This window comes from Brassica napus, chromosome C1 (assembly GCF_020379485.1).
Source record: "Brassica napus cultivar Da-Ae chromosome C1, Da-Ae, whole genome shotgun sequence".
Classification (NCBI taxonomy): Eukaryota; Viridiplantae; Streptophyta; class Magnoliopsida; order Brassicales; family Brassicaceae; genus Brassica; species Brassica napus.
This window is the reverse complement of record NC_063444.1, coordinates 33,834,042-33,895,877: the sequence shown is the minus strand read 5'-3', so window position 1 is coordinate 33,895,877 and position 61,836 is coordinate 33,834,042. Positions and strand designations below refer to the sequence as shown.

Genomic DNA, 61,836 nt, shown 5'->3' with positions numbered 1-61,836 from the left:
TCTATGTTTTAAATCTGAGAAAACCTTAAAAGCAATCCTAAATGATTTTATCTAAACTTATCTTGTTTTTGACATTGAGTTACATTGATTCAACGATCTTCTTCTTTTTTTCTTCTTCATATATCTTTTTCATCAAATGAAATGGTTCATATTGCCGAAAGTGATCATCAGAATCGCCAAGAGAGTTGACAGCAAAAGCTTTTTTAGGCGGAGTACAAGATGTTCAACGTAAGAAAGAGAGTTTAAATATTTTGAATTATTTTATTAATAAATTAAGCGGAAAATTTAAGTTTAACCCTAATTCATTAGTTGATTACTAGAAAACTCTAATTTTATTATAATTACTAATTTTGTTTCGTACCTGTTTTATCCCAGCTCCTTTGATATAGAACTAATAATTACGAAAATGGCATTACTAGTAGACTTATTTTGTTCATGTTTTATGTAATTGCAAACTTATTTTTAACTTTTTTTTGTGGCAGATTTATCTTAAATGCTATAAACTAAGAATTTGTCACTTCTGGTCACAGATTTATGAATTTTTTTTACAAATTTAATTTAATTTAGTTTTTTGCTGACAAATTTACTTACTTTTAACAGATTTTTATAAGATTCAATAGATTAATTTTTCTTTGGCCACTGATTTACCTATTTTTAACAGATTTATTTAGGTTTTAACAGATTTATTATTCCTTGACCACATATTTACGTAATATTGACAAATATAATATGGATTTGATAGATTTATTATCTTTTCATTGCAGATTTACTTAATTTTGACTGATTTAATATTAATTTGATAAATTTATTTATCCCTTGACCACATATTTAATGCAATTTGAAAAGAAAAAAAAATACATTGGCACAGATTTGTTAATTCTTTGGCCACAGGTAACCATACTGGTTATTGAAAACCGGATTTAACCATTAAATTATGAAATTTTCCAGTATACTAGTTTCAATTGAATTAAACCAAAATCTTTCTAACCAACAAACTAAATTTAAGTAAATCAAATTATAACCAAAACTATAATTTAAAGCAAGAAAAACAACCTAATCTACAAAAGTACCATACGTGTTTGTCTTCAATGGAATTACGATTATGTCATAAATTTCCTTCCTTTTCATGTCTCACGTAAAAGTTGTTTGTGGTAAATAGATATCTGGAAAAAAAATAGATATCTGGAAAATCCAAATGGTTATTTGGTGTTCATAAAGGAAAGAAGAGTGAAACTATAGCAGTGAACGACAAAACTAGTTACGAAGATGATATTGATACGCAGATATACGAAGGTTTCGCTAACATTACCGCAAATGAAGAAATTACCAGAATATGTTAAACATGTATGACCAGAAGATTTTAACAAATTAAAACAAAGGCTTGGAAGAGTGCTCAAGTGGGTTTTAGACTTTTAGTATAGAAACAAGCACAAAATTGAATTCAGAGCCTTTATAATCAAATCATTTACATAACCAAGGATCGGACCAAAATGATAACTTTCTTTAAGTACTCTGGCTTGAACATAAGCAAAGTGTAGGAGTCTTAATCTTTACAAAGAGGAGAATCTTTGAATGAGATCATCCTAGTCGAGATCTTCACCAGCATTCATCTGAACTTGCACTTTCTTGATTTGATCGATGTAGCTTTCATTATAGACTGTGAACAACCTGCTAGCAGTTCCGTTCTGATCATTTTCAGAAACGCATCAATCCTACAGACAAATTATTAATAACATATCCATGTGCAATGGAACTTTAACTTGGGAAGTATTTTGAGGTAAGCAAGAACTTACTTCTCGAGATTTATGTAACCACTAGCACAAGCACAGTACAGATCAAAGGCCATTTGCTCCCTCCCATCTTCTTCAAGAATTTCACAAGCATAGACGTGTATAGTTTGAGACGTCACGCTCAAAACACATCAAAGACGTCAGATTCAAATCACATACATAATGGAAAAGATGAAATCAAATTTCTTGATTATAAAAGACGTCAACAGGAAATTTAACGAGCAGCCTTTCCAAGAGCAACTGATGCGGGTTGTGCCCTTCCTCACTCAACATACAGACGGCTCAGTAACCCTAAGCTTGTCGGAGGCAGAATCTATGCTCATCAACGGTGGAACTGGGGCTTCCCACGCCGGTGAAATCGGCGATCGTCCGAGGAATGACGAAATCGAGCCTCAACTCTCTACACCCTCAGAAGGAACCGACAACGATGAAGGATGAGAAACCCCTGCTTTTGCTTTGATGAGAATAATAAAGAAACATGATTTTATTTCTTTTCTGTTTCAATACGCTAACGTAATTAAATTAAAACGGTAATTTTGTAACTAAGTATTAAAAAGGAACGTTCATTAAAAAGAATGGTTAAAGGGTCTTTCCACACAATTTGCCGTTAAACCTAAAGCTTATTTTAAAATCTTTGTTAATGGCGTTTTAGTCTTCTTAACTCTTTAGATAAACAAGTGCTGGAACCAAGTATCAATCCCTTACTATCTAAGGTGTGGAAACTGAAAGCTCCCAGGAAGATTAAACACTTTCTATGGCAATGCTTAACAGGGTGCGTCGCGGTATGCAGCCGACTGGCTGAACGGCACTGTGGAAACAAACGGGCGTGTCCTAGGTGCGGAGGAGAAGAGGAAACAATAAACCACCTCCTCTTCGAATGTCCTCCGACGGTGCAGACGTGGGCGCTGTCGGATATCCCATCAATTCCGGGATAATTCCCGAGTAAGTCACTCCTTGAGAACTTTGATTTCCTTATGTTTCGAGCCACTGCAAAGGGCATCTCAACGCTAAGGCTTATCAAGTTCCCATGGATCGTATGGTACTTATGGAAAGCAAGGAATGATAAGCTGTTCAATGGAGTAGAGATCTCGCCTTTGGATTCTCTACAAAAGGCCAGCCAAGAATGCGAAGAGTGGTGCGTTGCGCAAGAGGTCGTATCGGCAGGAAAGGCTCGAGAGCGCACAGCAATGGTAAACCGAGAGGAGATGCTGGAGTCGCACAAACTGAGATGTCAAGTGGATGCATCTTGGGCGACCAACCAAGCTACTTTCGGCGGGGGTTTTGTTCTAGACCAAGAAGACGGGAACTAAATCTCGGGTTCCTTTGGGAGAAATCAAGTCCTCTCTCCCATTCACGCGGAGTTCCAGTCCCTGCTATGGGCAATGGGTAATTCTCTCCGATTGGGGCAAGAATCTATGCATGTCGAATCGGACTGCCTGCAAATGGTTAAGCTGATCGAAGAAGAAGAATATTGGCCATCCTTGGCTTCAAAATTAGATGAATTCTTTCATCTCCGTTCTTTGTTTACTTTATTTCCCCTTTCTTTTATTCATCGTGAGTTCAATTCTCGTGCGGATCTCCTTGCTAAGGATGCTCGTATGAAAAACTCTGAATTCTCCCATGTAAACATTTTGGTTCATCCGCGTTTAGTTCAGTCTAACCCTCTCGAACCAGTTTAATGAAATATGAAGCTTTTATTGTCAAAAAAAGAAGATAAAATTATATTTAATGTGGCATAAAATCATAGTTGGTAGGTTAATATCAACGTTAATTGATTAAACTATTTAATAAAATAGTTCAAAAAACTACTTAACAAAATTAAACAACCTAAAAGTATTGTAAAATTTAATATAATGGCCTAAATTTAAACAACAAACAACTTTTCAAATATATTCTATAATTAAGATTACATTGAAAAAAGAAGAGAGAAATAGTCTTAGATAACCCTATATCCATTTTTTCTTCCCATTCTAGATTTCAAGTAGAGCTGGGAATTTGGGTCATTACCCGCGGGGACCGCCCCGTTTGACCCGTCGCGGGACGGGTGCGGGTCAACCGATTCACAATTTCAATATGCGGGTGCGGGTTGAGTCGATTTTAAGCGGGACGGGTGCGTGTCGGCCGAATTTGAGTCGCGGGTACCCGCCAACCCACAAAATTAAAAAAAAACATTAAAAAAAAAAATTAAAAAATGAATATAAAATAAATAAATAAATTGTAAAATATATATAAAATAATGAAAATTATATAACTTAAATTATAAATGTTTCATTTAATATGGACATTTACCATTTTACCCATTTCTTTCTCTAATTACATTTTTTCTGAAAATTGAAATCACGAAATCGACGATGACAGCTTGCGTCATCTCCGGCGTCGATCATCTTGGTCATCATTATCTCCGGTGTCGATCATCTTGGCGATTATCTCGTCCGTCATCATCTCTGGCGCCACTCATCTCCATCACCATCATCACCACTTTAATCATATCCGCCTTCACTCCGTAATCGAGCTAAGCGTGTTTGCTATTTGTGTGAAAAGTCAATTCTGAAAATGTCTCTCAAAAACTAGTAGACTACGAATCCCTCAACGGAGACGTGAAGAAATATCAGTATGCAATCAGAGGTTCTCTCTTGATCAGAAAGCTTCATTTTTCTGGGTTTTCCAAAGTCAAAAGGGTGTTGTTATCTTCACAGTTCCAAGTCTATTCTCTATGATTTCATCACTTTCTCTCATTGTTTATATCACTGCTTTTCTCGTGAACACATGTAAGCAAATTGGTTTGGTTTGCTAGAAAAATCCTTAAAGTGGTGCTGTTAAAATGCCGATTTTTCAATACTACACTCTCTAAACATGTTTTGAAATTAGCAAATTTAGTATATTCATTGTTGGTTTTGTGGATATCGAAGCATATTCTTTCAGGTGAGAATCTGGTCAATGCCGGTTCCGTCCTGATTCCGGTGAGCAGGAGTTCCGATCAGTTCTTGGTCCTACCGGAAACAAGCTGCAGAGGAAACTAACAGAGATGAAACTGAAAAAGAAGAAGAAGAAGAAGAAATGAAGTCCAAATATGAGAAAACGAAGAAGCTAGATACTCCGGCTTCACCAACTAAAACACTTAAGCAAAGGAAAACCCAAAAAAAGGAAGAAGCTTTTTGTTGCTCAGGCTCGTTCTCAAGGAATAAAAGTGAGTAGAACTGTTGATATAGAAGCTTCTTTATTGGTTAAGACACATGGTTAATGACAGGTAAGGGCAATGGTGATCATTAACCCCAGAAACCCGTCTGGTCAGTGTCTCAGTGAAGCTAACTTAAGAGAGATATTGCGATTCTGTTGTGACGAGAGATTGGTTCTTTTTAGAGACAAAGTGTATCAGCAGAACATATACAAAGATGAGAGACCCTCATCAGCTCCAAGAAAGTAATCATTTTCCTTTGTGATCGTTATTACTCTATGGAACAGATGTAAGATTAATACTTTGCCTTTAAAATATTTTGATGGATATCGTAGATAACATATATGCCTTATAATAGTATCACATTAAGATTTTCTTAATAAAATTCATGAAAATGCTTCAAGGCAGCTGAAACTTCTGATACTCTCAAAACTTCATTTATGTTTCTACACTAACTGATGTAGTTTTATACATCGTTTAAACTTTGCTAGATAGAAATACACTAATACATTTTTCTGGAAGCCCATCCAAAAAATTACAAATGCTTTCCAACATCTATAACATTTTTTTAATTTTTTGGTTTTGTGAAGTCATCCAGAATTTGTAAAATGTTTTCTTGTGGGAGTTTGTTGTGGATAAGAATATGACTGCATCGTTTATTAATTTAGAAGAAGATCTTCAATATGAAGATTTGCTGAAGATGATTTTTGAAGATTTCTTTATTCAAGTGGAAGAAATAATCTTGAGCTATGGGATTTCTTTGGAGTTGAAAAGCACAGTTGAAGATGTTCCCCCAATCTCCATTGGAAACACTCGCCAACTAAGAAGTTTCATCGGCAAGATTAGAGTATTTGAAGAAATTTGTCGATTGTGTATAAATGTTTGTTGCTTTATATCAACAAATATCAACAAAGCACTATTCTGGATAGCTTTCCTAATTATGTACTAAACCTTCCAAAAAACCTTGAATCTTGCAGGTTCTTCATGATTCAGCTGGCTCTAACAAACAAACTAGAGATACATGTGCTTCTCTAGTTCCTTTGAATTCTATTCCAAATTTTGGTTCTACTGTGCAGAGAGAACAACAGGTGCATTGTTTCAAATCTATTTATGTGTTTGTATGATTTTATTCTTTCTTATACTATTCATGATAGCCTCTAATCTTGTACTAATCATTCCTAAACAACTTGAATTTTGCGACTCTTCCTTGTTAAGGTATCTCTGCAGTTCCTCTTAATCCTATTCCGGATTTTAGTCATGTCCACATTGGACTTTCACCAACCACGAGAGAAGATGTCGCTATTAAGGTGAATAGCTATTTTAAGAGCAAGGGAGAGTTAATGTTTAGGATGAAGAAATGAGCTTTAGAGTGGAAGTTTGAGTACAAGTCAAGAGTTGTATTGCAGTGTGTTGGTGACAATTCCTCATGGAGAATGCGTGCCACTAAGTTGTCTTGTTCAGATTTTTTTTTGTGGTTAATTAGAAATATGTGTATGAGCATACATGTGATACAGAACATAGGCATGCGAACCACAGACAAGCCTCTGGAAAGGCATGTACTCGGCTGAGCTATTGGAGAGTAAAAACTGTTGCGTCTGATTTGGAGTAAAAAACTGGAGTCTCAGTACTCGGTTGAGCTATTGGAGAGGCATGTGTCTCATTCATTGCCTCTGTTCCCATTTGCAAAAAAAAATTAGGAAGGGGATCATGAACACGTACAAAAGCTTCCAAAAATTACTTGAAAACTCCAAGATTTTGAGCATGTACCTGTTGCGTCTGATTTGGAGTAAAAACTGGAGCCTCAGTACTCGGTTGAGCTATTGGAGAGGCAGGTGTCTCATTCGTTGCTTTTGTTCCCATCTACAAAAAAAAAATCAGGAAGGGGATCATGAACAGGGACAAAAGCTTCCAAAAATTACTTGTGTTTACCTTTTTATTGTTTGGCGAAATGATCACAGTCAAAGACTCTGTAGCATCCTGGAAAAACATGTTCATAATGCTATAGGCTCTGTAATATCCTGGAAAAACATGTTTATAATGATATAAATAAAAATAGTTTCTCATCCAAAATACATATTCAACTATAATTTAAGAATAAATCTTACCTCATCGTCAAGATTTTCTTCTGCTTGATTCGGCTGGGATGACGTCTCATCCGATGGCTCTCTCTCTCTCTCTCTCTCTCTCTCTTACGGGAAAAATTGGGTCCCAGTCTTTGTCTCAGCCTATAAGACAAAAGGAAATTGTAAGAGTTAGTTAAATAGAAAAATATTATAAAACATTTTAAATACTTTTTCTTACCAAAGCATTCTGATTTTCATCAAGAATTAGTGAAATTAGTGAAGAGATTGGAGAGGAAGGTGTGTTATACTCAACCTGTGTATCCTCCTGTAATAATAATAATAATAAAATAAAAAAGGTAGTTATGAGGAGTTTCTACAATTAAATAAAATGAAACATACTTGCTGCAACAATCAGGAAGACGATCCTGCATATGTAAAAAAACAACCTAAATAAGTTGAAAATTCTAAAAGTAATAACAAGCATACTTGTTGTGTCACATTAGGTGGAAGAACTTGAGTTTCAGTTTGTGTCTCATCCTATAAAACAAAAGAAAACTGTAATAGATATATGTAGAAAAATAATAAGCCATTTTTACGAAAGATATTTTCTTATATCAGCATTCTGATTTTGATCAAGAATTGGTGTAGACATTGTAGGGGCAGGTGTGTTATCCAAAGCTTGTGTATTTTCCTATAAAAAAAAATAATTTGTAGTTATGAAAGAGTTTCTACATTTATATATTAAAGAGACTTTGTGTTTACCTTTTTATTGTTTGCTGAAATGATCTCAGTCAAATGCTCTATAGTATCCTGAAATAACATATTCATAATGATATAGATACCAATACTTCTTCTTCCAAAATACATTCAACTATAATTTAAAAATACATTTGACCTCATTGTCAAGATTTTCTTCTGCTTGATTCGGCTTGGATGGCGTCTCATTTGATGTTCTGCCTCGTTCTGCAAAAATCAGGAAGGGGATCATGAAGACGACAAAAGCTTCCAAAAACTACTTGAAAACTTCAAGATTTTAAGCATGTACCTTTTCATCCATTTCCGTAAATATTTTTTAAAAAATTTCCTATATTGCTTTTCGATAAAATAATTTGTAGGAACAAGAAGAAAAACAAGTTTGGATATTAAAATCATTTTATCCTTATGGTGTAAATTTTTAAGGAGCATTGTGTTTCCTCATATTTGTTCTTCTTCTAATTGTGACCAACTGAAGCATGAATGAAGTAATACTGATCAACGTTGATTTCTTACTTAATGGATGCTAAACAAATTACTAACAATAATTTATGCTAATTTCACAATTAGCAATAATTATTAAATATAATAAAATTTAGCATCTCATATTGTTTTTCAAATTTTATATGACTCTAAACTTCTTTTTATGGGTAGTTTATGAGCAAATTAGACCAAAACCACTTTGATATCAATGATCCCAATAAATCTTATACTATTTAAACAGAAACATTCATTTGAACTTAATTATTGTTTTGTATGGTTTTAAATTTAATACATCTCATTTTGTATGTTTATAACCTAACAAATCATTTGTTTTACTTTCCTAATATTTCGACAGATTTATAAAATAACTGATTCACTATTAATTTGCATAAATTAAAATAATGTTAATTAATTTAGATAAAATAAATATTATAGAACAAAATTATATAACACCACACAACATATTATTTATTTATTTATATGTTTTATTCCAGTTGCTAGAAAAGAAATCTGTGAGGTTACGGGGATCAAGACATAGTTTATAACTTAAACAATACCAAAACTAAAAACAAAAGAGTTCAAATCTCAGAGAATAACATTAAATATTTTTTTAAAAAACATATCAAAAGAGCTATTATAGTTTGCCCTGCTTGGTCATATCCTGAATTTAAACCTCCACTTTAACACCTGGAAATCTGCTTCTTATGTAATCCAACCTAGCATAATCGAGTCCGCATGCTCTTTTCTTAACGTTTTTTGGCATGATCAACTTCAACTTCTTTAGCGATTTTGCGTGCCCGCAAAAGAACTGCACTATATCAAGCTCATGCCAATGGTTTTTGTAGCCATCAATCGTGACTTCGTTGATAGAGTTAAACTCGTAGTTTCTGCTCTCCATATATGACTTTTGATGAATTATACAAAGCATACCAGGTTCAAATGTGAACTTCTTAATCTGCGTTTACCAAACGAGAAATTTAATGAACTTAATTAGAGTTAGAGAATTATTGATTTTGAGATAGATAGAGAGATACGTACCTCGATCAAAACCTTTTCGACCTTAGGGGATCTTTTGAGGAATTCAGAAATGTGATAAAGAGTACACAAGTTTGGAGCTTTAAAAAGAATACAGAATTCTTTCAAGTTCAAAAATTTGAAAATCGGGCTTCTCATTTCTCCCTCTATGTATCTTTCCTTGAATGACTATATATATACATGTCATAGGAAACATAAAAATTCATGTACGTAAACCACGACTGCCAAAGTTATAAACAAAAAGAAGTGAGTTATATAAACACAGGAAACAAACGCATGTGAATGTTGCATACTCTATCTAAGATGAACATCCTCTATCATGATCAGTTGATCACCTAATGAGTTTGTGCAGAATTGCAAAAGGAACTCTAAAAATTCACTCAAGAGTGTCTTTATCTGTAAAGTTATCCTATATTTCATTTTGTGGAAAAATGATATCTTATATAAGTTTTCCTCAGATATTGCAATAAAAACAGGAAACACTTTTATAAATAAAGAAAAGTAAATTCGAAAAAAGTTTACCTCAAGAAAGATATTTGTCGTTGAGAGGACATGAACTCCTGTATAGGCCACCATGTTAGCAAGCACCATGTAAGACGAGTCGTAATAACGCCAACTGTAATTCTGGATATAATGGAGTTTCGCCTCCTTAAGTGCGTCCACTCTTGAAAAGTCAAGAATCCTAACAAATTCTTCATACATGTAGCATTCAAGAGTAGGTGCATCTAAAATGATTTGCAAGCGATTAGGCATACAATACAGGACCAGTTCCTTGAACCTCTTATGATTGTGAGCATTGATGCTCAATACCCCATGCGTTATGCATCTGGTTAGTTCAAGGGTCTCGAGGTGAATGCAGTTGCTGAATATTGCATCTATCTTCTCTGGTGTTACCTTGGACTTCATAATGCCTCGATGGCCGATAAATCAACGGAGAGATCCATAACTTTCTTGGATTTGGAGAAGTCTAACGTCAGCTCTTGAATGTTTTTACTTAGGCATGTTTTTACCGACGAGAGTACCTTATCCTCTACGCCAATATGATTGAGAATCAGAACAAATCGGTTGATTTCTGATCCTTTGTGTTGATTAAAAATCTCTTCAATTATACGTACAACTTCTGATTGACTACGTCTCCTGGAGTATATCCTGCCGAAATCAAGGTCTCGGGATCGAATCACTGCTTCCCTGAATGTTTTGGACACAACACGGTTTTGTAGAACATATTGGATGGGGAAATACATTGATATGATGTACTCCACCAGATGTTCAGGCAGCTCTACAGTGAGATCTTCAGGCAGCTCGTCAATGCGTTTGATCTTCTTATTTGGGGGCTCTGACATTTTTAATATTTTTCTTGGAATGATTAATTATTTCTTCAGTAGTAATGATCTTTATATAGATGATTTCATGGTAAAAGGAAGTAATATAGTCAATGAATCACTTAGGCAATATATATTCACAAAGTAGGACACACTGAATTGTAGTCTCTTTCTGTTTGTCTTTTTGTATAAAATATAAAGTTACCATTATTGAGAATTTAAGTTTTTTTAGTGAAGAACAAGTTTTAGTCTGCCTTTTAACCTTTTATAAATGAGAAATCCGCAAAATAGGCGATTATGAGAATGTTTTTGTCTCTTTATACTTTTGTATTAACTAGACAGTTTTAAAATAATTATCTTCATACACTACAATAAAACAGCAAGGATTCTGAGGGAAAAAATCGTCGGAATTTCGTCGGAATATCGTTATTCCGACGACATACCGACAAAACAAGTCGTCGGAAATAATTCCTCGAAATTTCTTCTTTTCTCGGAAATTCCTCGGAATTTTCCTACGGAATTCCGAGGAAACAAACTTCCGAGGATCACTAGTTTGTCGGAAAGGTCCTCGGAATATACCGAGGGAGAACTTCGTCGGGATACTTCCTCGGACGTTCATCGATCGATGCATTTTTAGGCATATATACATCGATCGATAGGAATATACCGAGGGACATATTCCTCGGAATATTCCGAGGAATGTGTCCCTCGGTATATTCCGAGGGATCTGTCCCTCGCAATATTCCGAGGGAAATGTCCCTCGGTATATACCGAGGGAAATGTCCCTCGGTATATACCGAGGAACCATTCCCTCGGTATATTCCGAGGAAAGGTTTCCCTCGGTATATTCCGAACGTTTTTTTATAAACAGATCGATCGATGGATTTATGTCCAAAAACGCATCGATCGATCGAGTAAAAAATATAATTAATTTCCTCGGAATGAAAAAAATATTAATTTAAAAAAAAAAAAAATTTCTGAAATTTAAATTCGAAAATATGAAATTAAAATTAAAATTGAAATCATATTAATTAATATTCAAAGTTTCACAAATAAAAATAAAACATTCCGAGTTTTTGGAAAAAAAAAAAAACTACGGGTCTGGCACGTCCGGGAAGACCTCGTTCGGGTACATCCTCTGCATCATCTCCATCATTTGCTGGTTCAGCCTCCTCTGTGCCTCATAGCCCGCCTGTTGAGCCGCCATCTGGGTCTCCAACAAAGATATACAATCATCTTTGTCCTTCAACTGAGCCGTAAGCACTTCTGGATCAACAAAGGGCGGTGGTGCAGAAGAAGGAGGAACCGACCGGGTGCGACGACCCAAACCGACCAAACGTCCCTTCTTCTTTGGAACCGACTGAATAGAAAATAGCCAAATTTACAAATTTAAACCAAGAAATAAATGAATTGAACTTTAAAAAAAAAGAACTTACGGATTCAACGATTTCGTTGATTCGAAACCGGGACAAGTTGGTCGAAGCCGTCGAAGCGTCATCCTCGGTTTGAAGCTGAGACACTTCGTCTACCACCTGAGTTTGGACCAGGTCGACCACGTCCCTCACAAGACCGTCATCAATCTGGCCGGTCTTCTTGTTGGTATACGCCCTCCTCATTAGGGCGAGATCATCAACCGGCTCGCCATCATTTTCTTCCGCCTTGAAAAAACATAAATTAAAGAAACATTAGAAATTAGAAGAAATGCACAATAAATTAAAATTCTGAAACTCAAATAATTGAAGAAAAAACGGTTGAACTTACCATGCGATCTCCCAGAGTGGCAATAGATTGAGCACCCAAGTTATGCTTGTAGATGCCCTTCCCATTACGGTCGCTCCTGCGGTTGGTGGAGTTGGTGGAAGAAGTTTCTTTCGTCTCTTCTTTATCCCAATGCGCACACAACTCCTTCCAGACCGTGTCGTTCATCGACTTTGGGACCTTTTAATAAAAAAAAAAAGAGAAAATAGTTTAATAAATTAAAAAATAGTTTAATAAATTAAAAAATAGTTTAATAAATTAAAAAATTGTTTAATAAATTAAATCGAACCTTATTGATTTCCCACTTCTTCTTCCACTCGTGGATCTGCTTCCCATAGTTGTCCATTACTTTATGGACGAAGTGGTGATAGATAAAGAGCGTCTCATCGGAATTCCAGTTGAACTCTTGCTGAAAAAAAAACACAATTAGTAGAAAAATTATATTAAAGATTAAAAATATAAGTAAGAAATTAGAATACTTACCGCAAACTGACGAAACCACAGAACCTGCTTCTCGGTAGGGAAGTGAGTGAAAGTCGGATGTCCACTGTCGAGGGCCGAGTACATCATACGGTTGATCCATGCGCTGATCCCGTTCCCGGATCGGTTGAACCTAATAAAAAGAATAAACGGTTAATAATGAATCCAAATTTAAAGAAAAAAATGTTTAATTACCATGTTTGACCCCGTCCATGTGGATACGGAGTGAGATACGGAAGATGGTCACGACCGGGCTGTTGAACCAACTCCGCAACACGCATCACTCCCGGAGGACCCGGAGGAACAGGAGCGGATGCAGCAGCGGGAGCGAGAGGAGCAGGAGCGGGTGCAGCAGAGGGAGATGTATGGTTGGAGCTGTGGGGCGAAGGGGAATCCTGAAAATGGCTGGAATCCCGAGACTGGCTCCCCGTACCACCACGACTACGACGCTGTCGTAGGCCGGGTCTGATCATCATGAGACCTGTAAATTAAAAAAATATATTTAATAAATAGAGAAATATATAAATTAATTTTGTTTTTAAAAAAAATTCCAAATAATATAGTCACAAAAAAGATTTATATATATTAAAAATATTTAATAAATATATAAAAATAGTTCTAATAAACAAAAAATAGTTTTAATAAATAAAAATAGTTTAATAATTAAAAAAATAGTTTTTATAATATATATATAATAAAAATATTTTTAAATCCCAAATAATAGTTTTTAATCACAAAAAAAGTTTTATAGATATTTAAAATGTTTTGTAAAATCCAAAAAAATCGAATTTGTATACCAAAATGTTTTTGTAAAATCTAAAAAATCGAATTTATATAGAAAAATCGATTTGTAAAATACAAAAATCGATTTTATATACAAAAATCGATTTTATAAATACCAAAAAATAAAAAAATTATAAAAAAATTCAACATCAATTCAACAAAACAAATTATTCAACCAAATCGTAATTCTAAACCTATTATACAACCAAATCACAATCCTAACCAATCACCCTAACAAAAATCTATCAAAACTACACAAAAACCTAAGAAATAGAACCTAAGAGAGTGGGATAGGGTCCTTACATGATTTGTGTAAGAGAAGGGGGAGATCACCGGAGATATCGTCGGATTTCAGGGGGAAATCGCCGGAGAGAAGAGAGGAGTCGTGCAGAGGAAGAAGAGAGTAATGGGGAAGAAGAAGGGGCTCGTGGTTATAAAACCTAGGGTCCGACGGACATTTTCCGTCGGAATTCCGTCGGAATTCTAATTTCAATTTTCGCGAAATATTTGCCCGGTAAAATGAAAATATTCCGAGGAAATTCCGACGGATAGTAAAATATCCGTCGGAATTTCCTCGGAATATTCCGAGGAAATACCGAGGAACTAGTGTTTGGGGTTTCAAAACATCAATTTTTTTTGCCGTATTTCATTTCTTATACAATTGTAATGCATACCATTGAGGATTCTTTGTATAGATGAGCATAAACCATGAAATAACAAATTTCAAAACTAATTGAAAGTATTCCCTTTACCGTTCATTAAAAGGTATAAGTGTTTCTCTTATGTTGTGGGATTTCGTTCATACAATCGGAAAAGTGTTAATTATACGGTAAGGAACAAATATTTGACTTCGTAATGAACGTAAGACACTTAATAAGGGTTATATAGGTGTTATTCAAACCGCAAAACGTTGTTTTTTGTTTAGAAACCCTATTTCCTCGGGATTTCCTCGGATTATTCCGAGGGAACTCCGAGGAAACCCTCTTCTTCCTCGGAATTTCCTCGGAATATTCCGAGGAAATTCCGAGGAACAAGTGTTTGGGGTTTCAAAACGTCAATTTTTTTTTATAAACGCATCGATCGATGGATATATGTTCAAAAACGTATCGATCGATCACAAAGATACACCGGGCCGTAAGAATGTGATCGATCGATGAGATGATCCAATCGATCGATCGAGAATCTCAATTGTTCCTCGGAATTTCCTCGGAAAATCTTGTAAGTTTTTTTATAAACGGATCGATCGATGGATATATATCCAAAACGCATCGATCGATCACTAAGATGCACCGGGCCGTAAGAATGTGATCGATCGATGAGATGATCCAATCGATCGATCGAGAATCTCAATTGTTCCTCGGAATTTCCTCGGAAAATCTTGTAAGTTTTTTTATAAACGGATCGATCGATGGATATATATCCAGAAACGCATCGATCGATCACTAAGATGCACCGGGCCGTAAGAATGTGATCGATCGATGAGATTATCCCATCGATCGATCGAGAATCTCAAGTGTTCCTCGGAATGTCCTCGGAAAATCTAGTGAGTTTTTGTATAAACGAATCGATCGATCGCTATATGTATAAAAACGAATCGATCGATCACTAAGATGCACCGGGCCGTAAGAATGTGATCGATCGATCTGTATGTGTTCAAAAATGCATCGATCGATGCGTGTGCGGGAAACAGAATTATAAGGCAAAACCCGACCTTTTTTGGATCTAAACCTCAGAACTCTCATCCCCTCCGATTTCCCCTATAATTCGCCCCCCCTTTCTCTCTCTATAATCATCCGATTTGAACAATTTTGGGCTCTATTCCCCTTGATTTTTCGAGCTCTACCTGATTCCTACACTCGTTTTCACCCTAAGACAGGTATACTCCGCGAATCTCCACATTCTGAAATCGTGTTCTTGAGCAATATTTGGGTTTTGTGAATTTCTTATTTCCTTGTTGATTCCTTGATCAAATATGCATGAAACAGATGTTTAAACATGGAATAGAACACAATTGTCTGTGATCAACGAGTTTGGAACACAATTGAGATGATTTAGGGATTGAGAATTTTTTTCAATTTCGTTTTTTTTATCACAACTCGATTTCGCCTTTCATTTTCATGTTGCTTTGAGTTCTTAATTGATTATAACCATGTTGAGAGCAATGATTCTATTTTGTAGAGAATGAAGCGCACGAAAACATCAGCAAAGAAGAACACACAAGAAGAGGGTTCGTCTCAGCGAGAGACGCAAAGGCCAAAGAAGTGGGATAAGTCTGATACGACCCACTACAACAACATGAAGAAGGTAGCCGTTCCGGCTACACAACTAGCATGTCCTGAGACGATGACAATATTGGGAATCAAAGCAGACATTGAAGGGCTATTCCAGAACATGGGTCTAGGCCAACTATGCAACCTCAAGGAACCCACTTATCCGGAGTTGGTACGCCAGTTCATAGCATCCGCATACGTCAGCCGTCCCGATGATAGCCATCAGGAAGGTTTTCTGGCATTCGTAGTGCAGAAAGTATACTATGAGGTATCTTTCACAGACCTCTGCGGACTATTTGGATTGAGTGCGGGGGAGAGGACATCTGGTCTTTATTGGACTTCAGAGCTGTTGAACTTCTGGGAAACGATTGGCACAGGGGTTTATAGATCTTCTCAGGCAAAGGAGTCACTTATCCGGAGCCCAGTACTGAGATATGCGACACGCCTCATTGGCTCATTGCTATACGGGACAACCACAGCCGCATCAGTCACGCAATGGGAGTTGTGCCTCCTGTACCAAGGTGTGAGGCATTTGCTACCGGCATTTGGAAACTCTACATTCCCACCTGCTACTGCCTTCAACATGGGAGCGGTGCTGGCCGCAAACTTAGCAGGATACAAGGGGAAAGTAACCAAATCCAAGAGCAATGCATGTGGATTTGGTGCAGTGATTACTCGGATCCTTAGACATGTGGGTGTAGACTGCCAGAACCAGCAGGTAGCACTGGACAGATCGAACAACATTGCTTGGAACTACCTGGATGTCATTTCTCTAGTAAGTAAGGAGTTCATAGCTGGTCCCCACTCGAGGATCGATCGGGATGGTCCTTACGTCTACGTATTCCAGGACCGAGCGAAGAAAACACTCTACTGCCACCTGCCTCAGATCGGCCTGACTGCTCTACTTTCAGAGGCTGCAGTTGAGTTCCTACCCCCTGCTACCGCACTAGTAGACAAGCCATCCTTCTTCACGCCAAAATATCAGACCAAAGGCAAGGCCGTGGTTGATGAAGAAGGAGAAGATGAGGCTGCACAAGCCATTCCAGATGATTCACAACCCCATCAGCTACTCCCATCAGACTCCAGCCAGTACAAGCTGCAAGAGCTTCCACCGAACGCCACTTCGCGCCAGCAACAACATTGGAGAGATCAGAGCATAAAGACAAACAACGACATGCTACACAAGATCTGGGCTGCCATTTCACGTATCAGGCCGTGTCGTTGCCAAAAGGATGATGTAGTTCATCGGGACAACTCTCCATCCAGCTCTGGTTCGGGTTCGAGTGGTACACACAGGGTAAGAAAGAGGTCCAAGAGACCCAACGATGCAGGAACATCTGGAGCAGGAGACGAGGAGTAGGAGCTATCACCGGCCAGTATTGCCATTTGATTTCCGACCGCGCTATTTTATTTTCTTTTTTATTCTAACGTTTTATGGTCTTATTTTCTGTTAATTTTGAACTTAGTTTTTTTTTCTTAATTATGAGTTCGTATTTCTTTTACATGGTTTCTTCGTTTTATTTGGTTGTGTTTTGAGTAGTTTTTAATTCGTATTCAGCTTTGCCTTGCTAGATAAACCAAATAACTAATATCCGAGGAAAGAGGTTATATCAAGTGTTCCTCAAATTTCCTCGGTATTTCTTAAAAAAAAAAAAAAAAAATCAATGGTAGTCTGTTTCCGAGTCATCATCACCAGATGAATCTGAATTTGGATCTTGGTGAAACTCTCCAATCACTGGTTCATCCTCTACGTGAACGACGGCTTCCTCTCCAAAGTCGGTTAAATCGACTACAAGGCCAACTCCAGCTAAATCTTCTGCTGCACTTAAGTTGCCGGATGTGCTTGGTTGTAGTGGGTCTTCCAGCTCAGAACTTCCCTGAACTCGGCCTCTCGGGTTGAGTCTTGTAACAGTAACCCATGGATCATCTCTGTTCCTCACCCGGGGGTACTTGATATAACAAACCTGTAACATTTAAAAAAATTATAAATTAATACACATGATGATGAATCATTCTGAATAATTAACATTTAAATACCTGATCGGCCTGAGAAGCAAGAATGAAAGGATCATAATATTGCAGCTTTCGCCTCGAATTTACTGATGTAACACCAAATGCATCTGTTCTCACACCTCGATCTGGAGTGTTGTCGTGCCAATCACAATAGAAAACAGTACAGCGCAATCCAACCATGCCCAAATACTTGATTTCCAAAATCTCATGTATGTGTCCGTAGTATACATCATCTCCTGATGCAGAACAAACGCCAGCATCATAAGTCGTACTCGAACGTCTCCTCTTCTGAGTTGTGAATGCATATCCTCGAGTACAAAATCTCGGATATGACTTCACAACAAAGTTTGGTCCAACGACCATCTCACGTATCCAATCGTCAAATGTTTCACCTCTGGCCAAACCAGCAGACACCTATTAATAGCACATATATATATGTTATATCAATAAATGTGAATTAGTATAAATATGTGATAAAATATATTTTAATTTGTTTAAAGCACTCACATAAGTAAACATCCATCCAGTAAATTCTCTCTGCTTCATTTCTTCTAGTTCGTCCTCTGTGGCGTATCTATACTCGAACCGCTTTTCTGCCATGAAAATCCTGTATATGATGACAATAATGTAATTAATTAAGATTTAAATTTCAACTTGTTAAAATAAAAATTTGTAAGCTCATTTATTTACCTCTCATATTGAAGAACGTCTTCGCAGTTGGTGAGCAAATATGTTTGCAAATGACTGCGCTCCTGCTCAGTAAGTCGACGGTCCTTTGGTTTTCCGCTAAGTCGTCCAACGTCTGTGAAAATGTCTGGAACCGTAACATGATATGTTGCCCGTTCGCCTCTATCATCATGCCGAGCAGGTCTTCTGTTTTTGGTCTGAACTTCTGCTGGAAAGTAGTACTCGGCAAAGTTTGAAGTTTCTTCATTGATCATCTGTGCGACTATAGAACCTTCCACCCTACTTAAATTTTTCACCATCTTTTTCAAATGGAACATATACCGCTCATACAGATACATCCATCTATACTGCACAGGACCACCAAGTTCCAATTCTCTTGCCAGGTGAATAACAAGATGCTCCATAACATCAAAAAATGAGGGAGGAAATATCTTCTCAAGGTTGCACTGAATCACGGCTATGTTAGTCTTCAAATTTTCAATACCTTCAAGAGTCACTGATCTCGTGCATAAATCGCGGAAGAAACCACTTATCCCTGCAATTGCTTCATGAACATTTCGTGGTAATAGTTCCTTGAAGGCGAACGGAAGGAGGCGCTGCATCATTACATGGCAATCGTGGCTTTTCAAGCCAGTAAACTTTCCTTCCTTTCTGTCGATACAGTTACGCAAATTTGATGCGTAACCGTCTGGAAATTCCACATCGTTTGAAATCCAATCAAAGAACGCATCTTTTCCCTCTGCATCAAGTCGGTATATGGGAAAAGGAGCCCTACCATTCTCATCAACATGAAGTTCTGAACGAGCACATATATCGACTAAATCCAGTCTTGACTTCAAATTATCCTTTGTTTTACCTTGAACATTAAGGATCGTGTTCATGAGATTGTCAAAAAAGTTCTTCTCAATATGCATGACATCTAAATTATGCCTTAGCAGATGATCCTCCCAGTATGGCAGATCCCAGAAAATACTTTTTTTGTGCCAGTTATGTAGTTCTCCAACAGCATCTACCGGAAAACGCTCATGTCCACCGACGTCTGGCGTCCTTTCTGCACCAAAATCTTTGTATCTTCAAATCTTTCCCACAAATTTCCGGAGGTGGACTGTCAAACACCCTCTTGTTCTTCGTAAACAAATTCCTACTCCTACGATATGGATGATCAGGTGGTAGGAATCTCCTGTGACAGTCAAACCAACACGTTTTCCTTCCGTGTTTTAGTTGGAAAGCATCAGTGTTATCTTGACAATATGGACATGATAGCCTTCCATGCGTTGTCCATCCAGACAACATACCATATGCTGGAAAATCACTTATTGTCCACATTAGTACTGCCCGCATTTGAAAGTTTTCTTTACACGAAACATCGTATGTTTCAGCACCTTGAGCCCATAGTTGTTGCAACTCATATATTAGTGGCTGAAGAAACACATCAAGTGATCTCTTAGGATGCTCTGGTCCGGGAACGAGAATCGAGAGAAACAAAAACTCTCGTCGCAAGCACAAGTTTGGGGGGTAGGTTGTATGGTGTAAGAATGACGGGCCATAGAGAATACTGTCTTCCACTCTTGCCAAACGGACTGAAACCATCAGTACATAATCCAAGGTAGACATTTCTTCTCTCATACGCAAAGTCGGGATACTTTGATTGGAAATGCTTCCACGCTTTTGCATCTGAAGGATGTCTGATCTCACCATCTGTTGAGTGCTCCGCATGCCATCTCATTGGTTGCGCTGTGCGTTCAGACAGATACAACCTCTGCAACCTTTCCGTCAAAGGTAAATACCACATCCTTTTATATGGCACTGGAACTCTTCCACTCGTATCTTTATAACGAGGCTTTCCACAAAATTTGCATGTAACCCGCTGTTCATCCGCCCTCCAATAAATCATGCAGTTGTCGCTGCATACATCTATTACCTGATACGATAAACCAAGACCAGCTACGAGTTTCTGAACCTCGTAGTATGAACCAGGAGCTACATTATCCTCGGGTAGAATACCTTTTACAAAATCAGCAATCGCATCCACACAGTCTTCAGCCAAATTATAATCTGTTTTAATGCCCATCAATCTTGTAGCAGATGATAAAGCTGAATGACCATCTCTGCAACCTTCGTACAATGGTTGCTTTCCAGCATCCAACATATCATAAAATCTCCTAGCTTCTGCATTGGGTAAATCTTCCCCTCTAAAATGATCATTTACCATCTGCTCAGTACCTACACCATAATCTACATCTGTTCTAATTGGTTCTTCTAATCTAACCGCTGGCTGAGGTTCGCTAGTACTACCATGTTCATAATCAGTTTCCCCATGATGATACCAAATTTTGTAACTTCGTGTAAACCCACTCAAATATAGATGAGTCCAAACATCCCACTCTTTAATAACCTTTCTATTTTTACAATTAGAGCAAGGACATCTTAACATACCTATTTTTTCTTCCGGTTGTCGGTGAACTAACCCCATGAATTCGGTTATACCTCGTTGGTATTCTTCCGTAAGCAATCTCGTGTTCGGATCCAAATGAGGTCGATCGATCCAAGAACGAAAATAATTTGAAGAAGACATATTTTTTATGAATCAAATTCGTGTGTAAATAGAGTAAGAGGGAGGATGAAGATATGGAGTGAATGAAGAGGAAGAGGAGTGCTTGTATTTATAGTTTAAATCCTGCCGACAGACCGAGAAAATTCCGACGAAATTCCGACGGAAAAGGCTAGTTCGTCGGAATTTCCTCGGAATTTTGTAAAATCCCCCAACGGCTCTCCAACGGCTATAATATTTCCTCGGAATTCATCGGTTTTTTCCGAGGAACCCATTTTCCCTCGGAATTTCCTCGGAATATTCCGACGGATAGATATTTCCTCGGAATTCCGTCTCCGTCGGAATTCCGTCGGTATATTTCGAGGAAATTCCGAGGAAACCCAATTTTATGCTTCCTCGGAATTTCCTCGGAAATTCCTCGGGATATTTCGAGGATTTCATTTTCCGTCGGAATGTCCGTCAAAATACCGCTGTTTTCTTGTAGTGATAATACCAAAAAATTGTTAAAACTAAATATAAATTAAAAATATAGAAAATCAATATGATCATTATAATATTTTACAAGTTTTAAAATACAAATATTGAATTCCAAAAAAAATTTCGATATGTTGATCCAGATTTGCTAGATTGCATATTATAACTTTTTACAAAGATTAAATAAACGTTCTAATTGATCTAGCTTATACGTTTTATAAATGTTATAATTCATATTTTAAAGTATTCTCTATGATATATCTAAATATAGAATATGTTTTTCTCAGTTCTAACCAAACCTCTTTACTATTATAAAGTACAACATATATTGTAGGCTTTTTACTTCATTGTTAAAAAATATAGACAACGTTCATTTATGTTCTATCGCTTACTCTATCATATATCGTAGATAAAACAACTATTCCTTACATGTATTCTATGTTCTAAACAAATTAAAATTTATACTCTGCCGTTATATATGTGTTTTATCTTCTTTTTTTTTAAATATATATTCTATGTTTTAAATCTGAGAAAACCTTAGAAGCAATCCTAAATGATTTTATCTAAACTTATCTTGTTTTTGACATTGAATCACATTGATTCAACTTTTTTTGATTCAATGATCTTCTTCCTTTTTTTCTTCTTCATATCTTTTTTTCATCAAACGAAATGGTTCATATTGCCGAAAGTGATCACCGGAATTGCCAAGAGAGTTGACAGCAAAAACCTTTTTAGGCGGAGTACAAGATGTTCAACGTAAGAAAGAGAGTTTAAATATTTAGAATTATTTTGTTAATAAATTATGGGGAAAATTTTAGTTTAACCCAAATCATTAGTCGATTACTAGAAAGACTCTAATTTTTTTATAGTTACTAATTTAATTTCGTACCTGTTTTACCCTTAGTTCCTTTGATATAAAACCAATAATTACGAAAATGACATTACTATTTGACTTATTTTGTTCACGTTTAATGTAATTACAAACTTGTTTTTTAATTTTTTTTTTGTGGCAGATTTATCTTAAATGCTATAAACTAATTAGATTTCTACGAATTTGTCAAGTTTGGTCACAGATTTATGATTTTTTACAAATTTAATTAAACTTAGTTTCTTTGCCGACAAATTTTTATAATATTCGATTGATTAATTTTTTTTCTTTGGCCATTGATTTACCTATTTTTGACAGATTTATTTAGTTTTTAACAGATTTATTATCCTTTGACCACATATTTACGTAATATTGCAAATTTAATATGAATTTGATACAATTTTTATCTTTTGATCGCAGATTTACTTAATTTTGACTGATTTAGTATTAATTTGATAAATTTATTTATCCCTTGATCACATATTTAATGCAATTTGACAAAAACAAAATTACATTGGCTACAGATTTGTTAATTCTTTGGCCACAGCTAACCACACTGATTATTGAAAACCAGATTTAACCATTAAATTCTGATTTTTTTTAGTATACCTATAGTCTCAATTGAATTAAACCAAAATCTTTCTAGCCAACAAATTAATTTTTTTTTTGACAACAATAACTAAACTATGATAAGAAACCTATTGGTACGAAAAACCAAACCGGTGGGGGGGGGGTATAATCAACATAAAACACAGTTGAATGGGAACTCCGAACACCTCGTGAAGGGGAACAAACAAATTAAATTATGTAAATCAAACTATAATTTAAACCAAGAAACAAAAAAAAACTAATCTACAAAAGTACCGTACCATACGTGTTTGTCTTCAATGGAATTATGATAAATTGAAAAAAAAAAAGATATAGTAGAACCTCTATAAATTAATAATGTTGGAACTTTGAAATTTTATTAATTTATAGAAATATTAATTTACAAAAGTTTTTTTAATTAGATTTTTTATTTTAAGATATATTTATTCTAAGATAAGAAAATATTTGATTTTAGTGTGTAGAAATTAATTATTATTATTTTAAATTTGACATTTGGATTAATTTTATTATATTATTCGGTGTATATAATATAAATTGCATAGAACTTAAATGTGATTTTAGATATAATATTACTAAATCTCATCAAAAACATATTTACTGTTAAGAAAATATAAAGATAATTTCATTGTGGATATAAAAAAAGCAATATAATAATAGGTTCTTACTTATATAAAATATGTATACATATAAATGATTAATTTATAATTTTAATGGGACAATATATTAACATATAATTTTGTAAAAAAATAATTATCTTATGATTTTATCGATTTATGTCAATTTTTGAACTGGTTGGGACCGGAAAATTTATTAATTTATAAAAATTATTAATTTATCGATTATTGGTTTATAGAGTACTGTGTTTAGAAAATTCAAATGGTTATTTGGTGTTCATAAAGGAAAGAAGAGTGAATCTATAGCAGTGAACAACAAAACTAGTTACGAAGATGATATTGATACGCAGATTTACGATGGTTTGGCTTAGTGGCGAAGCTAGGAATTTTGTTTTGTGGGTGCACAATTAATAACAAAAGAAAATAAGACATAAGAGAGATTGAACCTGGGCTGTTAGGGGGTGCACAAGCAAAGTTTTACCATCAGACCTACCAAATCTTTATTTATTTGTCTCACATAATTTGAAACATAAATTATACTACGGGTGCACATGCACCCATAGAGTACAAGGTGGCTTCGCCCCTGGTCGCTAACATTACCGCAAATGAAAAAATTACCAGCATATGTTAAACATGTATGACCAGAAGATTTTAACAAATTAAAACAAAGGCTTGAAAGAGTGCTCAAGTGGGTTTTAGTATAGAAACAAGCACAAGGCTTGAAAGAGTGCTCAGGTGGGTTTTAGTATAGAAACAAGCACAAAACTTAATTCAGAGCCTTTATTATCAAATCATTCACGTAACCAAGGACCGGACCAAAATAATAACTTTCTTTAAGTACTCTGACTTGAACATAAGCAAAGTGTAGAAGTCTTAATCTTTACAAAGAGGAGAATCTTTAAGTGAGATCATCCTAGTCGAGATCTTCACCAAATTCGAGACAGCGCTTGAACTTGCACTTTCTTGATTTGGTCGATGTAGCTTTCATTATAGGTTGCGAGCAACCTGGTAGCAGTTCCGTTCTGATCATTTGCAGAAAAGCATGAATCATACAGACAAAAATGAAAAGAATTTCAAATGGTCATCTGACTGCAGGTATTACACTTCCCAGTATACAGTTATGCATTAATCGTTTGAATTGAACTGCTCTTTTGCGTTCAACCTGTTGGAAGACCGAAATAAGCCACACAAGGTGATACGCTCGGTTCCATGGTTACTTGGGACTATATAGAACAGAAACTATATTCTCTATGCTTCAACCCAGGAGTTGGTGGAAAGAGTGATAAAAAAACATGAAGGATGAAGTTGAGCAATGGTTTACTATGACTGCCCCACAATAGGCTGGCTGTGGATTTGGAAACCATGATTAATGGACTCCTCCACTCAGTGGAGTCATATAATGGAATATCAATGTGAACTGGAGAAATGCTCACTTACATAGAGCGTGGATAACACGAATTCATGATGGCCAAGTTACACACCATGCAAGAGATGCTATCACTCAATCACCTAATCAGATGGGCAATGAGAACTGTTCTGGACTTACAAGCACAAGAGGTCGTCGCTGGATCAGATTATCATGAAATAATTGAAGCCTGTTCAGATAAGCTTGAAGTAGCTTGAGAAGCAAACAACCTAATACTATTGAGTTATAGATTAAGAAATTTTCTATCTGTGTTTACCTAATGAGATTAGAAAACATTTGTGGTTATATAAGGAGATGCTAGGTTGTAGCTTACTTATGAGTTGTGAGAGTTGAGAGCTTTAGTTTTTGAGTGAGTTTTCTAAAACAATAAAGAGTTTGAGTTTGAATTATTATTTTGTGTTCTTGAGATCGAGATTCTATATTTGGTATCAGAGCCAACACGAGAGATATCAAATCGAGCATGTGAGAAGACAACCGCAGCATATCAATAACCATAGGAGACGTTAAAGAAGAATCCGAGGCTAACACCAAGCTTAATTCTACTAATTACACTGTATGACCAGAAGAAATTACCAGCATATGTTAAACATGTATGACCAGAAGATTTAACAAATTAAAACAAAGGCTTGAAAGAGTGCTCAAGTGGGTTTTAGTATAGAAACAACGGCCAAATTGAATTCAGAGCCTTTATAATCAAATCATTCACATAACCAAGGATCTGACCAAAATGATAACTTTCTTTAAGTACTCCGGCTTGAACATAAGAAAACTGTAGGAGTCTTAATCTGTACAAAGAGGTGAATCTTTAAGTGAGATCATCCTAGTCGAAATCTTCACCAGCATTCATCTGAAATGCAGTAACATCCCCGAGATCTTCACGATCCAAATCCGAGACAGTGCTTTAACTTGCACTTTCTTGATTTAATCGATGTAGCTTTCATTATAGGCTGTGAGCAGCAACCTGCTAGCAGTTCCGTTCTGATCATTTTCAGAAAAGCATCAATCCTACGGACAAAAATTAAAAGAATTTCAGATACAGGAACTGATATCACATTTTCAAATTTGACTAAACTGTTCGTGTTGCTTGAGAATCAATTGAGAATTTTGTTAGTCCAAGATTAAATTGGTAGAGAATGTTATATTATATAGTATGTCCATTATGGACCATTCATTTATCAAATTAAAATTATTATATATTATTTCCTTAAATAAAACATACGGAATTACCTAATGTGATAGATATATATGATAATTAATGATTTTAAATAATAAAGATTTGCTAACAATATGTATACTTTCTATCATTTTGTTTAATTATTTATTATTAAAATAAATTACACAAATACATTAATCATATAATAAAAATTTACATATTTTTTGTATATGTTGTATTTTGAATTTTTCAAAACGTGTATAAATTACTAAAACTATTAAAAGTCTCACATAAACTTTTGTGATCAAGGTTTAAATTTTTTTCTATAAAAAGACATAGTGATTATAAAATCATATGAATAAGTAATTTTATTTAAGTAGGTGTTTATGTTAATATATATATATTTATTTCATATCGTTTAAATTAAAATATACATCATATGAAAATAGATACTTATATTTTGATATCTGCGTTAAACATATATTGAAAATTTAATATTTTAATTTTGAAATCTTCATTTTTTTTTTAAAATGATATTAAATTATTGAAACCACAAAACATTCCATATTAAAAAAAAATCATTGGTGTAAAATTTTGTTACACAAATATGAAAATAATCATAAAATCATATGAGTAGAAACTTCATTTAATAAATATCTATATTAAAAGTATACTATATATCTATGTTAATATCATTTACATCTAATTATATATCATATACAATAGATAAGATTGATTGTTTTGATTTATTTATCCTAAAATGATTGCGAATAAACAAGAGCGGTCGTTTGATTTATATGCGCACGCCAATATATTACATAATAGTAACTGATTTATTAGTTATTTAATATATAATAATTATTTTATTATTTCATATTATGTAGAAAAACATAAAATAAGTAATAAATATAAAATATTTATTTTGCACAAGAGGTAGATCTTAACCTAAGTATGTATCTCTTTAATAATTTTAAATCTTAACCATTTTCTAAATTTCATGCCAAAACAAAATAACAAAATGAGAATAAACTCAAAAAATAATATTTATATCGAACAATAACCAAAATAAAAAAAAAACGACACAAAAATGAGAAAAATATTAAAGATAGATAAGATTGGTCCATGAACGTAATTTTCTCATAACCATAATTTACTTTTAAATTTCTAAATCATGATATAAAACCGAGTTGACATAGTTTCATTGTAACCAAAAAGTAGGCATGTGATTCTTCGGCCTAAACGTTAGGTTCGTATGCGATAAGTGATTTTTTTACCTAAAATATTTTTAAAAAAGGGATCAGCTCATCAGTAAACAAATTATGTAATAAACAAAATTTAAAAAAAATGTTTAAGGGCCAAAAATATTAATTCGATCAAGAATATAAATTTTATATTTCCATACGATATTTCTTAAATAATTTTCATATAAATTCACCATGCGCAAGGCGCAAGTCTTATTCTAGTTCAGTATTTAAAAGGTCAAGCATCGCGAACCTACAATTTAAATATGTTAGTTAATTAACTTCTATATCAGTTAGATGGAGAAAACAATTTAATGATGCCAGTAGGTATCTGAAGTATAGAGAAGCTTATTCTTTCACAAATTATTAATCACATATCAATGTGCAATGGAAGTTTAACTTGGGAAGTAGTTTGAGTTAAGCAAGAACTTACTTCTCGAGATTTATGTAACCACTAGCACAAGCACAATACAGATCAAAGGCCATTTGCTCCCTCCCATGCATCTTCTTCAAGAATTACATTGGATATCCAAATCACCTCAAATTTGAATAAGATAATAGTCGTCTGTTGCCAAAAAAAAGAAAGCTTTAGCAACAGACCACAAACTACCTGGTCAACATACCCAATAAGATTTGATATTTGTATTTTTGACGTATTTTCATTTTTATTTGGTACAATATTTATATATATATATTAACAGCGAACGGATATTATATTATTCAAACATGAGGTGGTCTAGATAACCAGACCGGAATAGAACAACCAATGAAACAAAACTCTCTGTGGAAAGACCTCGTAGTACTCCTAGCTAAAAAAATAAGAAATTTCATTTCACGCTCTTGGGATGTGAGAGATCATGAAGTCCAGAAATCATATTTGAAGAGTCTTTATCGCCTCCAATTTTGTTGTAAAACTTGGCCATGCATGAGGATCCTTTAACATTGCCATCAGATCCCTACAATCTGTTCCAAAGCTTTGGCATGTCAAATTTTGAAGCATGCTCTCCATAGCCCATCGCAGTTTTTCCACTTCTGCATGCAAAGCAGCCTCCTGTCTTCTTAAGTTCTGAGTCCCCAAAAGTTGAATTTTCCACAAGCTGTCCATTCAAACTCATCCGCATCCACAGAAATGAGATGTAGAGGTCCATGAGCTTTCTACCATGCAGATATTACCCAAGTTTAAGACTTGTGGTTCTACTATAAATGTTCTTGTGGAGATGGAGGCATCGTCTCATTTGCTTTAAACTAGTTCCAAAGGATCCTTGTCTATCTTCCTAAGGATCCTTGTCTATCTTCCTAAAGATTTTATCATTTTGAGTCTTCCATATATACCAGATTATCCAAGGATAAGGATCTCAATCTAATTATGGTTCTTCAATGCTGTTCTTTCTCCATAAAAAGTAGTCCATATTGGCATAAATACTCGATATCAGAAAGATGTCAAGGCTAGATGGAGTTGCTGACAAAGACCATGCCAGAAAAGCTGGTAGGCATTCGAATATGGTAGGAATAACAGTTTCTCCAGGTTCTCCACATCTTGTATAGTAATCATCGCATTGCATATTACGATGTGTCAGGTTCCTCATTACCGCCACATGTCATGTTATCAGTTGCCAAATAAGATAGCATATATTTTGAGGTGCCTTTATTTTCCAAGAAAAGGCTTGAAGTTTGGTAATACTTGGATCCATGATCTCTATCTCTTCATCATTTTCTAGTAAATTACGTGCTATCCAATATCCAGATTTAAACATGTATTGTCCACTCTTTGTATAGTTCCAGCATAAAATATCACGGCAATTGGCTGGACTGATGGCAAAACTCCGTATTAGAGGTATGTCATCGTGGTGAACATAATTTTCCAGTAATCCAACATTCCACTCATTTGATTCTCCATTAATGAGATCATTGACTGTCATTCTCGGGTGCATAACTCGGGGAGCAGGTAAAGCCAGCCTTGCTGGTTTGGTTTAATATCAACCGTTAAACTGATTGAAAATAAAGAAAATCCAGGCGATTGTGATGTTGGAGAACTGTCGATGCCGCTCTCAGTATCCAGGATACCGATATTCACATTGTCTGAAAACGTCGAAACAATTTTCAATATCTACACATGATCAAATTTTAAACCTTTTTAATTTTAGATCTTGCACCAATATTTTTTTTTTACTTTCTCTATCTATTATATTTTGGAACAAAAAAAGAATTGATATAAAATAAATAAATAAATAACACACAGTAATTGATTTATACTTACAACGTCTTGTGTGGATGCACCACTTGGATGCACATTTTGCATTTGGATCACACAACTTTTCGACCAATGATGATGCATCTGGTAGACTTGAATGATCAACTTTATAAAAGGTAACAACTGCTATATGTTCGGATCTTGGCATATGGCATGTCTGCTGATGCTACCGATGAACACATCCAAATTGGGGAGTCTACAGCAATTGAATGCATAAAAAGATTTTGTCGTTCAATAGTATATGTGTTTTCAGAGTGGCATGTCAAACATAGGACGTTTCCAGACTTCTCAATAGCTGCAAGAAACGTGGATTTCTAGGAATGTTAGGAAGTCTTTATTGTATGCAATGAAAGTGGAAAATTGTCTAACTGCGTGTGTAGGGGAATTTTCAGGTCGTAGCGGTTCACCCACTATCATTCTCGAAGCGGTTACAGAATATGACAGGTTTATTTCTGAATGCCACGCATCAACAATGATATTAATGTTTTAAATTTTTTAATGTATTTTCATTTTTCAAGGTACCGCTCCTCCAGCTAATTACATAATTCAAGGATAAGAGTATGACATGAATTATTATTTAGCTAATGGTATATATCCTAAATAGTCAACAATTGTCCAGAGAATAAGTGATTCCTAAGGTCCAAAAAAATTGTTTACATCAAGGCAAGAATCATGTCGGAAAGATGTTGAACGAGCTCTCCGAGTTTTACAATCCAAATTTGCTATCGTTTCAGGATCCTCACGTTATTGGAAAAAAGGTATTACATAATATAATGTCATCATGTATTATAATGCATGATATGATAAATGAAGATGAATGAGATTTCAGCACACGGATTAGAAATGCAAGACCAGCACCACCAACAAACGTTTAAATTACGATAACCCATCTATCCTTATACTTTATAGGTGTTCCTTTTAAGGATTGTAAAAAATGCTTTACGTAACAACTAACAAATAAACCATCATTTCAAATGATTAGGAAATTAATTAAAGCTTCATAGAACGGATCGGTTATAGGCTAGCTGAGTCATCAGGAACTAGCTACTCTAATTGGAAGGGAACTAAGATCGAGAAATCTCTTAGGCTCGGGACCGCAAGCTGGGTAATTCCGCGTTAATTTCATCTTTTCTAGCTATCTCTATTCACGTTGAGAATGGGAAACGATTCCGGAGATGTCTTTACCTTGTTAGCGGACCATGCCGGCTAGGTATGTGTAAGGGAAACTAGTCGTGGACAGGTAGAACAAGAAATTTTGTCTTGACTCGAACTCTGTAATCGACACTAGATTTTCGGACCTGTTTTTTTATATTAATAATAATATTAAAAAAGGAAAGTAATTAAATACCTCGTACGCGTATCGACATACCAAACACACGTTTTCATATTTAGTTGGTAATTGCTTTATCTACCGAACTAGGTAATAATCCGCGCCTTGCGCGTGATGTGATTATTTGTTTCGTTATTTTTAATAAAAAGACATTAAATCTGTTTAATCTGGATATTCGTTCGGTTTTAAGTTTTTTTTTTGGTTTTTAATCTTCTAAAATATAACTATTATTTTAAATTAATATTCATTTTAGTTTATTCGGTTAAAATATTTGATTTTTTTTATTTTTTTCTGGTAAAAACCAAAAATTAATATTATTTATTTATTTTCATGTTATGCATTTTAGATAGTCGTCATGTCGAACCAATAGTTTCATATTATAGTTTCTAAACAGATAATAGTTTTAAAAAAAAAAATTATTAAGACAAATCATTTCATTACAATTTGGTCGGTAGTGAAAGAACCATTAAGAAAAAATATTTCAACTTTAAAAAAAATTAGATACTTCAATTGTGGTGAATACTTAGTTACAAGGTGTTCACATCAAGGTGCACATGCATATGTATGTAAAAAGTATATAAAAATAGTTGACAAATACATAAATATATTGTTAATTAATATTAAATGACATTTTTGTTCAAAATAATAAAGATAAATTAAAATTAATTTAAAATAAAAAAGGCCTTGACATTACTCATTTTTTCATATAAAGAAAATAAAATTGTATCCGTAAATAGAGGTGGACACAGATCGAATATCTGGGTATTTGGAAGCATTAGTGTCGATTCGATCTTTAGCCACCTAGATATTCAGTGACTCGGATATCCGAAATGTTTTAGAATTTAAAAGAATATCTCATTTGATCCGTAAATAAAATAAAAATTTTAAAATAATTGAAGAATTTAATAAGAACATTTTATTACAAAAATAAAACATTATTTAACTTTTTAAATTCTAGTACCTAATATAATAAATTTAATTCATAAAAATATTGTGAAACTAATATAAAGTATACAATATATAACGTATATATATATATAATTATTTACATATATGTATATATATGCATATAACATATTGAATTAGATATATGTTCCTAAAAATATTGGTTTTTGTGATTTGCTTCTTTTTTGGATATTGTATTTTAGTATTTGATTTGTTTCGTAGAGTTACGGATATCCAGAATTTTTTGTTCAAATCAAAACGGATAACAAATTGAATCAAAATTTATAAATATTTTGCTCAACTTTATCCGTAAATAATAAAAATAATATATATATAGTTTGGCTTTTGATTCGTTATCTATTTTTATTCGAACCAAAAAATCCAGAGTTTTATTGGAACCATGTATGTGAGTTGTATATTTAAAAAAACGCAAAGTACATAGTGTGAACACATTTATGAATATAGTGTGAGCGCGTTAGCATACTTATTATCAAATCATTGTGAGACTGCCACATGTCTATTATAGTGTGAATGCATTTATTACAATGCTTCTCTTTTAATATATAACTAGATTTTGACCCGCGCTTTGAAAGCGCGGGTTTATTTTTGTTTTTTTTTTTCAATTAACAAATATTTAGTAAATGTCACATTTTCATATATTTGTGTTTTATTTTATAAAAGACTTAAAAATTTTATCTTTATTTATCGTATTTCATTTTAAATGACTATTTATGTTAAAAAAATTAAACTTTATTTTTTTAATGAATTAAGTTGGTATAACTCTGATAAATTAATTTTATTATGGGGTTAATATTTTAATTAAAAAATTATATACTTTTAATAAAGATTTATACTTTTCAATAAAAAAATTCAATTATTTTTATGAATGCTTAAATTATATTAAGAAAAGAAAAAAATAATAATTAAGAATAGTTGAAAAAAAATTATTTGAACTTGGACTCAATGGTCCAAAGGAAAAAAAAGGTGAGAATTGAATCTGATTTTTTAATAGGCCCAAATGGCCCAAGAGAGATTTGATTTGGGCTGGATCCAAAAATAATGACCCAATATAGATTTGTTATTAATATTACTTAATTGCCCTTAATGAAACATGCAATGTTAGTGAAGGAAACATGCCCCTAAGGTAATTATGACAATAGGATCCTGCTTTAATAGTATAGATGGTAGTAACCCGCGCCTTGCGCGGGATGAGATGATTAAATTTGGACTTTGCGAGATTAAAAAACATTAAATCTGATTAATTTGGATATTAGTTTGTTTTGAATTGATAGTTTCGGGTGTTAATGAGGAAGATATAGACAAACACCTCAAATTTTATTTTCAGACAAACACCTCAATTTATATTATTAGACAAACACCTCTAATTTTATGTTTACTAATTAGTAAAATTTTATTACACAAATATGAAAATAATAATAAAATCATATGAGTAGAAACTTCATTTAATAAGTATCTATATTAAAAGTATACTATATATCTATGTTAATATCGTTTACATCTAATTATATATCATATACAATAGATAAAATTGATTGTTTTGATTTATTTATCCTAAAATGATTGCGAATAAACAAGAGCGGTAATTTGATTTATATACGCACGCCAATATATTACATAATAGTAACTGATTTATTAGTTATTTAATATATAATAATTATTTTATTATTTCATATTATGCAGAAAAACATAAAATTAGTAATAAATATAAAATATTTATTTTGCACAAGAGGTAGATCTTAACCTAAGTATGTATCTGTTTAATAATTTTAAATTTTAAACATTTTCTAAATTTCATGCGAAAACAAAATAACGAAATGAGAATAAACTCAGAAAATAATATTTATATCGAACAATAACCAAAATGAAAAAAAAACGACACAAAAATAAGAAAAATATTGAAGATAGATAAGATTGGCACATGAACGTAATTTTTTCATAACCATAATTTACTTTTAAATTTCTAAATCATGATATAAAACCGAGTTGACATAGTTTCATTGTAACCAAATAGTAGGCATGTAATTCTTCGGCCTAAACATTAGGTTCGTATGTGATAAGTGATTTTTTGACCTAGAATATTTTTAAAAATGAGATCAGCTCATCAGTAAACAAATTATGTAATAAACAAAATTAAAAAAAAAATGTTTAAGGGCCAAAAAATATTAATTCGATCAAGAATATAAATTTTATTTTTCCAAACGATATTTCTTAAATAATTTTCATATAAATTCACCATGCGCAAGGTACAAGTCTTATTCTAGTTCAGTATTTAAAAGGTCAAGCATCGCGAACCTACAATTTAAATATGTTAGTTAATTAACTTCTATATCAGTTAGATGGAGAAAACAATTTAATGATGCCAGTAGGTATCTGAAGTATAGAGAAGCTTATTCTTTCACAAATTATTAATCACATATCAATGTGCAATGGAACCTTAACTTGGGAAGTAGTTTGAGTTAAGCAAGAACTTACTTCTCGAGATTTATGTAACCACTAGCACAAGCACAATACAGATCAAAGGCCATTTGCTCCCTCCCACGCATCTTCTTCAAGAATTACATTAATTATTCTATTCCGGTCTGGATATCCAAAACACCTCAAGTTTGAATAAGATAATAGTCGTCTGTTGCCAAAAAAAAAAAAAGTTTTAGCAACAGACCACAAACTACCTGGTCAACATACCCAATAATATTTGATATTTGTATTTTTGACATATTTTCATTTTTATTTTGTACAATATTTATATATATATTAACAACGAACGGATATTATATTATTCAAATATGACGTGGTCTAGATAACCAGACCGGAATAGAACAACCATTGAAACAAAACTCTCTGTGGAAAGACCTCGTAGTACTGCTAGCTAAAAAATAAGAAATTTCATTTCACGCTCTTGGGATGTGAGAGATCATGAAGTCCAGAAATCATATTTGAAGAGTCTTTATCGCCTCCAATTTTGTTGTAAAACTTGGCCATGCATGAGGATCCTTTAACATTGCCATCAGATCCCTACAATCTGTTCCAAAGCTTTGGCATGTCAAATTTTGAAGCATGCTCTCCATAGCCCATCGCAGTTTTTCCACTTCTGCATGCAAAGCAGCCTCCTGTCTTCTTAAGTTCTGAGTCCCCAAAAGTTGAATCTTCCACAAGCTGTCCATTCAAACTCATCCGCATCCACAGAACTGAGATGTAGAGGTCCATGAGCTTTCTACCATGCAGATATTACCCAAGTTTAAGACTTGTGGTTCTACTATAAATGTTCTTGTGCATATCGGACTAGTTCCAAAGGATCCTTGTCTATCTTCCTAAATATTTTATCATTTTGAGTCTTCCATATATACCAGATTATCCAAGGATAAGGATCTCAATCTAATTATGGTTCTTCAATGCTGTTCTTTCTCCAGAAAAGGTAGTCCATATTGGCATAAATACTCGATATCAGAAAGATGTCAAGGCTAGATGGAGTTGCTGACAAAGACCATGCCAGAAAAGCTGGTAGGCATTCGAATATGGTAGGAATAACAGTTTCTCCAGGTTCTCCACATCTTGTATAGTAATCATTGCATTGCATATTACGATGTGTCAGGTTCCTCATTACCGCCACATGTCATGTTATCAGTTGCCAAATAAGATAGCATATCTTTTGAGGTGCCTTTATTTTCCAAGAAAAGGCTTGAAGTTTGGTAATACTTGGATCCATGATCTCTATCTCTTCATCATTTTCTAGTAAATTACGTGCTATCCAATATCCAGATTTAAACATGTATTGTCCACTCTTTGTATAGTTCCAGCATAAAATATCACGGCAATTGGCTGGACTGATGGCAAAACTCCGTATTAGAGGTATGTCATCGTGGTGAACATAATTTTCCAGTAATCCAACATTCCACTCATTTGATTCTCCATTAATGAGATCATTGATTGTCATTCTCGGGTGCATAACTCGGGGAGCAGGTAAAGCCAGCCTAGCTGGTATTGTAGGGATCAAAGGATCCTCCCACACATTAACTATGTATCCTGAGTGAATTTACTGTCTAATTCTCAATAGAAATAGTTTACGAGCTGCTGAAATTCTAGTCCATGGAGAGCATGGATTATTTACTGATCATATTTGCAAAGGCGAGCTCATTCGGTAGTATTTACCATGCAAGACTCGAGCCACTAATGAATCAGGGTATTGGACAAGTCTCCATAGTTTTTTAGCTAGTAAAGCCACGTTGAACTCATGGATCATACGGAATCCAATTCCGCCCTCCTCTCTCGGTAAGCAAAGCTTCATTGAATTCCCCTCTTTGGCAGATTTGAGCTCCACAAGAATTGTGCAATGGCACTTGCCATATTTTCACATATCCCCAGCGGAAGCAAGAAGCTCGACATAACAAATGTCGGAGGGGCTAATCATAGGCCATGGATTTTACCCATTATTAGCCATGGTATATAGGTGTTTTAATATATATTTACTACTATATAGAGTCTATTTAGAGTAATTACATGTTCAGGTACATACTTGAGGAAAATTATGTATTTGGGGCAATTTGGAGACTTGAGAGCTTTGCTGGAAACAAAGAAGGAGTCGATTATTGAGTTGGAATATCGACCGGCACGTACCAAGACTAATCGATCGACGAAAGGCTATTTCCATCGATCGACAGCAAAGCCACCCGCGAGTTAATGACAAATTAGAAAGTTTCACAAAAGTTCCAATAATTACATTTTAAGTTCATGGCCGCCTAACTGTTAGGGTATATTATTAAGGTTTTGTATCATTTTAGAGGCAGACTTGCCTAGACACATTTTAGACCTAGTTTGGAGAGAAGCAACCAACTACCATTGGGGAGAAAGAGCTTAGGATTGGAGAGAGAGATCTGAACTTCATAACAGAGAAGATCTTGAACTCCCTTGCTTTCATTACTCTATTTATTTTTTTCTCTTGCTATTCATTTATTTAAGTATTATTCAGACCATCATAACCATGTCTCTTACGAATATGTCTGAGTAGTCTTACTGTTAGATTTAGTTTTCTCATAAGGTTGATTTATGTATTGCTAATATGAACTGTTGCTAGGGTGTTTAAAATATAGTTCTTCATCTAGTTGGTGTTTAAAATATAGTTCTTCATCTAGTTTCTCTTAATGCTAAGTTTAGGATTGATCACCATTTAACTTAGATCCTAGGATTAATTGAGACAAGCAATAGTTGACTCAATACCTGAAACTAAACTAGTATAATCTAATTAACTAGATACAAATGAAAGTTGGTCTAGTAAGTTAGAGAACACTAATCAAACCCCGCTCATAAAGCTTTCTAGAAGAAACATTGATCGACGCGACAATCGTTGTGTCGATCGATATTTTGAAAGGTGTATCGATCGATATTCTCCAAGAATCATCGATCGACACTTTCTCGTGATTGATATACGAAAGTTGAAATCCGAAATCTAGATATAGATAATCTAATTGATTTTACCTAAGTTTGAGTTCGAGAACAATTAATATCTATAACCCCCTAAAACCCCAATTAAGTTGCTTACTGATCATAACTAAGAATATACCTGAATCTAGCTATTTCCCCAACTGTTAACAACCTCAAATCAAACCAATCGAACAACTACCTTTTTCACCACTTCATTTACTGCTTAAAACCTATTAGCGACTGATCTGCGGCGACTGCAACTTGGCGACTGATCTGCGGCGACTGCAACTTGGCGACTGATTTAGCGACTGATCTGCGGCGACAATACATGACCTTATTACGACTACAAAAATGTCGCAGACTGGTCGTAAGAGAAGTCGCAAAATCGTCGCCAAAGGTTACGACTGAATTAAGACTGTTCTATGACTATGTACTGTACTCGTAAAACAGTCGTAAAACAGTCGTAAAACAGTCGTAAAACAGTCGTAAAACAGTCGTAAATCAGTCGCTAATTTCTGACTGATTTACGACCGTTTGTTTTTTGCGACGCGTTGGTTTCCGACCTCATGTTCAGTCGCAAATCAGTCGTAAAGTGTGATTTTACGACTAATTTGCTACCAATTGTGTACTCGGAACATACATGTTTTCTTGTAGTGAGTAGAGAAGATTTATAGAAGTTAATACATTGGCATGATGCTTGTCCATACTTCATGACTACTTTCATTAGTTATTTACATTCACGGGGCTATGCTTACAGAAGAAATGGTTACCATCAGCAAAGAGTAGGTGAGATACTGCGGGCCAAGCGCGTGTAAAACGCATCCCCGTTATCTTCTCTTGATTCTCTGAATGATTAAGAAGGCTAACGAGTGTTTCCATGCATAGAATAAAAATTAAAGGAGACAAAGAATCTCCTTGACGTAGTCCTCTTTTCGGGACAATGTTTCTTCTTCGTTGGCCATTCATAAGTACCTTATACTTAACCGAAGCAATGCAGTCCATAATAAAGTCTATCAACATGGCCGAGAAACCCATTTTTCTCAGAACAGCTTCAATGAATGACCACTCCATTCTATCGTAACCATTACTCATATATATATCCGTTTTATGGCCATTCTTTTAACTCTTTCACTCGGTTTTGTTCGTAGTGCATGGAACATTTCATGTGCAATCATGATGTTGTATTTAATCTATTTTCCCACAACAAAGGCTGATCGGGTCTCTGATATATGGTCTGGTATGACTTTCTTCAATTTTTGGCATAAGAACTTGGAGATTATTTGTATCTGACATTACACAAGCTAATTGGTCGAAACTGAGACAATTCTGTTGGTTTGGTCGTATTTGGGATCAAAAAGGAATTGTTAACCATACAGGTTAATTCCTCCTTTACAATATCTCAAAAATTTTGACAGAACAAAGTTGTCATTCCATCTGGGCCTGGAGCTTTCTCTGGATACATAGCGAAAAGTGTGGTTTCATCTCTCATTCAGTGACCGGTGCTGTAAGATTATCATTTATTGTCCATGATATTGTTGTTGAAACCTCGGATAGAGCTTCTTCTTCTGATTTTCTTCTATATTTGGTAAAAAGATATATTGTGTAATAGTTATTTTAACTATTATCATCCCTTTATATTATGGATTTTTGATTAGTGAAAACACATTCTCATTCCATCTTCATATGTTTTTAATTCAATTAATATTATTTTATTAATAATTATTGATTTAAAGAATTATAATTTTTTCAACATTAAAATATTTTTATGATTATAATTCTTAAATGTTTGTTCTACGTTTACTATAATATTGTGGTTAAAATTAGCACCCAAAACATTTTGTTTTCTTTTCATATATATGTTTAAGAAGTTATTGGTAATTATATATATATATATATATATATATATATATATATATATATATCTTAAGAATTACTAATTTAAATAATGCTGAAATGAATAATAGCTTCAATGTGTATTTGGAGATTATTTTAGGTTTAGTAGACATAATGAAAACATAATATTTATTGTATTACTTAGAAAATATATGACTAAATATATTGTATACTACTATCTTTGAAAACTAAATAAACCATACTAAAATAACTTATTAGAATTTTCAAAATAAATGTTATTATTAATTTCCAAAATATATGACTGGACATTGACTTTCTTATGTAAAATTATTTTATTATACATTTAGTGTATTTTATTATTAACAGTTTATTATGTTTTTTATTACATTTTATTATTTATCTAAAATAAATTATTTGTTTATAGCTAGAGAGACATGTTAAAACTTTTTTTTACACCGTACCCACTTTCTGTATCTCTTTTTTTTTTCTTCATCGTACTAAACATTATTACCCTAATAAGCTCAGTATAGTCTTCTTTAGCGTCCGCTAACTAAAGAATGAAGTTTTTTTTTTAAGCTCACAACCATAACAAAAACAATTTTAGAAATATTAGAATTTGCGAGTATGAGAAATCAGTTATGTACATGAAGTACAACATTTTTGGGGAATTGCAAAGAGTATTCCAACTTGATCAAGCAATCGAACAAACATATATACAAAACGGTGGGAAAGGTCACCTCTCTCTTCATTGTACGTGCATGAAATTGTTGGTTAACTCAGGAGAGAAAGGTTAATAGACTTGGTTTTTATTTTATTGTTGTCATACGGTTTAGATTTAAAACTCAGATTCATTAAATCTGTTGACAAATAATCTAAATTCTTGTTATTTGCAGAAGAAGATAAAAATTAGAATTTCCATATTGGTATTAGGACTGGTGGAGGAGATGTTTTACCACTTGGTGTGCCTTCATTTCCTAGATCAGCCATCAAGATGGATATAGCCAAAGCCTTCGATACAGTTAGCTGGTCCTTCATCGAGGATACATTGCAAGCAATGAACTACCCGGATCTTTTTGTTACTTGGATTATGAGATGCATAGACACAGCTGCGTTTTCAGTATCAGTGACTGGTGAGTTAGAGGGTTTCTTTACTAGCAGCCAGGGTGTACGACAGGGATGCTCGCTCTCTCCGTATCTCTACGTCATCGTGAGCAATGTTCTCTCGAAGCTCCTAAATAAAGCAGCTAGAGAGGGACAAATTGGATACCACACGCACTGCAAAGAGATCATGCTGTCACATCTAAGCTTCGCTGATGACATAGCGGTTTTCACCAATGGCTCTCCAGCATCGCTTAGGGGTACACTGGCTGTTTTTGATAAATTCGCCAGCATGTCTGGCCTGAGAATAAATGCTGCTAAGTCGACGACATTTGCTGCGGGGCGGGGGAAACAAGCTCTGGAAAATGAGGCAGTGGCTGCTGGTCTCTCAGTCTCGGCTCTGCCAATCCGGTACCTTGGACTCCCTCTCACCACAAAGCTAATGTCAAAGCACGACTATGAGCCACTCCTAAACAAAATACGGACGTGTTTCCTCTCCTGGACAAGCAAGGCTCTTTCGTATGCTGGTAGGCTTCAACTCATCAAATCTGTCATTGCTAGCCTTGCAAATTTCTAGTGTGATGCATTCTTCTTGCCCCAAGCTTGCATTGACGAAATAGAGAGTATGTACTCGGCATTTCTTTGGAGTGGCTCTCCAAACAACATATCCATGGCTAAGGTTGCGCGGGTTGAGATTTTTAGACTGTATGAGGAAGGAGGCCTTGGTCTTAGGAGTTTAAAAGATGTAAATGCGGTCTTTATCTTGAAACTAATCTGGCGGCTTATGTCTCAGTCTTCTTCTCTGTGGGGGGGGGGGGGGGGGGGGGGGCTTGGGTGAATAAATATCTGTTGCGTGATGAGACCCTCTGGGACGGTGAAGGATACTGGTCTTGGATCATGGGTATGGCAGAAACTGTTACGGTTCAGAAGCCAGGCTCAAAGGTTCATCCGTATGGACATTAGAAGTGGTATGACAGTGAGGTTTTGACTGATTTATGGCATCAAAAGGGTCGGTTGATAGAGATAACCGGAGAAATAGGCACACAGAAGCTTGGCATTCCTAGGAATGCAACAACAAGTGAGGTACTTGTTGAAGGAGAGTGGAGAATCAGAAGATGCAGAGACCAACGGATCCAAACGCTAATGCAAGAGGTCCGCTTGCACTAGTAAAAATACACCGTATAGCCACGAAAAAGCCACTAACAAATTGTGGGTACATAAGCCAAAAACCGTGGCTATCTGATTACCAGCCACGATTGTATGTCGAGAAACTACCGTGGCTATAGCTTCGTGACTACGAAAAACCGTGGCTTAGCGTGGCTTATTAGCCACGGTTTCACCACGATTCTTTCGTGGCTTTTTTTAACCACTGTTTTACCCTGTCTAGATCGTGGCTATGCCTAGCCACGAAGATTGCCACTATCTTTTCGTGGGAAGTTTTAGCCACGAAGATTGCCACTATATTTTCGTGGGAATACTTAACCACTGTTTTTTCTTGTTAGTATCGTGGCTATGTACTCACGATTTTGTCGTGGCTAGTGTTAACCATGTTTTTTTAAATTCTGGTTCTATTTCAATTTCTATTTCAATTTCTAATTTTAACCCTAAAACACAATTTAAATTAAACATGAAGTTATAATCATAAGAAAGTTGGTTTACAAAAGCTAAACATAAGAAGATTAGATATTAAACAAGTGCATTGAGTCTTAAGAACAAAAGGATGGTACATAAGAGATCAAAAGATGCTACACATGCATCTAAAAGCCAAAAGAGAGTTTTAAGATTAGATAGAAAGATGCTAAACATGAATCTAAGCCTGAGTCGAAGGGTCTTGAGCCTGAGTAGAAGGGGGTTGTTGCTGAGGGTTAGCTTGGGGTCGAAGTGATTGGATGAGCTCAGTGATTGAAGCCCTTGTTGCTGCGAAGTCCTCCTTCATTGTTGCCACATCCTCCTTCACAGCACCTACATCAGCCTTCACTGCACTTACATCAGCAGTCACACTTTGCAAGCTTGTCTCTAGTCCACTCACACGCAACTCCAGCTCCAAGTTGCGGGCCAGAGAAGCAGGGACTCTTGCAGATGGCGCATGTTCCCTATACTGGGCACTGCCGAGTCCGTAGACATGCCCCCTCTTACCTTTAGCATTCTGAGAGCAAACACAAAGCATATTCAGTCAAAAACAACTCCACATACAACAAGATGAGTCTATAGAGGAACCAGACTCAGACAACACCTAATTCCAACTCCACAGACAACAAAACTCCTAATTCTAACTCCACAGACAGAAAAAATCATAATTGCAACTCCATAGACAACAAAACTATCAACAACAAACACTTGATATATTTTTATTGGAACCTAATTCTATAGAGGAAACAAAACACATGACAAGAGTTTGAAAACATACCTTCAGATAAGCTTGGTTTAACAAAATGCGAGAAGGAGCTGAGGTTGCTGATGGACTTTGAGGTGATCCATCACTGTTAGTGTTAGAGACCTGAGTAGCTTCCATCTCAGCTTGAGTTACCAGTTCTTCCGCACGATAGTCCCCAAAAGTCCCATCCTTTTTCGTGTGTATCCTCCTGACAAGGTTTGTGTAGGATGGAGGTTCACCAGTCTCAACCGTCTGCCAAAAAAAAGGAAAAAAAATTATTTAGGCAAATGTGTAAGAAATAAAGACAAGGGAAATTACCATGTTGTATTCAATTCTTGCAAAACCAACCGGTCCTGCATTGTTCTTGTATACCCCTTTACCCAGAGGGTCAGACTTGCGGCTTTTAGCAGCGTCTTTGCTCTTCTTCTTGGCTGGTTCTGTCGCCCAATACTTCATAAGGGTCGTCCAGTCATTCTCATTGATGTACTTTGGCTGCTTGTTTTTCCTCTTCTTGGTGCTAATCCGTTCACCAATCGAAGTCCATGTTTCCTTCTTCCAGAGAGCATAGACCAAGTCATTAAACTGTTGCTCCCAGTAGAAATTTTGCTACAAAAGGAAAACAATACAGTTGGTGTTTTTTTTTTTTTTTTTTTTGAAACACAATACAGTTAGTGTTATCAAAGAACAATTTTAGAGGTAAATTTAAGTTGGTAAATCACTTACCACAAACGTCTGCCACCATGAATCCCTCCTTTCGTCAGGGACAGACCTCCAACTCTTCCAAGGTCCCATGTAGTATGCTTGCCATGTTGCACGGATGAAAGCATTCACTGATGGGTCAATAGAGAACCTAAAAAGACCACAAACATCAGAGATATCAGAGAGAAGCCTAAACAATCTAATGACAGTTAAACACTAGGAGAGAAAGCTTACCATAAAGCTCCATTGAGCTTATCAGGATGGAGGTGTGGCTGGGATATCCTAGCAGGAGCATTGAACATGGCATTGAGAGACATTTACAGATAGCTATTTGAACGGGAGGATGAAGCTTGTCCGGTTGACTCCCGTGGCACCAGGAGGCATAGGAGGAGATGTCCCTTGTCCTCTTCTTGAGGCCATCTGCAGTTAACAGAAGAAAAAGTTAAAGAAAGTATAAGTTTAATCGAAAACCCACAGAGACAAAGAGAAATTGGAACAACAAAGACACATAAGAGTGTCCAACAAAACTATGAGACAGAGACAATACTGCTAACCAAATCGCTTTGGCTTAATCGAACAACTCTATCACAGAAACAAACCCTAATCGAACAACTATGAGATGTAAAAGAACCATTAGTTTGAATATTATACAATCGAAATATTAAAGGCAGAGAAAAAAAACAAAATAAGAGAGACAGAGACAAAACAGAAAGAAACTGAAACCCTAAGAAACAGAGACAACTCTAAGACAGAGACAATCGAGAGAAATCGAAACCCTAAGAAAAAAATCGACAGTAACAACAGAAAAAAATTGAAACCCTAAATCAGAAACAAAAACCAAACATGCAACAAGAACATTCAAGTGACAAAGACTGAACGAAGTGATCGAAACCCTAGATCGAGAAGACTAAGGAAAAAAAAAAGCAATCGAAAACCTAGATCGAGACGAGATGATTCTCGAAGAAGAATTAGAGGGTTACCTTGAGAGCAGAAGGGAACGAGAGACGTCGCGGCTTGGAATCAGAGACGACGAGTCTTCGAATCGGAGAGGACAATTGGTTTCGTCGGTGGCGACTCGGGAGAGAGTTTGTTTTTTGTCTAAGTGTTGAGAAGAAAGGGGAAAAGATTAAAACCCTTTCAGCATAGCCACAATCAAACCGTAGCAAACCGTGGCTCGGTTTAAATAATACCTGCGAATTGTAAAACAATTGGAGGCAAAACCAAATAAATTAGAGCCAAACCGAATGGTTTTGCCAAATTTCGTCATAGCCACGAAAATCCCACGAAATTACAGTGGCTTTGGTTTAATATCAACCGCGAAATGAAAAACAATTGTGGAGCCAAAACCAAATAAATTGGAGGCAAACCGATTGGATTTGTCATAGCCACTGTGTAGCCACGAAAGTTAGCGTGGCCTTGTTTAAATCACCTTCGCGAAACACCAAACCTCTAACCCCTAAACTATAACCCCTAAACTCTTACCCATCAACCTCTCCTCCTACAACAACAACATATCTCAACCTTTATACATATTCCATAATCTTACAAAAATATTATACAACCTACCAAATTATTTTTCATCCTTACAATATATTTTACAATCTTACAAATTATTTTTCAACCTTACAATATATTTTACAACCTTATAACTTATTTCTCATCCTCACGGTTTGCTTCTACATCACCATCTGATACATATTCATCGTTTGGAGGATTCACCGGAGCAATATCATAATCAGACACATCATCAACAACATGCGTTTCCACCCGTAACAATGAACTTTCAGCAACCTGATCACGTCTATCATCTTGCCATGCCGTTAAAACAATTTCGGACGTTTCTCGGATTCCTCGGGGAAAAATTTTGGCGCAGGCCCACCAGTCATGGACTGATTGTTGACGTAACCGTGGATAAGGAATAAAACATGCTTGATCACAGTTACCTGTTAGTGGTACAAAAATATCATAGTTTTCAATCATGGCTTTTCATCAATAATCAAATCTCAAAAAAAATAAATATTTTTTTTTTCACTTACCTGCTAATACCAAAGGATCATATTTTTGCATATTGTCTTCGTCGTGAGACATCAACAAGACCAAATGGATGTATTCTCATACCGTGATTTTCCGTCGTGTCAAACCACGAACATTTAAAAACCATAACTTTCAAGCCAACATCACCATGATACTCCACTATCATAATCTCTTGTATGAGACCATAGTGGTCTGTCTCATTGGTTCCATAGCGGTTTTCACCAATGGCTCTCCAGCATCGCTTAGGGGTACACTGGATGTTTTTGATAAATTCGCCAGCATGTCTGGCCTGAGAATAAATGCTGCTAAGTCGACGACATTTGCTGCGGGGCGGGGGAAACAAGCTCTGGAAAATGAGGCAGTGGCTGCTGGTCTCTCAGTCTTGTCTCTGCCAATCCGGTACCTTGGACTCCCTCTCACCACAAAGCTAATGTAAAAGCACCACTATGAGCCACTCCTAAACAAAATACGGACGTGTTTCCTCTCCTGGACAAGCAAGGCTCTTTCGTATCCTGGTAGGCTTCAACTCATCAACTCTGTCATTGCTAGCCTTGCAAATTTCTGGTGTGCTGCATTCTTCTTGCCCCAAGCTTGCATTGACGAAATAGAGAGTATGTGCTCGGCATTTCTTTGGAGTGGCTCTCCAAACAACACATCCATGGCTAAGGTTGCGCGGGTTGAGATTTGTCGACCGTATGAGGAAGGAGGCCTTGGTCTTAGGAGTTTAAAAGATGTAAATGCGGTCTTTATCTTGAAACTAATCTGGCGGCTTATGTCTCAGTCTTCTTCTCTGTGGGGGGGGGGGGGGGGGGGGGGGGGGCTTGGGTGAATAAATATCTGTTGCATGATGAGACCCTCTGGGACGTGAAGGATACTGGTCTTGGATCATGGGTATGGCGGAAACTGTTACGGTTCAGAAGCCAGGCTCAAAGGTTCATCCGTATGGACATTAGAAGTGGTATGACAGTGAGGTTTTGACTGATTTATGGCATGAAAGGGGTCGGTTGATAGAGATAACCGGAGAAATTGGCACACAGAAGCTTGGCATTCCTAGGAATGCAACAATAAGTGAGGTACTTGTTGAAGGAGAGTGGAGAATCAGAAGATGCAGAGACCAACGAATCCAAACACTAATGCAAGAGGTCCGCTTGCACTAGTAAAAATACACCGTATAGCCACGAAAAAGCCACTAACAAATCGTGGGTACATAAGCCAAAAAACCGTGGCTATCTGATTACCTGCCACGATTCTATGTCGAGAAACTACCGTGGCTATAGCTTCGTGAGTACGAAAAACCGTGGCTTAGCGTGGCTTATTAGCCACGGTTTCACCACGATTCTTTCGTGGCTTTTTTTAACCACTGTTTTACCCTGTCTGGATCGTGGCTATGCCTAGCCACGAAGATTGCCACTATCTTTTCATGGGAAGTTTTAGCCACGAAGATTGCCACTATATTTTCGTGGGAATACTTAGCCACTGTTTTTTCTTGTTGGTATCGTGGCTATGTACTCACGGTTTTGTCGTGGCTAGTGTTAACCATGTTTTTTTTAAATTCTGGTTCTATTTCAATTTCTATTTCAATTTCTAATTTTAACCCTAAAACACAATTTAAATTAAACATGAAATTATAATCATAAGAAAGTTGGTTTACAAAAGCTAAACATAAGAAGATTAGATATTAAACAAGTGCATTGAGTCTTAAGAACAAAAGGATGGTACATAAGAGATCAAAAGATGCTACACATGCATCTAAAAGCCAAAAGAGAGTTTTAAGATTAGATAGAAAGATGCTAAACATGAATCTAAGCCTGAGTCGAAGGGTCTTGAGCCTGAGTAGAAGGGGGTTGTTGCTGAGGGTTAGCTTGGGGTCGAAGTGATTGGATGAGCTCAGTGATTGCAGCCCTTGTTGCTGCGAACCCCTCCTTCATTGTTGCCAGATCCTCCTTCACAGCACCTACATCAGCCTTCACTGCACTTACATCAGCAGTCACACTTTGCAAGCTTGTCTCTAGTCCACTCACACGCAACTCCAGCTCCAAGTTGCGGGCCAGAGAAGCAGGGACTCTTGCAGATGGCGCATGTTCCCTATACTGGGCACTGCCGAGTCCGTAGACATGCCCCCTCTTACCTTTAGCATTCTGAGAGCAAACACAAAGCATATTCAGTCAAAACCAACTCCACATACAACAAGATTAGTCTATAGAGGAACAAGACTCAGACAACACCTAATTCCAACTCCACAGTCAACAAAACTCCTAATTCCAACTCCACAGACAGAAAAAAATCATAATTGCAACTCCATAGACAACAAAACTATCAATAACAAACACTTGATATATTTTTACTGGAACCTAATTCTATAGAGGAAACAAAACACATGACAAGAGTTTGAAAACATACCTTCAGATAAGCTTGGTTTAACAAAATGCGAGAAGGAGCTGAGGTTGCTGATGGACTTTGAGGTGATCCATCACTGTTAGTGTTAGAGGCCTGAGTAGCTTCCATCTCAGCTTGAGTTACCAGTTCTTCTGCACGATAGTCCCCAAAAGTCCCATCCTTTTTCGTGTGTGTCCTCCTGACAAGGTCTGTGTAGGATGGAGGTTCACCAGTCTCAACCGTCTGCCAAAAAAAAGAAAAAAAAAATTATTTAGGCAAATGTGTAAGAAATAAAGACAAGGGAAATTACCATGTTGTATTCAATTCTTGCAAAACCAACCGGTCCTGCATTGTGCTTGTATACCCCTTTACCCAGAGGGTCAGACTTGCGGCTTTTAGCAGCGTCTTTGCTCTTCTTCTTGGCTGGTTCTGTCGCCCAATACTCCATAAGGGTCATCCAGTCATTCTCATTGATGAACTTTGGCTGCTTGTTTTTCCTCTTCTTGGTCCTAATCCGTTCACCAATCGAAGTCCATGTTTCCTTCTTCCAGAGAGCATAGACCAAGTCATTAAACTGTTGCTCCCAGTAGAAATTTTGCTACAAAAGGAAAACAATACAGTTGGTGTTATTATTTTATTTTTTTGAAACACAATACATTTAGTGTTATCAAAGAACAATTGTAGAGGTAAATTTAAGTTGGTAAATCACTTACCACAAACGTCTGCCACCATGAATCCCTCCTTTCGTCAGGGACAGACCTCCAACTCTTCCAAGGTCCCATGTAGTATGCTTGGCATGTTGCACGGATGAAAGCATTCACTGATAGGTCAATAGAGAACCTAAAAAGACCACAAACATCAGAGATATCAGAGAGAAGCCTAAACAATCTAATGACAGTTAAACACTAAGAGAGAAAGCTTACCATAAAGCTCCATTGAGCTTATCAGGATGGAGGTGTGGCTGGGATATCCTAGCAGGAGCATTGAACATGGCATTGAGAGACATTTGCGGATAGCTATTTGAACGGGAGGATGAAGCTTGTCCGGTTGCAGCCACTCCCGTGGCACCAGGAGGCATAGGAGGAGATGTCCCTTGTCCTCTTCTTGAGGCCATCTGCAGTTAACAGAAGAAAAGGTTAAAGAAAGTATAAGTTTAATCGAAAACCCACAGAGACAAAGAGAAATTGAAACAACAAAGACACATAAGAGTGTCCAACAAAACTATGAGACAAAGACAATACTGCTAACTAAATCGCTTTGGCTTAATCGAACAACTCTATCACAGAAACAAACCCTAATCGAGCAACTATGAGATGTAAAAGAACCATTAGTTTGAATATTATACAATCGAAATAATAAAGGCAGAGAAAAAAAAACAAAATAAGAGAGACAGAGACAAAACAGAAAGAAACTGAAACCCTAAGAAACAGAGACAACTCTAAGACAGAGACAATCGAGAGAAATCGAAACCCTAAGAAAGAAATCGACAGTAACAACAGAAAAAAATTGAAACCCTAAATCAGAAACAAAAACCAAACATGCAACAAGAACATTCAAGTGACAGAGACTGAACAAAGTGATCGAAACCCTAGATCGAGAAGACTAAGGAAAAAAAAAGCAATCGAAAACCTAGATCGAGACGAGACGATTCTCGAAGAAGAAATAGAGGGTTACCTTGAGAGCAGAAGGGAATGAGAGACGTCGCGGCTTGGAATCAGAGACGACGAGTCTTCGAATCGGTGAGGACAATTGCTTTCATCGGTGGCGACTCAGGAGAGAGTTTGTTTTTTTGTCTAAGTGTTGAGAAGAAAGGGGAAAGGATTAAAACCCTTTCAGCATAGCTACGATCAAACCGTAGCAAACCGTGGCTCGGTTTTAATAATACCTGCGAATTGTAAAACAATTTGAGGCAAAACCAAATAAATTAGAGCCAAACCGAATGGTTTTGCCAAATTTCGTCATAGCCACGAAAATCCGACGAAATTACAGTGGCTTTGGTTTAATATCAACCGCGAAATGAAAAACAATTGTGGAGCCAAAACCAAATAAATTGGAGGCTAACCGTGTAGCCACGAAAGTTAGCGTGGCCTTGTTTAAATCACCTTCGCGAAACACCAAACCTCTAACCCCTAAACTATAACCCCTAAACTCTTACCCATCAACCTCTCCTCCTACAACAACAGCATATCTCAACCTTTATACATATTCCATAATCTTACCAAAATATTATACAACCTACCAAATTATTTTTCATCGTTACAATATATTTTACAACCTTACAAATTATTTTTCAACCTTACAATATATTTTACAACCTTATAACTTATTTCTCATCCTCACAACTTATTTTTTTTTAATACATTCAACCTTACAACATATTTTACATATTTTACACTCTTAGAATATATTTTTTCTATTCTGAACCATCGTCTAAATCACGGTATGCTTCTACATCACCATCTGATACATATTCATCGTTTGGAGGATTCACCGGAGCAATATCATAATCGGACACATCATCAACAACATGCGTTTCCACCCGTAACAATGAACTTTCAGCAACCTGATCACGTCTATCATCTTGCCATGCCGTTAAAGCAATTTCGGACGTTTCTCGGATTCCTCGGGGAAATTTTTTGGCGAAGGCCCACCAGTCATGGACTGATTGTTGACGTACCTATGGATAAGGAATAAAACATGCTTGATCACAGTTACCTGTTAGTGGTACAAAAATATCATAGTTTCCAATCATGGCTTTTCATCAATAATCAAATCTCAAAAAAATAAATATTTTTTTTCACTTACCTGGTAATACAAAAGGATCATATTTTGCATATTGTCTTCGTGGTGAGACATCAACAAGACCAAATGGATGTATTCTCATACCGCGATTTTCCGTCGTGTCAAACCACGAACATTTAAAAACCATAACTTTCAAGCCAACATCACCATGATACTCCACCATCATAATCTCTTGTATGAGACCATAGTAGTCTGTCTCATTGGTTCCAGGTACACATACACCATAATTTTGAGTTTTCTTATTTTGACCATGGTTATGAGTGTGGAAAGTATATCCACGGGTGTGGTATATTGGCCAAGACCTATAACTACGCCTAGGACCTTGTACAAAATCCAACATCCACATAGGAAATGTGTAAAACTAAGTCGCATCATTAATCTGCAATACAATAACATTGTTATAAATAACAAATTTAATTAAATGAATTCTGGAACTTAATAATAAAAAACAATAACTCACATAGTCTTTGCACCACTCAGCGAATTTGGTGTCTTTCGCTTTTTGCTTTGCAGCCGGAGTAATATCAGGAACACTTAGAGTCATATATTCTTCAAACATCCTGCACACATTTAAATCTTAATTATGTAACTAAAAATATGTATAAATATGTATTTATATTAAACTTTTTATAATAATGAACTACCTTTCATATGGAGCAAATGTTTCATAGTTGAGCATCATAAATGTCTGAAGAACGGTGTTATCTTCATCATTCAACCAACCAGTTGAGCATTGACCACTGATTCGCCCTTCATGGTAAAACAAGGGTGGTATATCCGGATAATTGTATGAAAAACGAATATCACTCGGACCTTCTGGAATGCTCATGATTTCAGGATGTCCAAATAGGGTAGAGGAAGCATTTGAAATCTCCTCGTTTATCCATTGTGCAACTATCGAACCTGCAATGTGTGCTTTGTTTTTGACCATCTTCTTCAAATGATAAATGTATCTTTCAAATACATACATCCATCTAAAATGGACGGGGCCACCTAAGGCTACCTCATTTGGAAGGTGCACAAGAAGATGTTGCATAACATCGAAGAATGATGGATGAAATATATTTTCCAAATTACAAAGCTTCACACCGATATTTGCCTTTAAAAGGCCAACATCTGACTCTTTCAAAATCTTCGAAGAGATATCTCGGAAGAAGAGGGCAATATCTGTAAACAAAAAAATAAAATTAATTATAGCATAAATTATAGTAAATTATAAAATGATACAAATAAATAAATACCTCTAATCGTTGTGTGAACATGTTTTGGAAGGAGTTCAGCGAACGCAAATGGATATAGTCGTTCCATTATGACATGACAATCGTGACTTTTCAGTCCATGTAGCTTTAAATTGCTTTCGTCAATACATCGACTAAATTTAGAGGAGTATCCATCAGGAAATTTTATGTCATTTTTCAACCACATTAGGAATGCTCTTTTTCCCGCATTTGGCAGCCTGAATATTGGGATGGGCATCGTTCCATCCTATTTCATCTCTAAATCTCGCCTTTTGCATAGTCCTGGAAGATCCAATCTGCTTTTGATATTGTCTTTTGTCTTTCCAGGAGCATTTAACACCGTGTTCGTCAGGTTATCGAAGAAGTTTTTCTCAATATGCATGAAATCAAGGCTATGCCAAAGTAGATGATTTTCCCAGTACGGTAACTCTCAGAAGATACTCTTCTTTACCCAATTGTGAGTAACTCCATATCCGGATATTTTCTTGGATGGATTATCATGTCCATTCCCTCCACAATCAACAGATTTTGATAAACCTTCTATATTGTTTATCCTTTCACAGAATATTTATTCTCCGGTCAACCACGGCGGAGGAGCATCTAAAACTGTTTTCCCCCGTCTAAATGCTTGAGTGTTTTTTCTGTAAGGATGATCCGCATCTAAAAACCTTTTGTGGCAATCAAACCAACTATGTTTCCTTCCGTTAGTTAACCAGAATGCACCAGTCTCATCTTGACAATATGGGCAAGACAACCGACCATGAGTCGTCCAACCTGAAAGCATCCCATAAGCTGGAAAATCGCTTATCGTCCACATCAAAACTGCTCGCATTTTGAATATTTCTTTCGTTGAGATATCATATGCCTCCACACCATCCTTCCATAACATCTGTAATTCTTCAATTAATGGCTGAAGGTAAATATCTAAGCTTTTTCTTGGAAGTTTCGGCCCCGGAACTAGCACCGAAAGGTAAAGGAATTCTCATTTCATACACATTCCCGGAGGCAAATTGTATGGAGTTACAATAACGGGGCAAAGTGAATGTGCTTCTCCATTCATACCAATCGGATTAAACCCATCTGTTGATAAGCATAGATATATATTCCGGCTTTCAGCAGCAAATCCAGGATATACCTCATTAAAGTGTTTCCACGCTATGGCATCAGATGGGTGATGCATTTCGCCTTCCGGAGTCACATGCTCCTTATGCCACCGCATATTGGAAGCTGTCGCCTCGAGTTGGTACAGACGTTTCAGACGATCTGCAATAGGCAAGTAAAACATTCTCTGCTTTGGCTTGTTTTTTCCTTTTCCATTGTTCGGATAGTAGCGATCTTCTCTACAAAACTTACAACTAACCAAATTCGAATCTTCCTTCCAAAATAGCATACAATTCTTCACGCAAACATCAATCTTATGTAGGGGTAACCCAAGCCCTCGTGTCAGTTTCTTTGTTTCGTAATATGTTGCTGGAGCATTATTCGGCTGCGGAAGCATTTTTTTAAAAACTTCAAGAATATAATCTACACAAGCTTCCGCCAAATTATAATCCGTCTTCACTTTCAGCATCCGCGAAGCAAGAGACAACTGAGTTATTCCGTCTGCACACCCTTCGTAGAGAGGTTGACTGGCTGCTTCAAATGCTTCAAAAACACTACCACGATATGGCTCTGCTACCGTCGTCTCTTCTATAGGTTTCGTCTCTTCTATAGGTTCCGGTATGTATGGTGGCGCAATGTCCGCTGGTACTTCCGGATTACTCTGGTAGTGATCTTCATGAGCATTCCAAGTAGGATTCTCCCACATTTCCTCTTTGCCCGTTGAATGATTCGCTCCAGAACTCTCACCAACGGTGTAGAATTTCTCTCCATGACTTGTCCAAACGTAGTAATTTCCCTTAAAACCGTATAAGAATAGATGTCTTGAGACAACTTTTGCATCTCGTTGCTTCACATTTGCGCATCAAGAACACGGACACAATAACGTTTGCCGCTCTACGTAATCCGCTTGATTACACACAAATTGAAGAAATGCGTTAATGCATCCAAGAAACACTTCTGAAACGGAATTACTCTCAGGATCAATCCTTTGATCCATCCATTCCCTTGAATCAAAGTAGAAAGACATAGTTTTGTTTAGAAAATGTGGTTGAAGAACAAAAGTTATTAATGTCTCACGGGAAGTGTATATATTTTAGAAAATAGCCACGCTACAGCTCTTCGTGGCTTGTTAAAAATATCGCTGACACACGAACCTTTCTCTGCTTCGAACTGTAAAAGCTAATACTAGCCACGGTTTAGCCATGATGAAAGCGTGGCTTCATACATTTATTCGCTTTTTGATGTCGGCAGAAAAAACAAAACATAGCCACGAAAATATAGTGGTAAATACGTGGCTATGGCTCGGCCACGAAAATTTTGTTGCTATACCGTGGCTTTTCTAGCCACGAAAATAGTATCGTGACCAGTTCGTGGCCAGATTTCGCGTTTTCCGTGGCTCTGTTTCTTTCGTGGCTGTAACGTGGCGTGTTCGTGGCTTTTTTTATACAGCCACGGTTTTGTAGTGGCACTGTCGTGGCTATGCGGTAGATTTTTACTAGTGTTGTCTCAGGTGTCTCTCTCGGCGGGTGTTAAAGATGGGGTTTTGTGGAAGTTGGGGCCAGATGATTATGGAGATACATTCAGTTCTAGCGCGACATGGCAGCAAATAAGGCAGCAACAAGATACGGTCCAATGGATGAAGCTGGTTTGGTTCACGCAAGGTGTACCACGCTTTGCGTTCATCACCTGGCTAGCGTTCAAAGATAGGCTTGCTACTGGTCAGCGTACACGTAAATGGGGCCAGTTGCAAGGTTGTCTATTCTGTGGACAACCAGAGGAGTCTCGCGACCATCTCTATTTCGCCTGTCCGTACACGTACACACTATGGCTGCAGGTTGTTGGGAATTTGTTTGGTGTGGAACCTGATCCTGATTGGGAAATCACCATTCTGCAGATGCTCTCAGGAACATATGTCTGGTTAACGTTTATATTGCTACGTTTGGTGCTGCAAGTAACTATTTACTTCATCTGGAGGGAGTGAAACGATAGGAAGCACAACAACGCAGCTAAGCCAGTGGCACAACTGGCTCGACTGATTGATAAGACTGTGAGGAACCGCATCATGTCTACAAAGTATTATTTGAAGCCGAAGTTGTAGGGACTGCTGGTTCGTTGGTTTGAAGCTCACATGACATAGAAAAGCCATAGAGTAGCAATAGAGTAGAGTTGCCATTCTTTAAATTTAGTTTGAAAGGCCACACTTTTGTACATATATTTTTCCAAAGTTGATCAATAATTTAAAATTTTCATCAAAAAAGAAATAGAGAATTAACGACTTGTAATCCCGGTGAGTACGTAGCCCCTTGACTTATTCTTGGATATTCATTTTGTTTAAATTATATCAGTAAAGTAACTGTTACAAGTATAAACATTTTTTGGGGTAAAAATGTTAAGATTCATTACCAATTTTCAAGTTTTTTACAGAAATACAAAGATTACAAGAAGCAGAATAACAGAATGAAACTAAACACAGACTCAGACCTAGCTAAACATGGACTAATCAACAAGCATAACAACTAACAAGCAAAAGAAACATCAAAAGCGGAACAGATACTTGCCACACAATCGAGCCCACAGTGAAAACGAGAACTGAACCAGTAGAGTTTGGCATGCCCCATGATCAGTTCTTAAGGGACTCATCAAAAATAGCTGGAGTCGACCTCCTAATCCGCGGCCTTCACTTACAGACAGCAACACCCGAGAACAAGTACGTCCGCACTTACTAAGACAAGCTTTATTTAGAGAAGGCACCACCCGGAACTGCCACACACCATCGAGCCTGCACCAAAAGGCCAGAGAAAACAAGCACCACCTTGAGTCAAAGCGGACAGTAGGCAGCCCTAGATCAAGCCCCAGAAACTTACCGTCTCAGCATGAGTCGCCACCAAGAAGAGGAGCCGTGGTTGACAAGTCCGACAGCTCATCTCCTCGCACACACACCCGCAGCATACCTTATAGGTTAGGAACCAACAACAACTCCAGAGCGGATCATACGATATATACTGACCGGTCTAAAGAGGATGCCGGTGGAGAAAAGAGAAGCATAGGAACACCGCAACTCCACCGCCTGGGACAGCCATCAATACCTTCAACCAAGTGAGGTTTAATTTGCTGGCTACCGATACACCTATAGACTCGGCATTCTTTTTTTTTGTAACATATAAACTCGGCATTCTATTATTTGATTATCATAAAGAAGCTGTTTTTGTTATTCCCCTTTCCATCAAGTGGCAACAAGATTTCAAAAAAAAAAGGAGCATCCAAAGAAGATGTACTAAGCTGCATGAGCATGAAAGTGTTTTCATATAAAGCCTTTTAATTTTTTATAAAACAACAAATGACCACGAGAAAATTGGCTTTTGGATACACAAAACCTCACTGCCACAGATAAATTGATGAAGTAAGAATAAATAGCTATTACCGAGGATTATGAATTCTTGCCATATATCGTCCAACGTCCAAAGCTCTGCCGTAATTTGAACAATAAGACCTAAAAGATCTTTGACATTGTCTGAATATCTGACCACCGTACCTGAAAGATATAGAAAAGATAATGTAGTTCCACGAAAAAACAAAAGAAGTTTTACAGAATTTTTTCCACGCCTATAATTAAGGAGCTACTAAACCACAGTTTATAAATACAGATCATCTTTTTATTACTTGAGACAATGCCAAGAAGTAGTCAGCTAATTGTGTCTTTGGGGGTAGCTGGGGTGAAACTGATGAAAGGGGTTATATGTTTTAGAAATTCCATGAGTAGGTGTCTTTTAAAAATTCTTTATACTTAGCCGAGCAAATTGCAAAGTAAACTATTTATAGCTTTGGTAATAACATTCACATTTATCCAAAACAAAACATCCAGACTAAGAATTCAGCAAATACTAAATAGACAAGGACTCAAAAGACTAATTGGCCATTTTGATCTAGATTTCTTTTGTAATATTATATGACCAAGAGCATCTCCAAAAGCACATTATCCTCTCATGGTTTGCATCAACAGCCCGCCGATTCGGATTGCTTCTCTCCTTAGTCGAGTTGTGTGCTGGTGGGTCTAATTACCATGGTGGCGAGTTTGTGATCTGGAGCTCGCAGGCGGGTTGGTGCTCGAGGTCAGTGGCCGACTCGCATAGGTATTGTCAGTGGTTTAAAAGTCGGTCGTCTATGCTGCTTCAGTAGCCACTCGCAAGGCTTCCTTACCTTTTGTTCTTCTCTTCGTGGTCCCTATTCCGTGGTCTCGGTTGTAGCAGCACCAATTTCAGCCTGTCGGTTCGCGGCAACTAGGGGCGTCTGGTGGTCCTCATGTCTTTGGACTCCACACTCAACGTTCGGTCTTCGCTCACATCCCAGCATCACATAGGTTTGTTTGAGCTCTTGTGGTGGTGTTGCGTGACAATTGTGTGCAGGTCGGGCTCTGGGTAGGGAATACGGGGTTTGCGGCCCTGTTTTACTCGGAACGGCGTCTTGTGCAGGTCGTCTCCGGGCTTAATAAATGCTCGATTTGTTTGTTGCGGGTGCTATCTAGGCTTTCTCTGTGTCTGTATGTTCTTGCAGGCGGGTACTTTGAAGCCCTCGGCGAGCTGTTTTCGGTTGGGCCATTAAGTTTAAGAGCGGATCACCGAGGAGGCCAAAATTATCGGGATCTCGACTCTCGGTTGAACTTGGCTCATCCTTTTGCGGCAAGCTGTTGGTGCGGACTTGGTTGAGCCTCGGAGTTTCGGCTGCGGTTGTTCTGTCTGCCTCGTTATAGTTAGATTGTGGCTGTGTTTAGGTTTTTATTTTCTTTCTCCATTTATTGTCACCTCTGTAATTCTGTCAAAAACGAAAAAACATTGATAATAATATCTTAACATTTTTACCAAAAAAAAAGGTTGAAGTTCTAAATCTCAGTAAATAAATCATTAAATAATAATATTAATAAAATAATAGAATTTTCTGATTAAAATTTATTTTATTTGTAAATGATAAGCCATTTATATCATAAGATATGGCAACACAAGTTTTAAAACAGTTTCAAAAATCTTGTGCAGAGAACTTTACATGATACTCTCTCTCCAAAATGTTATTATTTTAATATTTATTTTTTTGAAAATCCTATGAAAAAGCAATTTTTGGACATGCTCTTACCTCTTCAAATTTTAATTGGGTAATTGTACACCCTCAAATCTGAGGCGATACTATTCACTTCCCTCAAAATACTATTTACTTTTTTGCATTCGTCCTATTTATATAAACATATTATTTCACACAACATTAATATTATATTTAGGAAATTTTACACAAATTAAAACGCACAATACAATCATAATATTTTGCTTCAAAATAAAAGTTACATAATAAGCAGAAAATATGACACAAATTAATATATATTACAATACCAATATTCATGTAAATTTGATCTCGAATCTCCGTGATCACCAAAATAATATATCCATACAATTGGATCAGTCCAAGATTGTTGTTGTTGAGTTTTTTTTTATGATTCTTGCTTAATCGGATCGGATAAACTGACGAGTGATACTATCATCAATGAAGTTTAAATTTGCCAACAAGATTTTATCTTTTTTCTTTATTTATTTTAGAAATAATGTTTTAGCTTGATTTTGCATGTCTAACTGAACTATCTCATAGTTTTTTTCCTATTTGATGCACTTTCTTTCAAGAAATTTTGGATTTGTTCATTTGATTAAATCAAAGTATCCGTAGATGAGTTATTACCTTCGGCAAGTTTTCTTTTGAGTTTGCTTTCTTTTATCCAATAGGATGTTGTGATGTATTTAAACTACCATCATCACTACTTAAACTGATTGAAAATAAAGAAAATCCAGGCGATTGTGATGTTGGAGAACTGTCGATGCCGTTCTCAGTATCCAGGATACCGATATTCACATTGTCTGAAAACGTCGAAACAATTTTCAATATCCACACATGATCAAATTTTAAACTTTTTTTTAATTTTAGATCTTGCACCAATATTTTTTTTTACTTTCTCCATCTATTATATTTTGGAACAAAAAACGAATTGATATAAAATAAATAAATAAATAACATACAGTAATTGATTTATACTTACAGCGTCTTGTGTGGATGCACATTTTGCATTTGGATCACACAACTTTTCGACCAATGATGATGCATCTGGTAGACTTGAATGATCAACTTTATAAAAGGTAACAACTGCTATATGTTCGGATCTTGGCATATGGCATGTCTGCTGATGCTACCGATGAACACATCCAAATTGGGGAGTCTACAGCAATTGAATGCATAAAAAGATTTTGTCGTTCAATAGTATATGTGTTTTGAGAGTGGTATGTCAAACATAGGACGTTTCCAGACTTCTCAATATCTGCAAGAAACGTGGATTTCTAGGAATGTTAGGAAGTCTTTATTGTATGCAATGAAAGTGGAAAATTGTCTAACTGCGTGTGTAGGGGAATTTTCAGATCGTAGTGGTTCACCCACTATCATTCTCGAAGCGGTTACAGAATATGACAGGTTTATTTCTGAATGCCACGCATCAACAATGATATTAATGTTTTAAATTTTTTAATGTATTTTCATTTTTCAAGGTACCGCTCCTCCAGCTAATTACATAATTCAAGGATAAGAGTATGACATGAATTATTATTTAGCTAATGGTATATATCCTAAATAGCCAACAATTGTCCAGAGAATAAGTGATTCCTAAGGTCTAAAAAAATTGCTTACATCAAGGCAAGAATCATGTCGGAAAGATGTTGAACGAGCTCTCCGAGTTTTACAATCCAGATTTGCTATCGTTTCAGGATCCTCACGTTATTGGAAAAAAAGTATTACATAATATAATGGCATCATGTATTATAATGCATGATATGATAAATGAAGATAATGAGATTTCAGCACACGGATTAGAAATGCAAGACCAGCACCACCAACAAACGTTTAAATTACGATAATCCATCTATCCTTGTACTTTATAGGTGTTCCTTTTAAGGATTGTAAAAGATGCTTTACGTAACAACTAACAAATAAACCATCATTTCAAATGATTAGGAAATTAATTAAAGCTTCATAGAACGGATCGGTTATAGGCTAGCTGAAGTCATCAGGAACTAGCTACTCTAATTGGAAGAGAACTAAGATCGAGAAATCTCTTAGGCTCGGGACCGCAAGCTGGGTAATTCCGCGTTAATTTCATCTTTTCTAGCTATCTCTATTCAGGTTGAGAATGGGAAACGATTCTGGAGATGTCTTTACCTTGTTAGCGGACCATGCCGGCTAGGTATGTGTAAGGGAAACTAGTCGTGGGCAGGTAGAACAAGAAATTTTGTCTGACTCGAACTCTGTAATCGACACTAGATTTCCGGACCGGTTTTTTTTATATTAATAATAATATTAAAAAAGGAAAGTAATTAGATACCTCGTACGCGTATCGACATACCAAACACACGTTTTCATATTTAGTTGGTAACTGCTTTATCTACCGAATATTGTCGTATGTTTTGGTATCAAATACAAATATATACATATTTTCCTCTCTTTGTTTTAATAGAACCAGTCAACGATGAGTATGTATCACCATTTATTATACTTGTCCGTTTTATCACTTCCGTAAATTACTCGCGTCAACTCTGTCGAAAACACTAAAAGAAGAACCGAGAAAATCTCTGATCAATTTTGATCTAGCTACACGTGTCATATCTAGTTAGCTCTGGCCGGTGAAATAAGTAATGAAGATGTTTGCCCTTAACTAGTCGCTCACGTAGCTGCTGAACCACACGTCGGGTTAAGTGGTGAAGATCATGTAGAGTCAAGATGCTGAGCTGGAGTCGTGTAGACTTGGAGAGCAAGGGAGTATCTTGGAGATATGGAAAGAGGAATAAACTTGAGTAGCAAGTTTATGACTTAAAAAAAGAGGAATAAGTGCATTCCAAAAAAAGGAAAATTGCACTTATTGTTATGGAAGATGTCCATACATGTTGCCTTGGAGACTAGGGTTTCGGGAACATGGAGAATAACTATAAGATAGCTATGAGGTCGTCTGTATAGAGAGAGAGACACAGAGGCTGATCTTATAGAAAGAGAGAGAAGCTATTGGAAGTGTTCTGGGTCGTGCTGAAGCAGTGGCTGAAGTACTCGACGGAAGAGAGACACAAACGGGTAGCTTAGGAATCTTTCAGTAGCAGTTGTTAGGTTGTAACAGACTGTGTAAAGATGATTAAGCAGAACTTGTAATAGAGTGTACAAGGCGATTTCTAATAAAGCTTAAGGGTTGCTTGTAGTTGTTTGTCTCTTGATTTATCTTCTGCATTACCTTATTGTGGTGTCATCTTTGCACTTACAAGTGGTATCAGAGCGGGTCACCTAAGTTACTGGTGTGATCCTGAAGGTGAAGATGGACACGATTATCTCTGTGCAGAAGGCGATCGTGTTGAATGCGGACCAGTATGGTCATTGGAAGGCTCGCATGAAGCAGATGATTCGAGGAATCAATGAAGATGCATGGACAGCTGTGGAGATTGGTTGGGAGGAGCCTACCATAGTCACAGGAGGTGAGAAGATGCCTAAGCCAAAAGAGGATTGGTCAGAGGCAGAACGCAATGCATCAAAATTTAATGCAAAGGCGTTGTCGGTGATTTTTGGAGCTGTTGAAGCAGAGCAGTTTCAGCTGATTCAGGGGAGTACTTCGGCTAAAGAGGCGTGGGAGATCCTGCTGAATTCGTTTGAAGGAGATGAGAAGAGGACACATCTAGATCATCTTGGGTCGCAGT

At 36.2% G+C, this 61,836-nt stretch overlaps 2 protein-coding genes, 1 long non-coding RNA gene and 1 pseudogene across 3 annotated transcripts; all 4 read right to left on the bottom strand.

Annotated features, from left to right (window-relative positions):
- Positions 1-1,425: 1,425 nt before the first annotated feature.
- LOC125580754 lies at positions 1,426-5,745 on the bottom strand. The gene is made up of 2 exons (XR_007318495.1): positions 1,794-5,745; positions 1,426-1,712 (listed from the first exon to the last, which is right to left on the bottom strand). It is a non-coding gene; the product is annotated as an uncharacterized LOC125580754 (long non-coding RNA).
- A 2,791-nt stretch (positions 5,746-8,536) lies between these two features.
- LOC106423383 lies at positions 8,537-10,642 on the bottom strand (annotated as a pseudogene).
- A 31,050-nt stretch (positions 10,643-41,692) lies between these two features.
- LOC125580753 lies at positions 41,693-45,346 on the bottom strand. Its single transcript, XM_048745817.1, has 3 exons — positions 43,770-45,346; positions 43,560-43,686; positions 41,693-43,442 (listed from the first exon to the last, which is right to left on the bottom strand). Exons 1-3 carry the CDS (start codon positions 43,850-43,852, stop codon positions 43,116-43,118), a joined length of 537 nt encoding a protein of 178 aa, XP_048601774.1. The 5' UTR covers positions 43,853-45,346; the 3' UTR covers positions 41,693-43,115.
- Positions 45,347-47,371: 2,025 nt separating this feature from the next.
- On the bottom strand, positions 47,372-49,059 carry LOC111213597. Its single transcript, XM_048743871.1, has 5 exons — positions 48,869-49,059; positions 48,659-48,785; positions 48,256-48,543; positions 47,970-48,188; positions 47,372-47,707 (listed from the first exon to the last, which is right to left on the bottom strand). Exons 1-5 carry the CDS (start codon positions 49,057-49,059, stop codon positions 47,372-47,374), a joined length of 1,161 nt encoding a protein of 386 aa, XP_048599828.1.
- Between the last annotated feature and the right edge of the window lie 12,777 nt (positions 49,060-61,836).

Bases quoted from the DNA above. Each gene is read 5' to 3' on its own strand.
- LOC125580753 (XM_048745817.1), bottom strand. From the start codon at position 43,852: ATGTCTCTCAATGCCATGTTCAATGCTCCTGCTAGGATATCCCAGCCA. The intron at 43,687-43,769 runs GTAAGCTTTCTC...TGGTCTTTTTAG, and splicing joins AAGCTCAATGGAGCTTTATG to GTTCTCTATTGACCCATCAG. The intron at 43,443-43,559 runs GTAAGTGATTTA...TTCCTTTTGTAG, and splicing joins CATGGTGGCAGACGTTTGTG to CAAAATTTCTACTGGGAGCA.
- LOC111213597 (XM_048743871.1), bottom strand. From the start codon at position 49,059: ATGGCCTCAAGAAGAGGACAAGGGACATCTCCTCCTATGCCTCCTGGT. The intron at 48,544-48,658 runs GTAAGTGATTTA...TTCCTTTTGTAG, and splicing joins CATGGTGGCAGACGTTTGTG to CAAAATTTCTACTGGGAGCA. The intron at 48,189-48,255 runs GTAATTTCCCTT...TTTTTTTGGCAG, and splicing joins CAAGAATTGAATACAACATG to ACGGTTGAGACTGGTGAACC.